This window comes from Cheilinus undulatus, linkage group 22 (assembly GCF_018320785.1).
Source record: "Cheilinus undulatus linkage group 22, ASM1832078v1, whole genome shotgun sequence".
Lineage (NCBI taxonomy): Eukaryota > Metazoa > Chordata > Actinopteri > Labriformes > Labridae > Cheilinus > Cheilinus undulatus.
In genome coordinates, this window is record NC_054886.1 from 11,143,213 (window position 1) to 11,215,301 (window position 72,089).

Here is a 72,089-nt window from a genome sequence, read left to right on the forward strand (position 1 = left end):
GGTTATAGGGATGAGGTTTAGTGTCAAAGGATGTAGGGGTGAGGGTATGGGTCTAGGGGTGGTGGGTTAAAGGGGTGAGGTTTAGTGTTCAAGGATGTAGGGATGAGGGTATGGGTCTAGGGATGTCGGGTTATAAGGATGAGGTTTAGGGTTAAAGGATGTGGGGATGAGGTTGAAAGAAAGGGTCAATAACATAAATACTGTACCTAATAAAGTCTAATTTCTAATTTACTATTATCATTTCTTGGATGAATTTCATATGTTAGGTAGAAGAGTTGTTTCCGAAGTGGCAATGTCTTCTTGCTATGTGATTTGGTTATGACATTAGATTCCTGCAAGGCAGAAGGTGTTGCCACTTTTAATTTATTTTTTGTTGAACACACAGGCCAGGACTTAGAGGTAGGCTAAAGCTTCAAAATACTTATTCAGTCAAAAACAGTGTTTAACACTGTTATGCGTTAAGACATATGCAGGAGTGCATGTAAAAAAAAGATTTGATGTATAATGCTTTGATTTCAGACATTTACCACATCAAAATTATGGTTTCAATACTGACAGCATTGCCTTTTTGATAACACAGCCACAAATACAGAGTCACACAGGCCCAATATTCTTATTTGAAATTACCCAAAATTGTAGCCAAACTCCTGCAAATATGTTGGCAACATTAGAATATTTGGACAATGTAGGGATGAAGATGTCCCAGCGGTTAGGATGTGCACTGTGCAAGAAAGTTCAATCCACTGTCCTGTCCTTTAAAAATAAAGGTAAAAAAGCATCCTCAAAAAATATTTAGACAATGTGCAACATTTAGCATGTGATTTTTGATGGATTCAATCCATGTCTGCATACCTATCTTATGAAAACGCCCTACTTAAAAAGTAAAAATATAATCATTAAAACACTGGGATGGATAGATAGATAAAACCAGGAGGAGGTAAAAACAACCTGGTAAGCTGTTTTAGCGAAATATTAAGTCTTTGGCTAATAAACATAAATCTTCTCTTGGACCCAGAGAGCTTTGAGCTGAGAGCTATCAGCAGGTTTTTAAGTACTGAGGAATGAATCAGCATGTCGTGGTTTGGTGTTTTTACGGGTTTGATTGATGTAATCACATCCCCGCAGCCTTGTCCTTTAAAAGCACAATCTTTATCTCAAACCACACGTATGTTCGGCTGCACCGCTGCATCCCTGCAAAGGCGTCAGCTGTAAAAGAATGCCATATAGACTTTGGCCGGGGTTTGGCACCATAGCAACAAGGTAATTGAAGTTATGCAAAAGGATGACTCATCGAGCCATTATAGCAGAGAGAGCGTGGCTGCACTGAGCACTCGGGAAACATGTTGTTTGGAGCTTTATGTTCACTATAAAAAGCTGCAGAGGGGGTGTGGAGTTCATTTTATCAAAGAACAGTTTTTTGCAGCTTTTCATACAAATAAAATAATACATTTACTTTGAAATGTATTATTTAAAGATGAAACAGAGAGTGGCTTCAGCGTGAGGCCATACTCACATCATGGTGTATGTTGGTTTCATCTTTATGAGATAAAATATGTTGTTTATGTAGATGGCCGAAAGTATGCGGACACCCTAGCATTCCTGTTCGTATCACCAAAGTCTTATGGCACGGGTATCATAAATATTGGGATATTTCTTATATCAGCACAATTTTAAATCCATATTTTGGTCCATTCTGATTTAAAATCCTGCATGCCAAATTGTTTCTAGCTTTTACCACTAACCCTTGATTTCCAGTGCCTCCTGGACCCACAACCAAATTCCAACAGGAAGGCAACCATTATGAATAAATTACTAAATTTGGTGTATTTTGGACCATTTCCATGGGTGACATCCAGACCAACGTCTCCTATGTTGGTCATCTTATGAATGTCATGTTTGGTGTACATAAACAGAGGAGTTAATTGCTTAAATTTGTTAATATCTTGTTAATATGGCATGGCCATAGTGGCTTGTCAAGTTTTTATGTCTTGCCATGGTGCAACTTTTACCCCTTCTCCTATATTTACAGTGCCTCCTTGTCCCTTGAAACAGAGTAATAGGGGTAGTGGTGAAATCTACTGTGAATTGGAGTGTGCCTCTGGAAAATCTCAGTTCTCATATTTGGCACATACATCAGACCTGGTTAAAAATGTGATGTTTTTTGCGGATGATGTTTGTGAAATGCCTCGATATGAATGAAATTTTACAGGTTTGTGCAGCTTGATGCACAAAAAGCCTCTTGGACTCACACCGAAATCCAACAGTAAATCCATAATTTTGACTAAACAAGCTTGAATCAGGGTATTTTTGACCATTTACAAGGGTCATCATCAGATAAACTTCTCCTATGTTGTTAATAACATCAACTTCGTGTTTAGATTACAGTTAGGAGAGATGTTAATTACGAAAAGTTATTCATCTCTTGTCAACAACTCAAATGGTGTGGCCAAGGCAGCTCATCAAATTTTGATGCCTTGCAATGGCACTATAAGGCTCAGCCCCATTTCGCCTTTTTTATGGTTTGTAAGTTGCCATGCCTAGAAATGAAAAACACTAAACACATCTGAGCGCAGACTGCAGTTCTTGTTGGTCTTTTTGATTGTGCATCTGAAAAGGTCAAACAGTTGGAGGGGGCTCCTTTCTTTGCCTTCATGGATCAGGACTCAGCCAAAGAGTGCATGTAAGTCGTGGATGTCATCGAATTCAGTTTTCAGTCAGTAACCTATGGATACCTGGACAGAAAAAAGAGGACTGGCTTTTCAACAGGCAACTACTTGGAGCCCCAGACCATTTGGAGGCCCCAAGGACTGAAAAGTTGTAAAGCCAAGCACTGGTTCAAAATGTGCAATTTCAACGATAGTAGGACACCCTCTTAATGGGGCCTGATCCAACAGCACCCCAACAGATGGGGGCTTTAAGTAGTAGAAGTGACCGCATCATCCTGTCCAGATCCATCTTCCTACCAAATATTGTCACAGAGATTCTCTCTGGCTGCCATGGATTAACCCCCACCCCCTCTTTCCAGTCTCGTTGACCTTAAATAGGACCATAGTTTACTAAATGGACAAGGGGTGTTGAAAACGACTTCAACAAGACGTTGAGACCATTAAGTGGTTAGTTAAATGTTTAACAGGGGAATAAATTGGCTGAAACTGTTGCAACATTTTATCATAGACATCTGTTTAATGAGGCCTATTTTTGCCCCCCCCCCCCCACTGAGCATTTGAAGAATGCAGGTTTAAGGCACATCTGCATTGGCTTCAGGTTTTTGTCCACTTCTTATACACCGTCTTTAGTCAGACTGTTCAGTATCTTTGGGCCTATTAGGGATGTAGAAGTGACTTTATTATTGCGTGTCCACATACTTTTGGCCATTTCTGAAACATTTATCAATTTTTCCTGCCTGAGATAACGACACAAATGCTGCTATAAGAAACATTTCCCAGCATCCATCACTGCCTACGACTGGTTGAGAGATTTTCTTAAAGGTACAGGTAACAGCATGGTCAAGCGTCCTCCTCTGTTGGCGTTTAAAAACGTCCACATGGAGAATGTGTCGGGAGTTTGGATGAACAGTTCCAGCGTGATAATGTCACGCCTTTCCAACATTCATCCTGTTCTCCCTCTGCCTGCACAGACGAACAGGAGATGTAAATCTTTACTCTTACTTTCCTTTCAGAGTACCATTTTACCTAAAAGTCCTCTGTCCAATCAAAATAAAGGGAATTTCTGACAGATTTAAAGAAAACCAGAAATAAGGATCATAAAGAACACTCTTTCCTGCTCATCTATCCTATTTTTCTTCTTCTTCTTTTGTTTTTTCAGTTCGATATCTGCGGTCTCTTCAGAAGAATCTGCTGGATGTACTTCTCCAGGTCATCACGGCTTCCCATTTGCTTCCCTGTCTCGTAAAAATTGCTGTTTCTGGTCGCTGCAGCGGCCGGAGCTGAGAAGTAAAACGGCTTCTGCTGTGGAGGGACCATTGGGACTCGAAATGTCCGAGGGTACAGAGGGACGGGGTAGCTGGGGTAGTAGGGTTTCTGTTGAAGGCTGGCAGGGGGGTTCCTCAGCCGCGGTTGGACCCAGCTGTGGTAACGGTGCTTGGGCGGGAAGGTGAAGGTGTCATCCATGGAGTTTAAGTGGCTGTAGGCAGGTTTAGGGAGGAAGTACCGGGGTTTGGGTCTGGGGGGAGGAGGGAAGTAGATGGGGTAGTATTCTGGGTAGGGCTTCCTCTGGTAATAGGAGGGGTATCTGTATGGGTAAAATGGGTAACCAGTCCGTACAGGCTTCCAGACTTCCTGTTTGATTGGTTTCTGAGGTTTAGACCAAAGATTCTGGTTGGTTCGCAGAGGTTTGCTCCATAGATCCTGTGATTTTGACTGCGTCTTCTCCGTGAACCAGGATTTGAGGAGATTGACAGCTGGAGATGGTTGCTTGGAGACAGGGAAGCTGTTTTGATTAGTCGGTGGTGAAGACAAACCTTTGGTGGAAGAGAAGGCGGAAGAGAGAGGGGATAGAGGGCGCTGCCAACGAGACGAGACATCTGGAGGGACGTCCTTCTTCTTCTTCTTCTCCACATCACTGATGATGTCAACCACGTCATCGGCGGGGAGGTGGAGCTTGCTGGAGATCTCGATGAGCTTGTCGATGGTCTCAGGGTCCAGGTCTTCCTCCTCCGCTGCCTCCTGCTCCTCGTCAGACCGTTTGTCCTCAGCGGCATTGGACAGAGACGAGCTGTACTTCCTGTTCCTGTTGTTTTGCTTCACCATATAGCGCAGCAGCATATCAGACGCGATGTCCGCCAGCTTCTCCTCCTCCATCTTGGCTCGCTGTGCCTCCGCTGCCTGCCTCCTCATCTCCTCCTGCTCAGCTTTAGCCTGAGCCTCCTCTTCTTCGGGACTCAGCACTTCCTCCTCCTCCTCTGGCTCTGTCTGCTCTGGTTCTGAAGGAAGCTGCGACTCGATGGCATTGTTCTCTGCTTGGTCCTCAAAGTCATCCATGAAGTTCCCCTCCCTGAAGTCCGGGAAGGTGATCCCTTTCTGGGTCTCCTCCTGCCACTTCAGCTTCTTCTTGGTCATGGCGATGTCACTTCCTTTGACAGGTAAGACCTCATTGTAGCTGCTCCATCCCCGGCTCTCTCTCTGATTCAGCTCGCCCTCTCTTTTAGTGGCCGTGTTCAGACGAGGGAACTCCTTCATCATAGTTTCTAGGCTCTTCAGTTCCTCAGGGCTGAGCTGCTCCTCCTCCTCTTCATTGCTGCCTTTCGATCCTTGTGTCCCGTTCTCTCCACCTCCCTCTGGACTTTGGGGTTGTGGTTCTGCTTGGACCTGCACCATCTGGCTTGTAGTCCTACTGGTCACCTTCTCTGTCATCTTCTCCTCCTCCTCCTGAGCTTTCCTCCTCTCCTCTTTCTCCTCTTGCTCCCTCTCCTTCCCCTGAGCAGCCATCAGCATTTCTATCTCCTGTCGCCCATCTCTGTGTCTGTCTGCTCCCTTCATCATTCTCACTTCTCTGTTTTCCTCCTTTGTCTCAGCATTCATCTCCTCCTCCCTCCTCCTCCCCACGTCCGAGCGATTCAGTGCCTCCAGCAGCACAGCTGCCAGGGTTTTTGGATCTACATCTTTAAAGAGCTCCTCTTCCTCTTCTGGCTCCTCATTCCTCAGTGATCGTCGCTCTTCTTCCCCTCTCTCCTCGCCTCCTGTCTCTGTCAGAGCAGGAGAGTCTCTGTGCCGGTTATCGTCCTCCTCAGGGACGTAAATTGGGGTGGGTTTGGAAGGACGGGGGAGGGAGGCCCCCGCCAGGAGGAGCAGCAGTGTAAGGGCACTTGAGGCATGGTGGTACCCAGTCATGGCCGCGCAGAGCTGGGCCTGAAGAATCAGAATACCTGCAGGGAAAAGGAAAGATGGGATTGGTCAGTTTCACCAGTGCTTTTACGTTTTCAAGACAATCTGGCTGCAATCTGCCTCTCTTTTTGATGAACTACTGTTAGGATGGAAATATAGTCAACTTCCCAAAAAATCATATTGCAATTCTGGCCAGGATTAGGGAAGGGTTTAACCTTGCAAAGCAGATGGATTCGCCCCTTTCCGTGTTTCTCACTGGCGAATCTATCTTGCAAAGCTCCCATTTGAACTGTTTGGGTCCGGTTAGAAAGTGACAGGACCAATGAGCAACAAGGGGCAGTACTTTTGGGCGTGGCAGAGTTGTGTTGTATGCAAGCGGCAACAAGAGGCCAGTGCAGTTATGGCAGAAGAGATTAGCGTGGATGCTGCTAAAGCGTAAGTTTTATCAGAACTTGACGACATTTCTTCATTAAATGAAGAACAAAGAACAGCAGTGAGTTGTTTTCTTTTCAAACACGACAGAAATTGTGTACTGACATGTCTACAGTCGCCATGGTTTGCATTATACATAGGTAGCGGCACACCTCAGTTTGGGGCTACGACGTCACGTGTTTTGTTGATCTGATTGACCCATAAAGATGTGACAGACTGAACGTTTATCCAATACCCTCTGAGATTTTTTTTCAAAGGCTCTGTCCTTTCCCAAACGCCGTCTATGGAAGGATTTCCAGATGGATGTGTGAAATAAATCCATCTGGCATGTCAGGTTAGGAAGGGTTTGGGTTAGCGGACAAAATTGGATTACAATTCAGCCAAAGTAGAAGGAGTTAGGGTTAGGGTTAGGGTGGAAAATCTGATTACAATTCTGGTTAGAATTAGGGGTAGATTTAGGGGAAATGCTTGCTTGAGGGAAAATACTGGGGGACAAAATCAGATAACAATGCTGGTAAGGGGGAAAGGGTTTGGGCAAGAGTAAGGGTTAGTGGAAAAATCTGGTAAGAAATCTGGTTTGGGGGAGGGGGTTAGGGTTAGAATTAGAGAAAGGGTTAGGATTAGGGAAAGGATTAAGGGTAGGGGTTAAGGTCAAAATTGGATTACAATTCTGGTAAGGGGGAAGGAGTTAGGGGAAAAAAGTGGGATTATTGTTCTGTTAAGGGAGAAATGGTTAGGGTTAGGATTAGGGAACAGGTTTGGGTTTAAGGGAAGGGGTTACGGGACAAAATTTGATTACAATTCTGGTGGGGGGAAAGGAGTTATGGGGAAAAAGTGGGATTACATTTCTGTGTAGAGGAAAAGGGTTAGGGTTAGAATTAGGGGAGGGGTTAGGTCAGTGTTTCCCAGTGCTTTGAGCCAATTCTAGTTGTGCCATAACCTGACACGCCAGATGAATTTGTTTCACACATCCATCTGGTAAACCTCTCATACACAGTGATTGGGAAAGGGCAGAGCCTTTGAAAAAAAAACTTGGAGGGTGATTGGATGAATCTTCTGTCACATCTTTATGGGCCAATCAGAGCAACAAAACATGTCACGTAACTGCTACCAAAGTGTGCAGCTACTGAAGGACTCAACTCCATAGAGAACTGCATGTCGTGAACCATGGCGACTGTAGACATGTCAGTACACAACTTTTGTCGTTTTTGAAACGCAAACAACTCATCGCTGTTTTTTGTTCTTCTTTAAACGTAGAAATGTCGTCAAGTTCTGATAAAGCATTAGCAGCTGCACGCTAATGTCTTCCACCATAACTGCACCGGCCTCTTGTTGCCGCTTGCATACAACACAACTCTGCCACACCCAAAAGTACTGCCCCTCGTGGCTGATTGGTCCTGTCACTTTCTAACCGGGCCCAAACGGTTCAGACGGGAGCTTTGCAAGATGGATTCGCCAGTGAGAAACACGAAAAGGGGCGTATCCATCTGCTTTGCAAGGTTAGGCGTTCCATGGGAGTTTGTTAACCTTATGTGACCACTACGACTATTCAGCAAATAAAACACTGTTGAGTGTTTGTAAAGGATGTTCACAGCACAATTTTGGGGAGTTAACACAGTTTAGAAAGAGTGGGCTTTACCTTAATTACAAATACAATACTTTCTTGCGTGTAGTGGTTGCTGCCAAGGGTGGAGCAACCAGTTTTTAGGTTTGGGAGGCAATTACTTTTTCATCAACAAATGAAATCATCATTTGAAAACTGACTTTTGTATTTACTCGGGTTATTTTGTGTGATACTAGAATTAGTTTGATGATCTGAAACATTTAAGTGTGACAAATATGCAAAAAAAGAAATAGGGAACGGGCGATAGATGAAAAAATTAAACCCTAGATGGATTTATGCAGCAGTGAGGCTGTTCTTGGGGGGGGGGGGGTCTGGTGCTGAAATCCTCAACACTCCCAAAGTGCAACACGTGCACTGACAGTGCCATTTCATTGTGAAATATCAGAAAACACGCCCACATGTGTTCTTAAATTGGTCTCTATGGTGCTGCATGGCACGAAGCCACGCTGCGCTGCAGACACTGGAAAAGGTCTGCAGGAATTTCTGCGTAAATTTTCTGCTTATTAAAACATGCAAAAAATAAAATCTGCACCAGATTAAAGCATGACTAAATTCAGACTGTAAAAAAAATCATGTTTGGATGAAGGAGAGGATTCTATTGCAGAAATTGCTGCAACCGTGTTTAAACATTAATAGGAGGATAATTGAGCGGAGGAGGCGTGCGCATGTTCCGCAGCTGCAGCGGAGGTGGCGGGAATGCAGAGGATGATGATGATGATGTGGAAACACGCAGCGAGAAAAACACGATCCAACATGCAGCACGGCTCAGCAGAGAGAGAGAGAGAGAGAGAGAGAGAGTCTGGATTAATAAGGCCTGAGGTCAGATTAAAGATCACTGAAGATTAAACACAAGAAAGACAAAAACACGAGCGTGGACGTGACCGACACACGACAAAGACTCCCCAGAAACCACAGCCTCTCTGGCTCCAGATCAGCTTCATTATCAATCTGGTTATTTTGGGCAGAGCGAGTCATGGTGACGAGGGATGGGATGAAGATGATGAAGATGATGATGATGGGAGGAGGAGGAAGAGGAGGACAATACAGCTGCCCGTGTGTTGTCTCCAAACAAAGAAGAGTCAAATCAGCTCCAGCCAAACACCATTAAAACCGCATCTCTTAAAAAATGCGCATTTTCACACCAAATTCCTCCAAAGGATCATTTTAGGTTGTTGATCATGCGCGTAAGGTATTTTGGAAACCTTTATCGCACAGACAGCGCCTTTTTTTGCGCATTGTTGCTTCAAAATTAATCTAAAGAATCATCTAAGATTCCTTAAAAAATGAAACATACAACAACCAAGGGCATTTTTTAAAAGGAAATTAATCTAAAAATAATTTAAATACACCGAGGTGTTACTGCTGATGTGCGTAAAAGCATTTTAGATGTTTTCTGGTTCAAAGTGAACCTTTTTTTTGGAAGCCAGTGGCGCATTTTTCACCTCTACGAGCATTTAAATTTGCGTAAAAAACATTTCAAATGTTTCTTCTGCATAGGAAAACCTCATCTAGCCAAAAAACCCGCAGCATTTCTTCTCATGATTCAATCAAAATTCAGTTTAAAGAAAGTAGTGTGATTTTGTCATGAGCGTAAAGGCATTTTAGAAGGTTTCTGACAAAAAAAATCAACCCTTTTTGTGAGCCAACAGCAGATTTTCACATAAAAATTCCAGCCTAAATGATCTGAGTGTATGGAATGCGTAAAAGCATGTTAAATGTTGTCCTCCCTGGCCAAACAAACAGCACCATTTTGCGCATTTTTTACATCAAAATTTAATTAATTAAATAAAATGTGATTGTCCACGTGCGTAAAAGCATTGAAGATGCTGTCAGTTTCATAAATTATTCTTCTCCAAGCAAACAACGCCACATTTACCTCAAAGTCTATCTCTATAATCGTTTAAATATGTTAGCTGTGATACTTCTTGTGCGTAAAAGCCTTTTTTTATGTTTCTTCGCCTCTTTTTACGCACCGTAAAAACATCAAACTTCTTTAGAGGGGCTCATCCTGAAGGATAATAACCCACAGCAGAGCAGGCAGAGTGGATGTGGAGAAGTTGGGACTTACTTTGGGCTCGGTGGGAGCAGATGGGGGGATTCCAGCCTCCCCTCCCTGACGCGTCACTCTGAGCAGCTGGAGGTCCCGCTGTCACGAGCAGAGCCCCTCTCTTCTTTGTTGTTTATGTTGTTATTTTTGTTTTATGTTGTTGTTGTTTTTGTTTGTTTGTCTCCTCCGGCTCTCCTCTCCCGGGATTCCTCTCCTCGGTTTCTCCCGTTTTCAGCACCTCGGACAGCCGCTGCAGCTCTTATACCTCCGCCCTCCCGCGCCACGTGACTCCTGCGTCAAGAGTCCCCCCATTGACGTCACCAGACTGGGTTTCATTCATAAGATTTTTTTTTTTTTCTGCACACACACTCGCCCTCCCTCCCCTCAGCCATCAATTAGCTCTGAGCTGAATGGAGAGAAGCTGCTGAATGAATCCGCAGTCCACCAGGATAGCTCTGCAAACATGGACATTAGAAACACAGAAGACACGAGTGCTCTGTAGGAGACATGAGATGAAAGATACAGGAGGATTGATTAGGGAAGTATTAGAACAAAAGACATGAAGTCTTTGTTAGACATGAGATTTATTAGAGACAATGAAAAATTAAGGGCACACATGACCCTGCCTCATTTAATCAGTATTAACTCAAACACACCATAGTCTACATGTAGAGGAGGTCTCAGACATGATTGTACTCAGGCACAGTCCTCGAGAGATGTGAACACAGCCGTGCTCGAGTACGGGACCCCCATTAGTGAGTAGATCTGTTAAGTCAACTCTGTGAACCATTGTATCCTCTCAGCGTGGATCCATCTCATCCTCTGAGCTGCAGCTAGATGTCAAAGCAGGAAGAGGGTTGATGGTAGGGAAAACAATAATAAAGAAAAGTGTACATTTATGAAGCTCAGAGAGACGGTGAGGAGTTAGGACATATATATACATATATATACTGTACGGACTGTTCAAAAGAATAAAATACATCAAAAGGGGCTAAAATAGAATTCTTCAGGATCAAATGTTAGAAATAATGAATATTACAAAGTCTCTAATCCAAAGATTACAGCATTTTTACATGGTAATAAAAAATGTTAAAGTCATAAATTTAATTTCAAAAAGTCAAAAATTAACACAATTTCAAAATCTTCAAAAAAAAAAAAATTAAAGCCATATATCTAGAAAAAAATTGAAACGTCATTAATTTGAAAAAATATAAAGTTGTAAATGTGAAAACTTTAAGATGTAAATTAACAAAATTTTAAAATTGTTACTTTACAAAAATTTTGAGTTGTTCATTTAAAAATTTATGTTGATTTAAAATATTCAAAAGTCATACATTTACAAAATATAAAGTTGTGCATTTTGATTTTTTTTTAAGTTGAAACATATAAACAATTTTAAGTCATAAATTTCCAAAATTTAAAAGTCATGAACAAAAAAAGAGAAATAAATTATTTTTTTTTTAGAGTTGTAAATGTACAAAATGTTTTAGTCATACATTTTGTAAGTCGTAGATTAAAAAAAAATAAAAGTCATAAATTATCAAAATTTTAAAGACATGACTTGAAAAACAATAAGTTATGAATTGAAACAATTTTGGAGATTTTGATTTACATAATTTTGATGTCATAAATCATTTTTTAAAGTTACAAATAAAAAAGGGAAAGTAACACATTTACAAATTTTTTAAGTGTTAAAGACAAAAAATTAAAAGATGGAAATTTACAAAATTTTAAGATTATAGGTTTGATATAAACAGTACTTCTACATTTACAAGATTTTAAAGTTGTACATTTATATTTAAAAGTCTGATTATAATAAAGTTGTCATTAAGTCTTGGGATTATAGAGTTGTGCATTTATGAAATAATTGTCAAATTCTTGAGATTATAAATTCATAAATTAACTAAATTATGAAGTTAGTGGTTGAGATTGAACATGAAAAGTAATGAGGTTAAGAAGTCCTAAATTTACAAGAAAATAGTGGCATATGTTTCATCACAAGGTCTTAAATATAAAAAAAAATATAGTGTTCAATTCAAGGTTTATGAAATTTTAACCTTTGAAATTAAAAATGGTTAATTTTGCAGAGACAAGCTCATGATTTTACTGGTTGATGTTTGTGCCATGTTGCAGATTTCTTGTTTTCCTCTCAAATTTCTGCCTCCTTAATCAAAATTATCGCCAGGAAATCTCTCATTTAAATGATCAGAGTCAGTGACAGTAAATAAAGAGGATTAGACAGAGTACTTTAGCTTCAAACGCTTTATTTCTTTATAAAATGACATTCACACATTGAGTCCCTTTAGCCGTACATCATTACATAGCCATCCGCCACTCTCGTGGTCGAGGGCCTGTTACAGATTGCTATTCATCAGAACTTTATTAAACTTAACAAAAAGAATAAAGTTATCAGGATTTAAATTATCATAGTTCTGACTTATATGAATTAACAGCAGAATAAAACCAATATCGTATCACAGAGATGATCAAAAAAAGAGAAGAAAAACAGAAGAAATCAGAAGTCAAAGGTCAGCATGAAGGCTTCAGTCAGTCCTATAAAGAGCATGAGGAGGAAGCTTAAAAAAATAGCTTTTTTTTTTAGGTTTTTAGGTTAGCCTGCGTCCGTCTTTGTGGCTTGCCAGAATCGTATCTAACCCAGCTCCCTGCTCCTAGAGGCTGACCACTTCCTGTTTATTCAGAGTTCACTATAATAAGTCAAACTGTCTGTCTCTGTGGAGCAGCCAGCCTCAACTAGAACGACTCAATCCAGATCAGCTTTTTAAGGTACCATCAAAGTTCAAAGTTCAGACAAGGCAGAAAATAGTAATCAGGCAATAAAAATGAAACTAAAACAACCAACCTCATTAAACCACCATCCAAACACGTCTCAAACCTCATCTACATCTCAGGTTCTCCTGTTTTCAGTCCCGAACAGTCATAGTCCCACTCTGATGACTCTCTAGGGTTAAATACAATCATTAAATCACTCACCGAGCCCTTTCTCTAGACCAGACTATCACTGAGACCACTAGCTTCTGGAACAGTCTCTTGTTCACCTACAAGCTCTCCATCTGTACAAATAAACGACTCCATCAGCCAGTTTTACTGTGTCTTATCTCAATGCAAAGTCAGATCGATTTTAAAGAAGAAACCTTTCTATTCCATGACTTTAGTATTCATGCTCTATGCTGGTCCTTAAACCTCAATCATATCCTGATCCAGCTGTCGTAGACTTTCAGGACTCTTCAGCTCTGATAAGCGATGCTTTTATCCCGTGAAGAATAACATAGTGAACGACAATCAAGGCCACATCTGGGATGCCTCACAAGCTTCCAATAGGAAGTCTAGCATGTCTGCTTTAACTTCGTCTTCTATGATTAGTTCCATCACTTCAGTGACATTGACCAATCAGAGCATTCTACATGTGCAAAAGTCACAGATGTAAACAAATCAAATGTTGGCAGTAAAGGAGAGTGATAAAGGCGGTGCTGTGAGGAAAAGTTTGTCAATATCAGACAACATCTCTGACTTTGTGACATGTCATCAACAGACAGCCATGACAAAGAAAACGAGAAATGTAGGCGAGAAATGGAAGACAAATGGGAGCCTAGCGATTATGACTACAGAGGCTGATGTTCTAGACAAGAGTGGCACCAGCCTGTGGCTCCCTTGGTCCAAGGTCATTCCCCTATTTATCTAACCATTGTCTTTCTACCACCAAGTCTGCAGTGAAGAAGGCAGACTTTTGTTAATATAAACTATCTTTTACTTAGTTTGTATATTGTTGAAAATGATCTAAATAAACAGGGAAAAGTAGGTCAGAACTTTTAATCAAACTCTTTAATTGAGTCATTGACAGGAAGAAAAGAAATCAGTTGTTTTTGAGAGAGTAGTCAGCTGTTATCAAGCGAGTAGTTGGCTGTTACTGAGTAATTGGCTGTTATTGAGTAGTTGCCTGCTATTGAGTAGTAAGCAGTTATCAAGTGAGTAGTCAGCTGTTTTTAAGTGAGTAGTCGGCTGTTTTTAAGTGAATATCAGCTGCTATCAAGTGAGTAGTTGGCTGTTATTGAGTAGCCGGCTGTTTTTAAGTGTGTAATCAGCTGTTAGCAAGTGAGTAGTTGGCTGTTTTAAGTGAGTAGTCAACTGTTATCAAGCAAGTAGTTGGCTGTTATTGAGTAGTTGGCTGGTTTTGAGTAGCTGGCTGTTTTTAAGTGAGAAGTCAGTTGTTATCAAGTGAGTTGTCGGCTGTTTGAGTGAGTACTACTTTCAGCCTGATTGTGTGCCATTTGTCGTCCAGTGTACAGGGGGACACAATGGCCAGCAAGCTAGTCCTGACTGGCCTGATATATTTATGAGATTTTTGATATTTTGGTCACATGACTGTTGTAAACTGTAAGACATGCTTTTTTGATGTTCCTTCCCTATAATAAGGTAATTAAAGTAGCAAGAAAAAATGCCTACCTGTAGACCTCCAGCTAAATATACTTTCTGCTGCTAGTTGTGCTGCTAGCTGGTGATTCTGTTTCTGTCTTAGAGATGGTATGGGTGAAGTTGGAGCTGTATGAAGCATAAAAACAACAACACATGTGTCTTCAACCTCCGTCTATGAGACATTTTCAAAGGAAACATGACTGACATTTGTCACAGTCTGTCCCAACTTCACTGGGACAACATAAGCACATAAATTGTTCGCTATGGTCGGGTGTCATAAATGATTCTGTCTCAGTGTGAACTAACAAACTGCACAGTTTACGCAGCCTCAATCTCTTGACATCTTTGACGAAATTTCAGTGTAACCTACCTTAGAACCTCAGTAATCAGTCTGATTACTCTCCGATTGTAAAGTGAAACTGAGTGAAAGTAGTAAGAAAAACCCTTGTTCCACTAATGAATAAAACCATGATACTACGATAAAGGACCAAACCAAACTGTAAATGCTAAGGTATGAACCACCAAACCTCTTCATACATTCAATACTTCCCAGTGCAGGTTAAGAAAAGCACTAAAGAAAGCTGGACCTTGTCAAAGCAAGCAGGAAGTAGATGTACACGTGATCGATCTATTTCTGTCTGCAGCCGCTGTGGTTTTTCAAAGTTTGTCAGATTTAACCAACCAGGATCAAACACCTTTGGTTCATTATTCACATTTCAGAGCTGAGCTCATCTACAGGACAGCAGTGATTTCAGAGAAAACGCCATGAAACAGGAAGTGTACTTTAAATATAATATAGTGAGAAATATCAGGATGAAGAGAAACATTTAGAAGCAGAAAATAGATGTGTCTGCTGTTTCAGCCATCGCCTTCAATCCTATCTGTTATGATGGAGTTTTAAACAAATGTAAGGTTTAATGATGGCTTAATGGGTTAATAATGAACCTTCAGAGCAGGAGGATTATCTTCTAAGGTTATCACAATGTGTGATTCTTAAAAAAGAGTTGAATTCCACACAGTTCACATAGCATAATGTTAGGACATGATGTAAAGGCTAGGAACGTTTTTTTTTAAATGAGAGAAAATCAAGGCTGCAAAAAAGAACGCAAAGAGAAAAAAATGACAGCGCTACAGAAAAACTTCTATGTAAGGCGGCTGATATGTTGATACAAGGCAGATAAAGTTAATGATCAAAGATTGTACTGGTTTGTTAACATCTCTGTACCTCAAGTCTCACTTTGTCACTGTTTTATTTGGAAAACTCTGGAATTGGACTTAAAATTTGATTCTGAAGAATGGTATTCAAAATTTAGGAACTTTTAAGGCGATTCAAATCAGGGACCCAGCCTGGATCTGAGCACAACTGACTCAGAAGTCTAGTTCATTTGAACACAAGCGTAATGGACTCAGGAACCATGTTCAAGTCTCCTTTGAGAGGTGGTCTTGGGCACGGTCTGCAGGATATTTAAATCTAACTGTGCACGTGTACAGAGAGAAGAGCTGTAGAGGCAGTTCTTAATGTATGGTTCAAGGATTGAGGGTGCTTTCACATCAGAGATACAGGCTCAGATCTGAGTACAGTTGATCCCTAAGGTCCAGTTCATTTGGTCAGTTTGAACACAAGCATACCATGCTTGGGCACGGTGCCTAAGTCCACTTGAAGAAGTGGTCTAAGGAACAACTCAAGTGGACTTGAGTACAGTCTGCAGGAGATGTGAACACAAACAAGTTTGAGTACCAGGCACTCAATAGCTGTAGAATTAATTCTAGGGGCTGCATAGGGTAGTCAGCAGGCAAACAAGTCAAATAGTTGGCAAGGAACCCCCTATGTCCTTGCCCCGAAAAGTCACCCACTATGGCCGACTATTCGGAACAAAACCAAAACTGAGGGTAAAAGCCCCAAACCTACCGGTCTTCACCAACATTCCATCCATTACCTTTATTGATATCATGCTTTTTAAGCCTTAAAAACATTCCTTTCTTTGCCTTTGAAGATGATGTCTTCCTTTGAAGCTTGCAAACATTCCATCCTTGCCATCTGCATGCAGGCCAGTTTTGGCCCAGTTTCAGTCTAACCTTATGGTTCTCAACTGGTGGGTTGTTGTACCAAGAGTGGGCAACTATGGCCTACTATGTCACTAAAATGGAGGGAAAAGCCCCCAACATTCCCAGCTTTACAAACATTCAGTCTTTGATGATGTGATCCTTTAATAGGCTTAAGAAGGATGATGTCACCAAAGCTTATAAAAGGCTGAATTAAAACAGTTCTGTAACTTCTGATTGAAAGACTCATTGACAGTTATCACAAACACTTGCTTGCAGTCTTTGCTGCCAAGGGTGGAAGAGCCAGTTATTATGTTTGGGGCAATGACGGTTTCACATAGGGCCAGTCTGCATGGAGTTGCAAAAACTCCACATATAAGCCAAGTGAGCTAGCCACTCTGCCATATTTGCAATGGCATGTTGACAATTATCGTGCTTAATCTGCAATAAGTCAGGGAGCGATGATGCTCAGGGATGGTACAAAACAAACATGCCTAAATAAAACTAAATAAATTTCAAGTAAGGCTGCAGCAACCAAAGCTCAAATGTACACTAAAGAAAACATTCTGATTCTGATATAAGGACCCATACTGAGTTCTTTTAGTTGATAAATATCATTTTTTAAATAACAAATAGGACTGATGGCCAAACCAGCGTACACATGATTTAATAAACAGATAAATATACTCTAAATGTCAGCAGATAGTCTATATATTCGTTATATTATTAAATATTCAGTTTAAACCCTAACAAACAACTATAAAACTGTATACTAAGTACCATGTGTTTATCACAGTCTGATAAGGATTCATCCGCTGCTGAAAGTAGTCCCCAACATATGCACGTTTCCAAAATGTAATATTTCATTTGAGTTTTTTTTTTCTTTTTAGTATTTTTGACCTCAGTGAGGACCAGTCAGCTCAGAGATGGATCCACATGAATGTTTCTGTCTCATCATTTAACTCGCTGGAAACAGAAATAAATAAAGAATAAAATCAGACCGATTCACCCAATCACAGCGCAGATCTCAGTCCGAGTTCAGACCGCTACAACCTCAATAATCTGATCTGACAGTCTGATCAGAAAACGCCAGACTCGCCCTTTAAAGACAGATCACACATGCTCAGACTGCACACACTCAGATCACACATTCAGACTGCACACGCTCAGATCACACAAACAAATGGGGCTCGTCTTTTCAAGTTCCTCCTCTTCGCCGAGTCTCCTCCCCTTCAGTCCTCAGAGACGCCGTCACAGAACCAGCGCTGTGAATCCAGATCAAGCCCTGTGGCCTCTCTCCGATGGCCCCGCACCCTTTCCTCTGATCCCGCCCCCTCAGTGTCCATAGTCCAACAAAAACCTGCCGCTGCTCGGAGCTACGCCAAACCCATCTCTTCCAGCACGCTGCGGGGAGACTCGTCCTCCTGGAACACAAGAAAACAGAGTCAGGTCGGACTGGAGGACTCCGGTTTAAAGGGGCGCAAAAGGTTTGGAGTAGGACTCTGGTCTCCAACCCAAGGTCCAGATTCCCAACCTGGGGTCCAGTGCCCCCAAAATCCTTTTAGAATTGAACCTTCTTAGAGCCCACATGCACATATGAGGACTTTACAATTTAGTTTTCCTAAAACAGAGTAATTTCTGCTGTTACGATTTTACAGATAATTGTCCAGAATTCCCACTGAAGTTTTAGTAAATTGCTTGGAACGTTGGGAAAATTTGGATCAGGGGTTGCCCTTTAAAATAATTCAAAATAATTTTTATGGGAATTTTGAGGAATTTTTTTGGATGTTTGGTGGAATTTCCCATCACATTAATAGAATTTGGGGGAATTTAATAAGAAAAGTAATGGGGTTTTTGCTCTGAAAATTTGGGGAATTTTCTTGGAAATCTTCAAATATTTTCATGAAACTTTTGAGGATGTTTGTATTTTTTTTAAAGTTTCATTGGCATTTTGGGGGGAAATGTGCTGTGAATTTTTACAAGTATGTTCAATAAATTTCAGGCAATGTATTGGGAAATGTTTGGGAATTTTATTTGATGTTTTGTGGGAAATTTGTGTAAGTAACTTCATGTAAATTTTGAACATTTGTCTGGAAGATTTAGGACATTTCATTTGAAACTTTGAAGAATTTGTTTGAACGTTTCGGGGAATTTTCAGGAAATTTTAGGATATGTTATTGTAATTTTGGGGGAATTTCATGATAATATTTAGGGGAATTTTGCCTTGAAAATTTGGGAAATTTGGTTTGGAAAATTTTGAGCATGTGACTGTCTTTCATGGAAATTTACATGAGAATTTTTAGGAATTTGTTTCATGTTTTTCAGGAATTTCCAATAAAAAACTGAAAATTAATTTGGACATTTTAGGATATTTGATTTCAAATTTGGCTTGGATTTACTTTAAAAATATTATTATAAAGAAATTATAAAAATTAAAAGTTTTTTCACGTAAATTAGGGGAATGTCATTTTTCAGAATTTGGTAAGAAGATTTAGGGAGGTTTGCTTTGAAATTTCCGGGAAATGTTCAGGAATTCAAATGAATTTTTTGGGTTGATTTTGATTGGAATGTCAGGCTATACAATAAAGTTTCACTGAAGGGGAATGGGAAGAACTTGAAGAAATTTAGGGGTACTTGTAAGAATTTTCACAGACATTTTTGGTCTGAACTACTTCCTGTTCAAAGACAAGGCTGAGCTTTTAAACTGATCAAATCCTACTGATCCCAAAGAAGATGAAGAAACTTAAAATACATTAGAAACTAAAGCTCAGGTCTCTGGAGGATAACATATCAGAGACACAGGACACAAACTCAGCACTGTCACAGCGTGGATTTGAAAACAGACATTGTTTTTTGAATATCCAGTCTTTGTGAGTCTTTAGATCACTGTTTCATGTTTAGTCCCTTTATTTAAAGTGATTCCTGGCACTAAAAGTTCTAAGGTTCAGGGTTTACCTCCTGCAGCAGGTCAGCTTGTTCAATGGCTTTAAGGACGCTCTTCTTGGACGTGTCCTGGATCTCTCCTCCCATCAGGAACTCATCCAGAATGAAGTAGGCCTTTTCAAAGTTAAAGATGATGTCCAGCTCACACACCTGCACACAGGTACGCTCAGGTAAACCTTTTTATTCATGATCAAGAGATTGTATAACTTTCAGGTTTAAACTCACGCTGCCAAAGTATTTATCCAGAAGCTCCACGAAGCGATGGATCACCTCCAGAGTGATCAGCTCGTTGTCCTGCTCCTCGATTGCACAACAGAAATACAGACTGGCGTACCTGGAAAATATACACAACAAAACACATATTAATATAATTATTGACATTTAACCCTATGATTGGTATCAACTGATTGTTATTGTTATTGTTATTGCCTGATATCGCTCATTAATGGCATAATCACCAGCCAATCTTACTCATCGATGATCAGTATTGGCATCTGCTAGTGTTGTACTCAAGACCACACTATCCGAGACCAAGACCATAAAAATCAGTTTTAAAAAAGCATGCCAAGGTTGAACGGTTAAAGAGTGTTCTCTTTTTAATTTTAGTTTTCTTTTTAATAAATCTGGCAGATATAAACAAGGTGTCTGCCAAAGCACAACATGTAAAATCTCAAACCTTATTTTTTTTTCAACTTACTTCTTGTAAAAATTAAATCTTTGTATGTATTTAAAAGCCACTGAATTATCTGAAAAATCTGAAAATTGAGATGTTTTTCTAGATTTGTAAGGGGAATGAGGCCTAAAGTAAGTGTTTAAAGGTATTTCTGACTAGAAATAAGATGAACTGATGTCTGAGTTTATGCAGGTGTCTGACACATAAGGCACTCAAAAAGATTTCCAAGAAGTCAGAACAACCAATGAGCTGACAGCAGCTGTTTTAAGTTAAATTGCAACATTAAATAATCAGGAACAGTTCAGATGAAAATAATATCATATGCCCAGCCTAGGAAAAAAAACAGTAAAAAACACTCAGATATCCAAGCTCACCATCATCAGCAAACAAACAGAGGTATGGTTGCTAAAGACCACCAAACATGTCCTCAAAAGTCCCATTTCTTTTAATGGGAAATGAAGATTTGAAGAAGAGCTTGGTTGTATTTAAGAAACACAAGAGACTGTAGCATATTGTGACCAAAACGTGCACGGTGTGGTCTCATTATGATGAGGGATGGGGATTGTTAATTTTTACTTAAACTGATACTGTTATCAATACTCCTTATTGATCCGAGTCATTATTGATACCACTAACGATACTTTTCTATAGAATGGGGTAAAGACAAAATGTGGATAAATAATTACAATGGAAGTAATAAGAACTGAGTTGTGTTTGAGCTAGAATGTCATTATTCAGTCTGTAACATCTATTCTGTATCCCTCAATATCAAATTCATACTATATCATATTCAAAGCTGCATTTATTGATGTGTCCTGTAAAAACTAAATTTTCCTATCTTTTATGAGACATTTGAACATATCATATTATATAAGATACAGTCGTCTAATTTACTGAGGTTACCTGAAGGCACCATATTTTTTGTCTTTCAGTTCGTAAAGTTCGCTAGATTAACTTCAATTCTGTCGATTCTGGCACTGATTTCTACACCGGGTTAATATTCTTAACAAACAGGACTTGTTGTAAAGTTTGGGAGCACTTTTTAGTTTTTATCTGCGCACATGAAGAATACAACTGTCTCGGGCTCTCCTAGCTCACAGTCTCGTCCTCTGTCGCCTTCCACCTTTCACTCCTGCTTGTGTGCGGGGGGGTGTCCCTCAGTCATTGAGGGAAGGCTGCAGTCATCATGGGAATGGGGGGTGAAATTAAACATGAATTGAAGCCATTTGTTGTTTTAGCAAGTGCTTCTCATTATTATCACATTACTGAAGTCAAAGAATAGCAGATCAGTGCTGGTCTCGACCGGTCTTGATGCAAAATCCCGAGTCTGGCCAGTCCAAGACCGAGACAAGACTGAGTAAAAATGCTCTCGAGTCCAAGACAAGACCAAGACCTTCACAATGTGGTCTCGAGACCAAGACTAATCTCGAGTACTAAAACACTAGCATCGTCTGATCTCAACTATCGCCGATCTTACCAATCAACAGTTGTATCAACTGATCCCATTGTTGATAATCGTATCAGCTGTTCTCAGCATCAATGATCCTATTGATTGATTTCACCTATCAACACTTGCATCAACTCTTAAATTGACTCATCTCACACACAGACGGTGAAACTGACTGACCTTGCCTATTGAAGATTGTATTGGCTGATTTCAGGCATTGATGGTCATTATCGGCAGATCACATCAATTGACGATCAAGTCGGCTTTAACCTATCAACGATACTAGTGGATGATCACACCTATCGACCTGTATCAGCTTATATAACCCATTAATGACTGTATAGTTCACCTGTCATTAAATTAATCAGTTGATCTCACCCATTGACAGATGTATCAACTGAATTAAACCTATCAACGATTTTATCAACTAAACCCACCATTTGTTGAAGCAACCATCTGATCTCACCCATTACCATCGTATCAAATGATCTTGCACATTTAAGATCACTTTGGCTGATCTCAACCATCGGCAAACATATCGCCTGATCCCCGTCATCTACGACTGTATCAACTGATCTTACTTATCTGCAATCGTATTGACTGATCTTAATCTTCATCTATGATCGTATCAACTGATCCCTCTCATCTACGACTGTAATGACTGATCTCACTCATCTATGATCATATTGACTGAACCCACTAGCTACAATTGTATCTTTAATTGCTCCCTCCCATCAACGATTGTTTCAACTGATCTCAGCAACTGACGATTGTTTTGACTGATTTCTCCCTCCCTCGCATCAGCTGATTTCAAGCATTGACAATCATACTGACTGATCTCCCTAAGAACAATTAAATCGACAGATCTCCTGCTCTGACAATCGCATTAACTGATCTCAACCATTGAAGATCGTACCAGCTGATCTCCCCAACAATGATCATACTGACTGATCTCCCATTTATTGATCATATTGGCACCCAATCCCTCATTGATAATCATACCATTGTTGGTTGATCTCACTCACTGGTGACCATAAAGTTCGACTGAACCCATCAACGATTCAGGGATTATTCCTGCATATTAAATCACGAGGTGGCCGCCTCCAGCAAATTTCGTGCCACCTTCAGCTTTCAAAGCTATGACGTCATGAGAACTGCACTGGATGTCAAGTGGATGTCATTTTGAACTGAAATTGCAGTATTACACCGATGTGGTGGCGCTATATCTGCAGCAGTGCTGATTAATTACTGTGCATGTCCCAGCAGGTTTACGCGCTTATTTATCTAATTCAATGAAAACATGAGCTCAGTGATGAACAGCAGAACTCCCGTTACAATGCAGAGATCCCTCAGCTCATCTCCTCTGCAGGAAATCCCTCAGTGATCACCACCCACTCACAGACAGAGGCTGCTTCTCTGTGGCTGCTGTTTGTCCACCTCTGCATCCTGCAGTAATGAGCCCCGAGAGTGAGAGAGTGGCTGGATCAATGAGGGAGGAAAGCTGGGTTTCTCCCTTTACGCCTACAAGAAAACCTCACTCTTCTCAGCACCCACGCACACGGACACAGAGGAAGTTTAACTGTGTGTTAGAGGAGAGCTGAGGTAAGAGGCAGAAACACTGCAGAGGAAATCTGCTGCTGTAATACAGTCATATATGTAAGCTTTCACTGCTGCAAAGAAATCAGCTCTTTACAAAACAATGATTGTGTTTACATAGACTTAAGTAACCAGATTTTGATCCAGTTTTTAGTATCCTTTTTACATGTCATGGAGTAGGGCTATTTCCATTTCAGATTCAAAGATGAGCCCTTATTCTGATTGTGCTACCATTACCTACACTGCAGATCCCAGCTGTCACTGGACGGGATGACTGGAATGATCACCAGCCAAAAACAGACTGACAAATTGAGACAAACAAGCAGCCACACTCACACCTACGGGCAATTTAGAGTTCCTAGACACCAAATATTGAGCATTTTTCTACTAAAAAGATCAAAAATAGCAGAGAAACTCCTGCTTATCTTGTAAACCCTTAGAGGGTGTTTTGACTGTCTTAAGGCTAACGGCATATGTGTTTTATTTTTCAGTATAATTTTCAAATTTTAATATCAGACCCTGTAACAAGTCAATAACATTCTACGTATTCTTTTAGTACCCACTGAGGCTGTTAGTGACCAAAGTGTCCCATTAAAACCACAATTTTTGATCCTCCAGCCATCACAGTTAAAAAAAATACATTTATGATATTAGGCTTTCATTCTGGAGTCATTGCTTCAAATTTACAGTTTTTCCTGTTTGTCACCAAATGTCGGCCATTTTACCATATTTGGCATGAGAGAAAACTACTTGCATTGTGCTGGTTTTCTAGAGGGGGCACTATTGTGACAATTTATTAAAATCTTAAAACCTAAAACAATAAAAATGCATACAGGGTTTTTCCTGGCTCACATTGAGGCAGTGGTGGTACCATTCTGATCATGCGTACCCCGACCTTTTTAAGGGGGTAGGGGGCATGCTCCCTTGGGAGAAAATTTTGTACATTTTAAAGGTAATTACATTAGTACATTACATTCATAAGTTTGTGCTTTAATTTTGAACGGTTTCCTAGTCTGACCTGATAAAGGTTTTAATGATACAAGTGTTGCGCCTAAAAAGCTGTTATTAACATCCAAAAGCTTTTAAAGTCTTTCTTCAATGAATGTTTAATTTTATGTCCACAATAACTGACATAATCATCTCTGATTTTAACTGAAACTAATTTCCACCAGAAAGTTGTCTGTCACACCCTTTATTTCATTTCACCCTTATTCCTTTAATGATGCTGGTATTGTGTTTAAGTTTGTTATTATATTATTCATTAACTATCTATTATAATAAATTATCTATAATAATATGTAAATAATATAAGTAATATTTAATGTGATTTTCTGGCTTAAGTTCAGAGGATCAACATTTTGTTTATCTCTCGCTGCTTATATTTTTGATAGATAAAACCAGTGGAACTGAGAAGTTTACTGCAGCTTCTGCCTGGAGGAAACATAAAATATCTAACAAAAACATACAATCAGTGACCGGTCAGTTCAGCTGTTGCTTCACATCATTTCCCTGACCTCTTCTCTCGTTCTCTCTGCCTTATTAGACAGGTTCATGCGTGCACAGGTTTTGATCATGTTTTAAACCTACTAACTGTCAATACTAATCCATATTTCCTGTTCAGTGATACGTCTGATTGACGCTCAGTCTTAATAATGACACACGGTGGCTTAATCATTTAAATTAAAGGACATTACTGATGTATAAACGCAGGCTAACCAGCCCGCGCACACGTGGCAGACAGAAACAGTGGGAGTGCATGCATGTAAGGACAGTGCGCTGTCATACGCCTATTCTACAGCATTAAGTGGAGTGAGAAATGTAGAGATGACAAAGCCCTGTATTTATCCTTAAAGCTAAAAGTCTCCTCTATTTTGTGTGTCTTTAGCTCACACACACTGAGCGCGGTGTGTCTGGCGCAGCGTTCATCCACGCTGTGTTGATCCAAAGACAATCTAGGAAATTTAGGAAACTCATGGTTCTTTTCTTCTTCTTTGGCAGTTTTGGCAGCAACTCCTGGGCCAAGTGGCGCCCAACTGGCGTAATACCATAATTTCAGATAAAAATATCATTCACCTGCTGTAATGCTTGTCAGAAAATACAGTTTTTCATGACATCCGATCTTTGACACCTGGAGGTGGCACATAATTTGCTGGAGGCAACCGCCTCTTAATCTAATATGCATGAAAAACCCTGGCATATAAAATAAAATTTGTTGCTCATTATTTACATATTGAAGGCTGTGGTAACCCCTTTTAAGGAGGTCAGATTTTCATGTTATTTAAGGAATATTTCATTTTTTGTGTTTTCATGTTTCAAACATCAGAGATTTTACATTTAAACTGGGTTTAATTCCTCAAAAGTAATTACAATTTGATATTTCTAATCAAGTTTGATTTTGGTTTTAAAAATTAATGCAAAAAAAAAGTACAAAAATTAATATATATTATTTTTATTGGTTTTTATGCCTACTGACACTTTTAGGTTGGTTATTTTACAGCATCTGAGGGTTTAACAACACATGTGCCAAATGATCAGGTCTCCATTATTTCAGTGAGCTGTGGGATCAAGAGGGAGCCTCTGAGATTAAAGTCACAATTTTGAGATTAAAGTCAGAGGTCTGGGATTAAAGTCAGGATTATAAGATTTAAGTCAGAATTCTGAGATCAAAGTCAGAGTTTGCTTGACTTCAGTGTAATTCAATGTAATTTCTTCTTCCTAAACAAAGAGATCCTAAATTACACAATATTTCATTATACCTTAAAATGAGTCAGACTTGGGTTTTTTTATAAAAAATGACCCTAGACATAAACATAGCCTCTGCAGCCCTGGGCTCCTGTCCACATGGAGGCATAAAGATGGAGCTCATGAGCTCACTGTCTGATTAGCTGTTCCGTGGTTAACGTGCTCTCCATTATACCAGTGATAAGAGGCTTCATGAATGGCGTAGCGCCGTAGGTTTTGTGCAGTAATGATCATCAGAACTTATAGTGTATTTTTACCGTTTGTAGACGATCTTGAGGTCCCTCCACTCCAGGAAGCTGCACATCTTTGGTTTCCGAGCGAGCACAATCTGCATCAGCTCGCGGACCATCTTCTTTTTGTCGCGCTCAGCGGTCGCCGTGTACCATTTCTGCAGCCGCAGCTTCCCCTGCCGGCTGAACAACAGCATGAAACGCATCTGCAGAAACACAGGGAAAGCATCAGAACTGCATTCATTCCTTAATTTTCAGCATTTTACACATTTAATTTTCACTCCTACAAAAAAAAATGTAGATAAATACAAAGAGCATAGCAGAGAATATCACACCAAACTCCTTTAAACCTTCCTGTACCGGTTATTCAAAGTCTCTTCGCCATTATGAGCTGTGGTTTCAGTAAACATGTCGTCTTACACGCTGCGTGGTTAAACTCTGGTTGAACTCCTGCAGCCTGTTAAACCCTCGATCACTCCTCTCCTGTCTGAGAAGTGTTTGCTGTTTGACGAGCTGTTGCAATCAAAGTTTGATAAATGGAGTTTAGCCTCAAAAGAAGAAACAAACCCAGGAATTTTCAGATAACTTCATGAAAGCACAACTGTAAGAGTAAAACAGCAACAACCAGTCCAGTGGTTGTTGCAACATCAATTTAAAAAGTCTGTCTTAACTGCTTCAAGTTCATGAAAAGTTAGTTTGTTCTCATTCATTTCCTGTTATGACAAAAAAAACTTTAATATCTCAGGGTTTTGGCCTAAATTAAAATCTTACAGACATATTTTAAATATTTAGAACACATAACTAACAATGTTTACCTGATGTTGACTGTCCTTTGTTGGCAACTTTTGGAAAAGTTGGTGAAACTGATTTCCACCAACAAGAAAGCAGTGGCCATTACCTGAAGCTAGAGCGGCCTCTAGTGGCAGGAGGTTCATTACCGTTTAAAAGAGCACTATAGACCAGGATTTCAAGCCTGTGTTCGTAAAAATGATGGGTAATTCATTTAACTGACATGTAAATCCCGTGCCAGTTAATTTGATAAATGAATATACAGTCCCCTCATGTGTAGCATGTGTATGACAACGAGGGGGAAAAGCTGTTAAAGAAGCAGCACTAACCTCTTAGCTGGTGGCTTACTGGCCCCCATTCATTCTTATCAGCATGTACAGATACTAAGCCACGGTAAGAGAGCAACAGATAAGATGTATGGGCTGTTGTTCGGATTGTCTAAACTGTTACGCTACTTTTACCAACCGCCATCACTGGTAGGGTGAGCAAATTCACTCCATATAGTACTAAAGCATGTTTGGCGGGTGGTCAATTTCCCATCTCGGTGTTAATTCTGCTGTGCGTCTTTTTCCACTCAAACGTTTTTGTCGTACGACTGCATAAACCAAACCGTGACTGCTCGGAACAAATACAAATACCAAGAGAGACAAAGAAACATGCAGGATTAAATCCACCACAATGGCAAATTATTCATCAATGTTGTCTTTACCGATCAGATTTCTATGTGCAGTTTGGTGTGATAGTTTCTCCTCACATGCACCGACGTCTTCATCTGAAGCTTAACAATCAAAAAGGATTAACTAAACAACCATTCAAGATTAACTAGTCTACAGCTGTACCCACATACAAACACTATGAGACCATGACCACAGAGTAGGGAGGATCACAGCTCTAACACAACAACACCATCTCCAGCCGTGTTTACTTACATGTGAGTGTTAGCAGAGCCGCTCTGAGTGTGACAGAGACACAGTGTGGGAGGTTTAAATCCTGTTTGATTTACTGCAGCAGGATATAAATACTGTCCTATTTCAAACACTCAGACTGGTTCAGTGCAGGGAAAAGTTCATTGTTTTAGTGCTACAGCTGCTGCATCCAGGGAGAAATCCCACCGTCTGCATGGACAACAAACATCTCTGCTGCTGCTGACAGGGTTTTAGAGAGAAAAAGGCTGTGAATGTGGCACTAAATCATGGTTTTATTCTCATTAGACTGAGATGATTCAGTGTGCTGTTTTTTGGGTTTGAACCACCCTGTAGGTGTGCACAGGTATGGTTACTCATAATGAATCATTTCCCTGAGATGCAAGTTACGAGATGAAGGCTTCACAAAACTGGGATGATTTCTGTTATGACTTAATATAAATGCATAATGTTGTTGTTTTTTTTAGTAAACAACAAGCTGTTATTTAGCCAATACCAGTAGCAATACCAGTATCTATAAATGGAGTTCAAACCTAAACTTCAAAGTTCTTTTTCTTGTTGCCTAAAATTCATCCCACTAGCAGTGACGCTGATTTAGTGCTCTCTTTCTCTGTACAAGCCCAAATGCAACGTCTTTGCTCTCAACTTGGTCAGCACCAAAGTCTTAGGGGCAAAAATCAGAGATGAATGGTGTCAAAGTTAGCATGAGATTATCTAAAATGCATTCTTGGCCCATTTCCTTGCATACCAACATGCATTCATTGCAGAGCTAAAATATAGACCTGCACAAAATGAAAAAAAATCTCAAACTTTTCCATCTATTCCCTCTGTTCTCAGTATGTACTTTTTGTTTTGTCTGGCTTAATTTATTATGTTTTTGCAAGAGCATTTCTCCAAGTGCTGAAATTCAACACTGAGAAGATCACATGGAGAAAAAACACACACACGGCAACAGTGTGAAGCAGAAAAACTAATTAGGAAATAAACGTGACCAATGATCATAATGAACTTACTTTATTTTATTAAAAGAATTTGGGTAGATCACCATTAAGCACGAGTAAAGGGCCACTGAGAATGACCTTGGCAGCCTGGCCTAGCCCCAGAGCCTCCAATTGAACAGCCTGGATTTAGAGTTTTAAGAAATGAGAAAACATAAAGAAGACTTAAGCTGGCAAGATGGGTCTGTTGGTCCAGACTAAAACTCTACGAATCTCGTATAGACATGTACACCGCGTTCCACATTATTATGCAAACGACGTTTTTCTCTGATTTTCTAAATATAAATGCAAATGACAGTCATAATATTTTTCAAGTCATCAACAGTTACAGTATAATTCAAATGTTTTTGAACAAACTTCATAATGATAACTTTTTTTTTTTAAATAAAAACCTTAAAATGCACTTTTCCACATGTTCCACATTATTAAGCAGGCCACAGGTTTCAGCAATATGGGAAAGAAAAAGGATCTCTCTGCTGCTGAAAAGTGTCAAATAGTGTAATGCCTTGGACAAGGAATGAAAACATTTGATATTTCAGGAAAAATTAAGCATGATCATCGTACTGTGAAGAAATTTGTGGGTGATTCAGAGCACAGACGGGTTTGTGCAGATAAAGACATAATGAGGAAGGTTTCTGATGGACAAATACATCAGATTAAGAGAGCAGATGCTAAAATGCCATTACAAAGCAGCAAACAGGTATTTGAAGCTGCTGGTGCCTCTGGAGTCCCACCAACCTCAAGGTGTAGATCCTCCAGAGGCTTGCAGTCGTGCATAAACCTACTATTCAGCCACCCCTAACCAGTGCTCACAAGCAGAAATGGTTGCAGTGAGCCCAGAAATACATTAAGACTCATTTTCAAACAGTCTTGTTGACTGATGAATGCCGTGCAACCCTGGATGGTCCAGATGGAGGAGTAGTGGATGGTTGGTGGATGGCCACCATGTCCCAATGAGGCCGGGACGTCAACAAGGAGGGGGCGGAGTCATGAGGAATCATGAGGAGAGAGCTGATAGGCCCCTTTAGGGTCCCTGAAGGTGTGAAAATGACCTCGGCAAAGTATATAGTTTCTGACTGACCACTTTCTTCCATGGAAAAAAAAAAAAAAAGAGCAGTTCCTTCTGTAGCAAAATTTTCTTCGTGCATGACAATACACCATCTCATGCTGCAAAGAATACCTCTGTGTCATTGGCTGCTATGGGCATAAAAGGAGAGAAACTCATGGTGTGGCCCCTATCCTCTCCTGACCTCAACCCTATTGAGGACCTTTGGAGCATCTTCAAGCTAAAGATCTATGAGGGTGGGAGGCAGTTCACATCAAAACAGCAGCTCTGGGAGGATATTCTGACATCCTGCAAAGAAAATTCTAGTAGAAACTCTCCTAAAACTCACAAGTTCAATGGATGCAAGAATAGTGAAGTTGATATCAAAGAAGGGCTCCTACGTTAACATGGAACTTGTCCTGTTAAGATGTTTTTAATTGAAATAGATTTGATTTCAGTAAATATGACCCCCTGATGCTGCAATTTCTACAAGTGACCATTTTCAGTTCTTTACAACCTATAAAATGTTTTAAAAAGCTGTTGTACTTAATAATGTGGAACAGTGCATTTTGAGGTTTTTATTTTTTAAAAAATAATTTTTGTCATTATGAAGTTTGTTCAAAAACATTTGAATTATGCTCTAATGGCTGATGACTTGAAAAATATTCTGACTGTCATTTGCATTAATATTTAGGAAAATCAGAGAAAAATATCATTTGCATAATAATGTGGAACGCGGTGTAGAGTCATGTAGTATCACACCATGTAATATCAAGATATGTGGTACTGTGTCATGTCATGTTTAGGGGTAGGAGAAAAGAATCGATGCAGCATAGTATTGCGATATTTTGTCATCTCGTCCACCAAGTATCTTTTTTTTTTTTTTTTTTAAATGAATTGCTAACATGAACTGAAGTCTATGATAACAGAATAATAAAATCAACTATTTGGACAATTTTTTGTGAGGTGACCATCATAGAGCAGGAGAAAATTAGTACAACAAACATGGCAGCACGACGGGAAGGACATTAGGAATGCAATCACTTTTTAAACCTCTGTTTTTAAAGGTGCTATACAAATAAAGTTTATTATTATTATTATTAATTAAGCAGGGCATGAATGAGATGGACATGACACAAGGTTTGCAAGAAGTGCTACATGAAAATAAAATACTGTGGAAATTCAACAAACATGAGGGCAAGACTAAAGCTAAATCAGCTAACAGTTTAAAAAAATGGTATAGATCAGTATATGGTATCGCAATACTCAATGTGTTGCAAAATGTTTGAAACTGCAATAATATTGAATCGTGACCCAAGTATCGAGATAGTATCATATTGTGGGGCCACTAGTTATTCCACTAGTGTGTCATATCATGTCATGTCATATCATATGTCTCATCAGGTATTGTGTCATGCCATCTCGCAGCATGTCTTATTAATGTCGTATCGTGTCATGCCATGTCGCTGTGTGTTGTCACATCTCGTTCTGTCACATTGTGTCATGCCATATCGCATCGTCATGTTGTATTGTTCCATCATACTGTCTCATGTTATATGATGTCATGTAAAATCATGTAGTAGCGTGTCATATTTTATCATGCCATGTGGTATTTTCTCATGTCATATTTTGTGTACTGTGTTTTATTACTATAATGATTAAATCATGCAGGTGTGCTATATTTATGTTAGAATCAACTAATTCATCACTGTACTAGTGATTCCAGGTGTTCTATAACTGTTTAAGTGAATTGATCCAGGTGTTTCAAATGTATTTATTTTAATATTTATGTAATAATCAACTAATTCCTTTCTATTACAATTTATTGATCAAGGTGTTCGGTTATTGTAATGATTAATTAATCCAGGTGTTCTTTAGTTATGTAATAATTAACTGTTACTGTAATAATGACTTGATCCAGATGTTTCGTATTTCTGTATTAGCTACTTTATTACTGTAATAATGTACTCACCAGGTGTTCTGTTGATTTAATGATTAATTAATCCAGCAAGTATAAACACTTACAGTTTAAACAAGTACAGACAGCTAACAGTCTCCTCCCTTGTTGACACAGACTATCACCTGGGTTTAACCCTTTACCTGGGAGCAGGAAGTTTCTAGTCCAGGTGTAACTCTCAGCCTACCTGTCTGACTCTGGTAAGCATTAGCAGTTAGCTCCTGAATATCAAAAATATATCGATCATATTAGATCAGCAACCCCCTCAGAATAGTCCCCTTTTTCCTATTACTCGGTCTGTTAGCTAACATGCTAACGGGGTTGACGGAGGCCAGGTGAAGGTAGCGCAGGTGACTTCCTGAAACCATACACCTTGTTAGCATTAGCTTAGCTGCTAGCTGCTGTGTATTTAACCGGACGGAGAGGCGGATAGTCACTCACCATGATGACGGTTCCTTTGTTTGATTAACGCGACGGTCTAACCGGAGAGAACTTCCACACCTCCGCTCCTACTCAAACACCTACACCTACAGCTAACGGCTAACAGCTAACAGTCATGTCTGTGTCACTGAACTACACGGGACACTGCTGCATAGAGCTTCCGCCTTTGCTCACGGAGCATGCGCACAAGAGCAGAAGTGCCCTGAGTTTGGTATTTCAGGTTGCAGCAGAGCGAATAAAGGACAGTATACTTCCTTTCTTCACTTTAAATTTTACGATCTTTAAAAAACAAAAATATGTAATCCTTATGACTCGTGATAACAAAAATGTTCATAATTAGAATTTACCATTAATTACTTAAACACTTTGTCCAAATTTAAAGAAATGTAGAGAGGTTAATGTGGTTAATTCATTTCATGTACTCATTAATTTGGTGCATGTTTAAAGTTCCTACCCATGTTTGGTCGCTTTTCACACCTACTTGACGTGTCTTTTTGCTCCTCTTACCCATTTTCCCACTTACTGCCACTATGTTTTTTTTTTGTTTGTTTGTTTGTTTTTTTGCCACTTTTAGCTAATTTTAGCTCTTTTTCACCATTATTTGCCCCTTTTGCCACTTTTAATGCATTGATGCTGCTTTTCGCCAATTTTTTGCCCACTTGCACAGAAGACTCCTTTGTCAAAGTTTGCCCATGTAGAGAGAACCAAAGAAGGGATTTTGTCAAATTCTTTCCACTTAAAAGTAATTTTTTCAAATTTTGTCCATACCGGTGCATCCAAGGTGGCACTTTCACTTTGTTTTTTTAACTACTGGGGTACCAGGAGGGTATGGTTTGCTCCCTTGCCCCCCTTCTGAGTCAAACCAGTGCTGAAAGGGACAATAAAGCATGAGATTAATGAGATATTAAACACTAATGCAATAATAATGGACTGTTATTAGTTGTGATTGATCTGTTGGATCCTGAGAGCCTTAGAATATATAATAATCAGTATATTTATATTTATGTAGAACTATCGTTTATTGTGTGCTGCATGAAAAACTCTGACATGTTTGCTATCTAAAAATGGTATATAAAGAAATAAAAATCCTGAGGAAACCTCAGCAAACCTCAGCTTAATCTACTCTTTCTTATGAGCCAGGTTGCCTCTTTTTGACCACCAGAGAGCAGCATTGTTCCTCCACAGAAATCAGACACAGCAGCTTTGTAAAAACATAATCCTTTAATAAATATAAATACTGTAAATACAAACATAATATGAGCAATTACAAAAATATACATCACAAAAAATAATCAAAATAAATCCATTTGGTCCTCATGTCCCTTCAGAAGTGCAATCATGTCCAAAAAGTTGATCGGCTCTCCTTCATTTTCTCTTCATCTTATCGTCCTCCAACATTCAGAGAAATAAATAGACGCATAAAACAAAGAAAATCCCCGTCCATCTCATTTCCTATGTCTATTGTGTTAGCTAGTGAATTAATTTTGTAAACATTGTCTGGTTATTGTGTTTTTGTCCATTTTTATGTAGTTGAAGCAGCAGTAGTCAGACACAGTGGAGTAAAGGTTCATCCTCTGGTTATTGTTGTTGAGGCTGGTTAAACTGACCGGCAAACAAAACGGCACCTGAAAACAAACAAACAAACAAAAAAACAGCATAAGTCACATCTCTGTGGTCCTATAGAGATGGATGATGTTGTAGGATTTCAAAATAAAAGCCCTGTGTTACCTGTAGGTTTGTGCTGGATGAGATAGAGGAATGGCCGGTCCAAAGTAAGCTCCTCCACGGCCATACGAGAAAACATTACAGCAGCTAAAAAGACAAGAAAGCATGTCAGGTTTAACAAGACCCGTCTCAGTGATGGGATAGATTCTTTCATCTGACACATACAAAAGAGGTTGGGGCTGCTGATTTGTCTTTTCCTTAACTTTTTATCGATTCAGAATTTTGGAATCACTCAAAAGTTAAAGATCAAAGAAAAATTTTGAGATCAAAGTTGAAGTTCTGAGATCAAAGAAAAAGATCTGAGATCAAAGTCAGAATTGCAATATCAAAGGCAAATTTCTGAGATCAAAGTCACAATTCTTAGAATGTAAAAGGCTCTTTATAAAAACAAAACAAAACAAAACAAAACAAAACAAAAAAACAGTGGCCTCAGCCCTCTTCAGTAAACACCAGACATTTAATTCCTGGTGTATTAATTTGCACATCATTTTCTTTTGCAAACTATTCTTGGCCCTTACTACACCCTTTCCAGTCATTTGGAGAGCAAATATTCAAAATCATCTATATAGCCCTCACTATATAGCCAGCTTTAGATCAAATATTGAACCTACCAGTGGCAGACGATCCTTTGGTTCCTCTCTCGTTCACCTCTAGCTTCACTTTCTGCAGAACTTTGGACACGCACAGACGCTCGTCAGCTGCACACAAACACAGATATCAGTTACACCGCTCTTTAACAGCTTTAAAAAACATTATTGGTGTGTTTCCCTGGAGTTTAACTTACTGGTGATACGAGTGAAGTCAGCGGTCGCCAGGTTGAACATGTCACCCAGACCCATGTTGACCAGAGTCGACTTCAAGTTCACCTCAGAGTCCATTGTGAACCTGCAGTAGACAAATACTCAGTTTATCTTGTTAATTAAAGCTGGAGATCTTATTCAAAAAGCACCAAGCTACCTTAAAAGAAGGAACTATAAAGAGGCATGCATCCAAACTATTTACATTACTGAGCTTTCCTGCAATAATGGACCATTTCTGGTTATTTTCTTGTGATTCTATTATTAATGTTGATGTCTTGAGATAACAAAACTCAACAACTTATATCTTTAGACTTCCAAACCCTTCAGGGGTATACATTTCTGTATCTGTATATGTAGTAGTCCTGTTAAGTTAGTGTCTACTATTCAGATTCACAAAGGTAACAACACTGTAAGCAGCCCAAAGCAGAAATTCACACTCCACCAATCAGAAATGCTCCTATGACATGCTAGGATTGTGGGAAATGTAGTGAGATGGAAAAAAGTGTCTCAACATTTATGATAGACTTGTTTGTGTCTTCTACATGATCATAAATCTTTAATTCATCACTTTAGACCATCTTTTGATGAAAAACAAGTCAGAACTCTGAGAACAAATTCAGAATTCTGAGATCAAAATCAGAATTTTGAGAACAAAGTCAGTATTCTTGGATCGAAGTCAGAATTCTGAGATTAAAGTCAGAATTCTGGGTCAGAACTCTGAGATCAAAGTCAGAATTCTAAGATCAAAGTCAGTATTCTGGGATCAAAATCAGAATTCTGAGATCAAAGTCAGAATTTTGAGTTTATTCTGTAATACTGTTTAAGGAGTAAGGGACACTGAAAAACCAGGGCAAAAGATAGAAAGGGGACTGAGTTAATATCAAAACAATCAATCACAAAGTGAACAAAATTAAAATGTTTGAATCCATGTCCTTTAGGGCTTCCATACAAAATCCTTTTGAGGATAACAAAATTATTTCCCACAATCTTCAGGCGGGTGTAAACTCACCTGGGAAGAGCCAGCTGTCTCTTAACATTCCTCAGCTCTGATCTCCACTGATGAATCCTCTCGCTGCTCAGATCTGCACTGAGCGTGCTCAGTGAAACCTCAGGCTCAAAAGGTGACACCAGGAGCATGCTCAGTGAGTCACCCTCGTATGGGACCTCGATGACGTCGTAGTCAACACCGTCAGACGTCACAAATTCACCTGGTGATTGAAAGAAGGGGTCACTTTAGGGAAAACCATGTTTGGAACCAAAAATCAAAAATGCACTGTTAGTACCAGGAACTAAGCTAAATTAACTTGAAAGTTCTTGGAGCTTGTTGATCCTTGTTATTTTTTTGTGTAAACAGGGTCAAAGGCTTTGGTTAGAGTCTACCTAACAGGGACTTTTAAGGGGGTTGAAATACAGTTATAAAGACCTTAATCCTCTAACTATGAATGCACCAGGTAAATAGGAGCAAGTGATTAAGTTCCCTCTAAAGGTTCCTGGTTAAAGTTCCTGTGGCGGACTAAAGATGACTGCGTGACCTCTGAGCGTACCGTAGTGGAAACGGTTGGTGAGCCTCATCATGTGAACGGGTACTAAGCTGCCGTTAGCGCAGTGGAACATTCTCTCCTGGGTCATTTTAGGGTCAAAGGGAACCTTCCAGAGACCCTCAAAGTGGAGCGCATTCAGGAGAACCATCCGGGTCTCATCAGACAGAGAGCCAGATGCCATGAACTCTGGGATTGATCCTACAGGAGAGAGGACAGAAAAGGAATGGAGTAAAAGTAGGGCACCAAACACGGATCAGACGGAGCTTTAGAGGAATTTTCAGAATGCAGTTGCCATGGCGCTGTGAGTACCTGCTGTGTGGTCTGACACCCAAGCGTTAATGACGCCAATGGCCTCATCTGGTCTGGTGAAGTCCACCTGGTGTGGGTGGGTCTGGAAGGCCTTGGCCAGGGCCCGGCGGTATCCTTTCTCCAGGCTCATCTTCCTCTCCACCATCATGCCGCTCGCCAACTCCACGCCATCCTCACTGGAGAGGTCTCTCTGCAGGAGACGCTGCTGCCGGGACATCCCACGCTCTACATAGTAATAATTTTAGAATATAGGAATGTATTTACCTTCATGCAAAATATCTTTATAAAAATGCAAAAAGGAAATATATGTATAAATTCAAAATAATTCAAAAAATATTTGCTGAAACATGAAAACATTCAACTGACTGCCAAACCATTTGATTTAAATGAATAGAGAATCTTTTTTGCACTTGCCCTTCAGGGCCTCCATAGTTTATCACTCACCTTGCAGAGAGAAGCCCATGGCAGCGTTTAAGGCCCTTCTTGTGTTTCCAGCAGCGCCAAGCTGAGCCATGGTGAGCACTGAGGCCACGCCATACGGAGAGACGGCCACATTCTGGTTGGCTGAGGTCTTGGCGAGCTGAGAAAACACCTTGAGGCCAAAGTCGGTCTGTTTGTCCTGCAGAGAGCTGAGGGCTGCTCTGCTCAGGGTCAGGATGAGGAAGACATACACGCAATGCATCCTGGGAGAGAAAAAAGGAGTCAGTGGTTACTACGGGTGGTTAACCTGCTCTCAGAGATTTATCCCAGAGGTGTCTTAAATATCTGCAGTTACTGTGGGTGTTTAACTTGCTCTGGTTCATGGTGATTTATTCCGGAAAAGTCCTAAATATTTGAGGTTACTGTGGGTGGTTAAAGAAAGTGAACCTGCTCTGAGTCTCAAATATCCAACCCATGTGTCATAAGGAGAAAATGTTCTTCAGAAAAGAACAAATTGAGGTGACTCCGTGGGAAAAAATGCTTTCCATTCTGTTTCTGTTTCTGATTTAAGGTGAACTCAACAACGCTAGAAATGCCAAACACCTGTTTTCAGTCAACATTTATGAGTCAGTGAAGAAGCCGAGGAGCTGAGCATATTTAGCCCCAAAGTCCAGGCCTTAGTTGGCAACTTTTGGGAAAGTGGGCGGAACTGGTGAGGAGCGAGGGTTCCTCGTAAGGCCCTAAAATTTGGCAAGAAGGGGAAAAGGCCCCAACAACCTCGGCTTCAACAACATTCTCTCCTCTACCTTTGATGATGTCGTCCTTTAAAGTGTATAAAATATTTCATCTTTGCTTTTGAAGATGATGTCATCCTTTGAGGTCTTTCAAAGAGATGATGACATCAAAGCTTAAACATTCCATTCATAGGTCCATCTACTGTATCAGACTGTGTACATACATAGTAGCTGTGCTCAGGTACAGAATGATGTTACTGATGGGAAAATGTGCAGGAACTGTACGGCTCAAATATGCCTAATGTGAAAACATCCTGCTGAATTGAAAAAGGCTTAAAAATCATCATCAGGAGAGATTTTACTACAGACAAATGTGGTCAGTTTCTCTGCAGAGATTGTAACATCTGTGCTTGTATTGCTGGATCTATGTGCTCTATGGAAAATCAGAGCAGTCTGACATCGATTTTTAAGCTCACATGTCAATAAGAGTCACACAGTAAAGCTGCAGCCAGAGGTCAAAGGTCAGCGCTGTGACATCACTGTATGTTTGCGTAATTACTCTCTTCAGCTCTGAACACACGTCATTGGCACATACAAACATACACTGGTATGGTAGCAAATTGTCACCCGCTATGCACTGTCAAACCAAACACTTCGGATATAATCAAAATTTTTGCTGAAACTGAGTTTACATAACTAACTTACTTTTTTAAAATTGTGGTGTGGAAATTTTCCTACACTTAAAAACCACAGACTTTAATCTTTCTGTCACTCAAGGTAGGCCAACTTCAGTGACTACAGGTGACAATAGTCGGAAGATCACTCTGAACCAGGAAGTCCCCTTCCATCATGTTCAGAAGACCATCCAATATGTATTGGTTTTGCTCCCCAAAGACAGGACCTTCTTAACTAATTCAGTGACTGAGTTTTATTAACTCAGAAAAATAGAGCTAAAATAGCTATTTTGGATTTTTGATTTAGCCCAGCTCTGTCAAATATATATTTGTATCCATCTGTAAATGCATTTAAGCTGGCTCTGTGTTGCTTAGCTCTTTGAATGAAGCATTGCAGTTTGAATTTGAGATTGAAAATAGAAACATTGGATTAATGACTTCAGATTAGAGGGATACATTAATAAATAAATGAATAAATAAATAAATAAATAATGGTTATTAACTGATGAATCATGGATTATAATGATAATCAAGTTAGAAATCTTGATTTTAACTGATTATGAGTATTGTTATGGTTTCGTATTTTTATTAGAGGTTTACTAGTACTTTAAATTGTTGTTTTGACGATGATAATTCTAATTGTAATAACATCAATCGTCAAATATCTTCGATTTTGTGAAAATTTAAACCATTAAAAGAATGTCTGCTCCTGAAATTGTGCCATTTAACTGAGTTAGATACATGTATTTGCTCTTTTACTTCCCATCTCTTAATGCTTGTAGCTGAGATAATGAATTAAAACCTCATTTACAGCAATAGCACTCACTATGATTAGTTTGGTCACACTATGAGAGCTTTGCCCTTCTTTAGATGGAGTTAAGTCATTTTAAACAAACTCAGATTACTCATAGCAGAAACATGTCTTAATAAACCTCTGTGATTTTCATTGAGTCTCAAAATTAAACGATAAAAATCAACAATCATTGCATGTTTAAAAAACACAAATCCCCTCTGGTGCTGCCTGCTGCCTTTTTTTTGCCTTTTATTTAATTAAAAATAATTTTGTAGATGCAGTGCCATTCATTATTCATGGAGCTGTGTGTTATTTCCTTTTTTTTTGTTTGTTTGTTTCAAATTTTGAGTCTTAGAAAAAGAACAGGCATTAGAGACCCACGCCAACCTCTTTTAGACCCATCTATATAAATAATACATATAAATAATAAATATAAATATAATCATGATGATATTTAATCATGCAGCCACCATCATGTAAAACATGCTTTTGCATTATTTAAAGTATCTAACCTGAGGACAGATGTTTAAATTTATAGTTTTAATGGTTTGAGTTACTATTCCAGTGTTTGGACTCTGGCTGTGATGTCTTTATTCTAGGAGCTCCTTATTCATTTTGCTGATTCAGCTCCTTCTTTTCTTTCACTCCAACTAAAAACATCAAACTCTTCAATAATTGCATGTTAGATAATTAATTATTAAATATTTATCCCAGCTGTTTCTGTTCTTACCTTGCAGTAGTAGTGAAGGTTCAGTCTCGTCTCAGGTTAGTTCAGTCTCTGTCAGTGTTCCAGTCCTTCTATTCCTGTCTGAACGCCTGCCTCTGTTTATATGCTGAGCTGAAGGCCCTCCTCCTCCTCCTCCTCCTCCCACTACAGAGACATGAAGTCATGACTGAGTCTGGTTTCCTGTTTCACTCAAACATGACAGAGCATGGAAACTCACCACTACAACACATACGTAAACACACACTTAAGCACACACAGTAACACACACTGTAACACACACTTAAACTCAAACACAGATCTGAGCGGTGGGTTCAGGAAGCTGGAGTCATGGTTTTTAGTCTCTATCTCTGTTTTTTCCTGCAGAGAAATGTTTTAGAGTCTGATGAGGAAATGACTGAAACGTTTTTGGTAAAAAATAAACTCAGAAGAACAAAACCAGCAGATTAGTCGGGAGGTTGGTATGTTAGAATTTTAATGTTTGTTTTTGGAGGACAGAGAGATTTATTTATACTACTGATCAATTTAGACTCTGATTTAATCATTTAAACTGTGCAATGGTGACATTTGTCAACGTAGTAAATATAAATATCTTTGCTTTAATGATATAAAGTGGATATTTGTGTAGGCTGAGGTCTCAAATACCAGTTTTGTGTAGGAACAGATTTTAATTCAATATTTTGTTTTTCAAAATCTGGCTTTTTTGTCCATCATATCTTGATTTTTGTCAACTCCATCAGTCACACAAAAACGCATCTATTTTTTATTTTATTAATTTTTGATGAATGTCAAGTTTTCAGTTATCCAATTTTGTATTCAGTAATGATATATGATAACAAAATTAATTATTTTCACTTTTTATTAATTTGTTCACACATCTAAAGAATCCATGGATTTCTAACTTTATTTTTAATATTAACCATATTAAACTAATCTTTTTAAATAAATTAGTTATTATTGCATATGGATACGCTAGTATTTTAAGAGGTTAGCAGAATGAAATGAACTGAGGAGAATTCATTTTTTAGTCAAATGCACCAACACATCATCTGATGGAGTAGGACTGTACAAGCTTTTTAATCCAAATATTATGTTACACATATGGACAAAATAATTGGATCTCTTCGGTTAAAGAAAGAAAAAGCCACAGTGGTCACTGAAATGACAACAAACTGGCATGAGTAATAAATAAAAATGTAGTGAACATTAAATAACAAAAATCAGCAGAGCTTTTCAATTGTGGCTAAACAGAATCATTTTAAAAAAACAACTAATGAAACTGGCCTTTACTAAACTGATGGTATCACTAGAAAAGATGTAAAATAATTTGACTATATGCACATGTTAAACTAAGGTGTGTTCTATAATTAGCATCACAGGTGTCCTCAAACTTCTGATCAGTCAGTCTGCCTATTTAAAGGGTTAAAAGTAGTCACTGTGCTGTTTGGTATTATGGTGTGTACCACACTGAACATGAACCACAGAAAGCTAAGGAGGCAGTTGTCCCAGGAGATTAGAAGATAAAGGTAAAGGCTATACGAGCATCTCCAAGCAGCTTGATTTTCCTGTGGCTACAGTTGCACATATTATTCAGAAGTTTAAGGGCTACTGGACTGTAGCCAACCACCCTAGAAGTAGCCGCAAGAAGAAAATTGACGACAAATTGAAGAGATGGATGATAGGAATTGAAACCAAAGAGCCCAGAACAACTTCCAAAGGTTATGTTCTGGGGCTGTTTTGCTGCATCTGGCACAGGGTGTCTCGAATCTGTGTAGGGCACCTATCAAACCTGAAACAGCTGGAGCAGTTTACTCATGAGGAATGGGCCAAAATACCTGTGGACAGGTGCAGAAGTCTCATTGAGAGTTACAGAGATCGCTTGATTGCAGTGATTGCCTCAAAAGGTTGGTCAACAAAATATTAAGATACGAGAACCATTGTTTTATTCCAGGCCATTTTCACATTTTCATTAGTTTGCTTGTAAAATGATTCCACTTCTTTTTTTTGTGTGTGTGTGTTTTTTGTAAACTCTATTCTGATAACAAAGATAGGTTAGCAGGACAAAATTGTCACTATGCATTTTGACTGCTTAGTGGATTTCTAAAATGTAATTTATTTTTCCATTCCATCAGTTCTACATTTATCTAAATATTTAACATACTTTGATTTTTTTTTTTTTTTTTTTGGTTTTTGTGTTTTTTTATTTGCAATAAATAAAGTTTTAATTTTGTAAATTGTATTTGATTTTATGAAATTGTTGCACTAGGGATTTTATTTTGCAATTTTTATTTAATTTGCATCTTTTTTTTTTACTTTACTTAATCGTATTTTTGCTTTTGTTTAATAATCTTGTCTGCAACTATTTTTAACAAATTTATTAAATGAATAATGTTAAATGAAATGCTTTAAAATATTTGTAAATATTTTTGCACCAGCTGAAATGTTTTTTTTTTTTCATAAATATTTACATTTTTTCATTTTGGTAAATATGTCTGCAATTTATTCAAAGATTTTTACATCAGGTAAAATATTTTTGCATTGGATTTGATTTTTTTTTCTGCAGTTTCCCTTCAGGGCCTCCATACATCAGAGCTTGAAGGCCTAAAAATCAAAGTTTAAAGATTTTTCCTGCTAAACAAATGAGCCTGTTAAAATCAACTTCAGCTAAATTTCTGAGAGGAAAGTCAAACATTCTCAGTTTTCATCTCCTCTAAGTCAGTTGTAGTACAGTAAAATTTTCCACACTGTCATCCTGATCATTGTCATGTTTGAACACGTTCCTGTCCTACCTGAGGTGACCTGCAGGCTTTGACAGTGTGGATGTTAAAACCATTAACCATGAATCAGTCAGCTTTCAGACTTTTGAATCATATCTTAGAGATCTCCTCCTGCAGGACCAGCAGAAGTCTGCTCGTTGTGTAATCATAGATTCAGACAAAATAAAAATCTAAACCATCCTGCAGCTGAAGATCTCTGATAGAAAGTTCCAGGAGAACCAGCATCAGGAGCATATTGGTGTAAAACCTCCTTATTAATGACTGTCTTTATTAGTTTAACACTGAGCACACTGGCACATTCATGGACTCTTAACATTAGCTCATCGTCCATTTACAGTCACGGCCCGGACTCTCTCTTTGGGTTGGGGGGGGGGTTGAGATGGACGGGTGAGGCAGGGGTGACACATAAAAACACCAAACATGGTCGTATGGCTTCAAACATTCCTGATGGGACGACTCAGCAGCGTGTGGCAGACAGCGAGGAATAGCAAGCTTTTTCCAAAGAATGAGACTCCTGAATGAGTGCTCTTTTCCTCTTCAAACTCCAGAGAGTGTTACTAGTTCCTGTGTGTCAGCGGCCTCACCTCTAATGGTCCTGGGTTTCCCTTCAGAGAATAAAGACTGAACAAACAGAAATGGAGATGATCAGTTCGACTGGGAATACTGGTGTACGTGTGATGGGGAGGGGGATAGGATTACAGCTCCAGGATGTGTTAGAGTCAGCCTGCATGGATCACCAATAAAATCAACATTGTTATTATTTTTATGTCTATTCAAAACAAAATTAAAAATAGAAAAAGGAAAATTTCTCAAACAGGAGCCAGCTGTTCAACCAGCTTATGCATGAACAATACATCAAGGCTCCCTCCTTAACTCGTCTTGAATTGAGTTGTCAGTTTCATTTCATTATTAGAACACGACTTGACAACTTTTTGGAAGACTGGGTGGAACTGGAAAGTTGCCACAATGGCCTATTATTTGGCAAAAAAGGAGGGAAAAGGCCCCAACATCCCCAGCTTCAGCAGCATTCCATCCTTGCCTTTGAAAACTATGTCACACTCTAAATGTAGAAAACATCCCATCCTTGCCTTTAAAGATACATTGTTTAAAGTGAATATAACATTCCATCCTCTGCTGTTAAAGATGATGCCATCCTCAAAGTTAATAACCATTCCTTCCTTGCCTTTGCAAATGATGTCATCAGTGCTTATAAAACATTTAGTCCTCATGATGATGCCATTTTTAAAAGTTTATAAACATTCCATCCTTGCCTTTGAAGATGATTTCATCCTTGAAGTTGAAAATTATTCAATCCTTACCTTTGAGGGTGATGTCAACACCTACAAAACATTGCTCCCTCTGCTTTGAAGAGGATGTCATTTTCAAAAGTATTCAAACGTTCCATTCTTGCCCCTGAAGATAATTTAATTTAGGCTTACAAAACAAACCAATTACTGCCTTTGAAGATATCGTCCCCAAAGTTTATAAACATCCCATCCTTGCCTTTAGAGATGAGCTCATTCTTTAAAGCCAATAAATGTCCCATCCTTGTCTTTAAAGACAACGTCATACGTAAGAGTCTATAAAACATTCCATCCTTGCCTTTGAAAGTGATGTCATCAAAGCTTATAATACATTCCATTCCCTGCCTTTGAAGTTTACATAATCCTTTGGAGTGTAATGAACATTCAATCATCTGCCTTTGAAGATGTATTTTCCTTAAAAGTGTAGAAAATATTCCATCTTATGCCTTCATAGATGAGGACATCCTTAAAGTCTATAAACATTCCACTCTTTTCCTCAAAGATAATTTCATCAAAGCTTATAAAACAATTCGTCCTTTGTCTTAAGATAATGGCATCCTCTTATGTCAATCAAACATTCCTTCCTTGCCTTTTGCATGTGGGCTAGTCTAGACCTCCAGTTGTCATTCCAGTCTAACCAGTACCCCACTACACTTACGGAAATATTTAGGCCAATTCTTAAGATTTATGTGTATATTTGCATATAAAATTTCCATCCTTTCGAATTACTTAGATTTAACATAAATCTAGTGTGATTTAGAGTGACAAATATGCAGCACATAAAGTTTATTGGCCTGTTTATGTTAAATCTAAGTAATTCAAATGGATGGGAATTTTATATGCAATTAAAATACATAAATCTTAAGAATATTTCTGTGAGTGTATATTTATCAGGGTACATCAGCGTGTCCTTTAAAAGCATGTTTATGACATCATGAGGGAGAAAAGCTGTTCAGGAGGCACAGTGAGAGTCTAATGGTATCTCTTGAAGAGCTTCTTATCTCTTCATTTTCACATATGTCAGTAACTTTTAACTTCTCTGTCTTTTTGGATTCTATATTTGTGACTTTCTGGTGAGTTACAGTAGGAACAGCTAAACGATGAACCTGTTCATATAAGGAATGGTGGGTTAATTCACAGACAGCCTGATGTCAGAGCATGGAATAAAGGCATGACGCAACCCTTTAACACCCTCGTTAAACTGAACAAAGAGTCTGGTTTGCTGAGCCTCAGGTTGATGAATAACGACCACATGAAGACGGGGGTTCATCAGTGACATCAGGAGTTATTTTTAGTCTGTTTGTTGACTTCCTGTCATCTAAAACATACTCATCCATCATCGTCTCTCCCCCTGTAACATCTGGTTCTCTTTATGAACCCCCCTGACCCTCCCCTGTCCCCTGAGGATTTGGTACATTCCACATGTGGCTGTGAATGGAAAAGTGGCTCGTACCACCCGCCCACCACTCTGCGGGGGCTTCAGGGATCATGGGAATCTACAGTTGCCAAGACAAAACACAACATCACAAACAGAGACAATGAATATAAAAATAACTCCTGTTTCTGCTCTGATAGGGATCAGATTATCTATTGTAATATTAATAGGCTCCCTGTATAAACAGCATGTGTTTAGTGTTTTACTGATAAGCCATGGTTAAATGATGGTTAATGGTTTTAAAAGGCAGAAATCAAAGTGGTTAAATAAACCAAGAATAAAAGGACTGCAACAAGACGAAATAGTGGATGAATATTCCATAAAAAAGCATGTTTGTCTTCCTGCTGTCACAGTTCTGTCATTTTTCATCACTTTTACCTCAATTAAAATTCGGAATTAAACCATCCTGGATAATGAGGGGAGCTTCTGCACAAAAAAGGACAAGCTTTTACATTGAAATTGGAAGTGCAAGCAAGCTTTTAATTTGCCTGTTAAATGTCTGTTAGATGAAGGTGAGCATGGCTCTCTATCAGCATTTTTTTGTCCATTTTAGCTGAGAGACACAACCAGCAGTGGGAAAAATAGGCCCTCTATTCTCAAGATTCTCAGTGCTTGAGATGCAATGATAATGCAGGTTGTCGAAAAGCTATCACTTGTTGACATGCAAACCAAAATGCTGTGAACATGCCCCCAGTCTGGAACAGGCCTCAGGCCTGATTTTGTGCCTGATTTTCCCCCACAGCAACTGAGAAGGAACAGTCTGATCTAAGACTTGATTCTGCTGATTATTCAACTAGATAATCTTCAGGTGTCTGGTGTGTGGCATCAATATTAATATTTCACTGCTCCCTATTGAACCAGACCCATCCACTTTTGCAAAAGTTGCGAACTATGGCCTACTATTTGGCAAGTATGGAGGAAAAAAGACCTCAACATCCCAAACTCCACCAACATTCTGCCCTCTGCCATTGAAAATGATGTCAGCCTCTTAAGTGTATGAAACATTCCATCCTTGCCATTGAAGTTGAGGTCATCTTTAAACTTTATAAAGCATGACATCTTTAGCATTGAAGGATGGCATCTTTAAATGCAAAGATGGAATGTTTAATAAACTTTAATGTCAAAGATGAAATGTTTAATAGGCTTCAAATGTAAGGATGGAATAGGTTTGAAGTGATGACATAATCTTCACAGGCATGGATGGAATGAAATCACCTTATAAGGCAAGAATAGTATGTTTTTATGAGCTTTAAAGGATGGTTGGTTCCATCTTTAAAAGCAGAGGAGGGAATGTTTTGTGCAGGCTTTAAAGAGTGACATCATCTTCGACCTCAAAGATGGAGAGTTTTATAAGCTTCAAAGGATGACATAGTCATCAAAGGCAAAAATGGAATGATTTCTAAGCCTAAACGACAATGGCATCTTCAAAGGCAAGGAGGGAATTTTTATAGGCTTTAAATGATGACATCATCTTTAGAGGTAAGAAATTAATGTTTTATAGGCTTTAAAGGATGATATTATCTTCAAAGGCAAGGATGGGGTGTTTTAAAGGCTTAATGGATAATACCATCCTTAACAGCACGGGTGGAAAGTAAGGGTTAACCCTAACCCCCCAAAGATGAAATAATCTTTAAAGAAAAGGATAGTTTTTTAAATACAAAAAATGACTACTTCTTCACTGGCAAGGATGGAATGTTTAATGAACTTTGAAGACATCATCTTCAAAGGGGAGGCTGGAATGTCTTCTAGGCTTCAAGGGATGACATCAACTTGGCTGAGGAAAGCAAGGTTCCAGAAGCTGGAGATGTTGGGAGCTGCTTCTCTCTATTTTTGCCAAATAGTGGGGCTTTGTTGGCAACTTTTGAAACGTTGGTGGAACTGGTGAGGGGTGAGGGTTACACTAGAATAGGAAGGGATGATGGGGTGGCTCTGAGATGCTGGTGATGATGAAGGAGGCTCCCACTAGACACCTCTGGTAAAGTTCTGTCTTTTTGCTCACTGTCAGTCTGCATGGTTGACCTATGGAGTCAAATAGCACAGCTGAACTGGGTTTAGGGATCTCCTCACAGAGTGCGGATCCTTTTATCAGGGCGGGAGTATCATGCGTTTGCCTCACATTATTCAAAGTAAACACAGATACCCTTAAGACAACTGCTGTTATAATATTCAACCTGCTGAGGTGGATGTTAGAGTGCCAATGCTGAAATCACACGTCAGTCAGTGGCGTTCATTTTAATCCCTGGATGTCTCTGACTTGATATGATTGTGTTATATGTTGTTGAAATTTGCTCTTGATTGCACCAGCAGTAATAAAGTATTTCTACATCTCTTTCCTCTGAAGATAATGCAGGAGGAAATACTCTTATGTAAAGACATTTCTACTTTACAATATCATGACCATGTGACTCATTTGACCCTGACCTCTGGAGGGTTAGCCATCAATACATACACTTTGTTTAAACCAGAAGCTGTGACGGACTTTTTCCTGATCACTCTTACATAAAGAAAGAAATCCACTTCTCCTTTCCAAAGGTTGTCTTCTGATGACCCTTAATGGTCCTGTTTGTATTTGGTAATATTTTCCTTAACAACGTGAACATTTTGTTTGTTTCTCTTAATTGAAAAAAAAAACATCTTTAACCCACTCAGGTCTCAGAGGAGTTAAAGTGGGTAGAGAAGATGTGAAACATTGAGTAAGACTGAAGGGAATCCCCGATTTCACTCTCTAAATTTATGACCCTGAGCTTCGACTGCCAGGAACCACACAGTAGGAGTGGGAGTCCTTCAGCATTTCATGATTCAATTAAATTTCAGTTTCAGTTTTTAACTTCCAACAGGAGAAAAAAGGCACTCTTTAAAAGCATATTCTACTACCCCACAGGAAACCACCCTAATAAATAGCATAATTTGTTCTTAAGGTGTTGTCTTTATCCTATCAACATATTTGGCCCCTCAAGGAGAATTAAACTATTTAGACCTGATTTTCTCTTTGTCCCTGCTCCGTTACATAACAGAGAATGTTTGTCTGGTTCTTTGATTTTCTGTTGATTTACATCCAGAGACCATGGGCTAACCAGGATCATTTGTAAACCTCTGTGGTCGGGTTCTAAATATTTAATTTGTCATGGTTAGAATAAAATACAGACCTTAAATAAACCGTCTGAATCTGCAGATTTAAAAAAAGAAGTGTCTGATTCAACATCATGCTGGACCCTGCAGACTAAAACAAAGTAAATGATTTAACGCTGTATCTTCAGATTTGTCTGCAGCGTTTAGTTGTTAACTAAGGCAGAATTAGACTAAACATCTGCAGCTTTTTCATCAAATGAAGCAGAAACTGTTCACCATCTGACACCTGAGTCATCAGACTGGTCTGACCCAGCACGATTAAAGACAATTGCTGCAACTTTTATTCACTTCCTATGAAAAGTTTGAAAAAAGAGCAGACATAGCTGCGCAGTTTGTCTGATTTCAAAGGAAAAAGATGAAATGTGAAGAAAATATGACTGTGGTTCGTGATGATGTATTTCTTTAAAGAAGTACAGATGCTGATATCAGTAAAGACCAGGGTAGGAAGTCTTCATTTATCCTGAATTAAAACTGAAATTATTCATCTTTAAAAAAAGAAAATGTGTAAAGACTCACTGAATCAAAAAAAACCTGTGTCACAATCTAACAGGGTGTCATTACCGTTCTTATAATCCTTTAGACTTTAGTGTTCTGGGGAGTTTGGAGCCTATTTCTCCAAAACTCTGATCATTCACTGACACAGCTGACAAAAGACAAAGAAACACTACTCTATTTTAAAAAAGAACCCCCATGAAGATTATTTCATTCTTTAAAGCCTTTAAAACATTCCATCCTTCCCTGTAGAGATAATATCATTTAAAGCCCATAATGATAATATTCCATGCTTACCTACAAAGATATCCTTTAAAGCTTATGAAACATTCCACCCTTGCATATAAAGATATCTTCCTTTAAAGCACATAAAACATTCAATCCTTGCTTATAAAGATATCCTCCTTTAAAGAACATAAAACATTCCATCCTTGCCTATGAAGATATCCTCTTTTAAAGCATATAAAGCATTCCATCCTTGTCTATAAAGATATCCTTTGAAGCCTATAAAATATTCCAACATTGCCAATAAAGATAATGTCCTTTAAAGTCTATACAAATTCTATCCTTGTCTTTGAAGATGAGGTCATGCATTAAACCCTACAAGACATTCCATCCTTGCATGTGTAGATGGTGTCTTGCTTTAAAGTTTTAAAAACCTTGTATCCTTGTCTTTAAAATGGTGTCATCCTTTAAAGCCTGAAAGACAATTCATCCTTGACTTTTATGATGCCATCCTTTAAAGTTTATAAAACATTCCATCATTGCTTTTGCAGATGTTGTTATCCTTTAAAGCCAGTAACACATTCCATCCTTGCCTTTGGAGATAACGCCACCCTTTAGTGCCTGTAAAACATTCTATCCTTGCCTTTGAAGATGAGGTCATGCATTAAACCCTACTGAATCCTTGCATTTGAAGATTGTGTCTTGCTTTAAAGTTTTAAAAAACTTGTATCCTTGTCTTTAAAATGATGTCATCCTTTAAAGCCAATAAAACAATTCATCCTTGACTTTTAGGATGTCATCCTTTATTTTATGAAACATTCCATCCTTGTTTCTGTACATAATGTGTTATAGTTCAGTGGTGTTTTGGTGCTTTTAGTCTGGTTCTGTTGAGTTTGTTGACAAAATTTTTGTTTAGATTCAGAATTAGACTAAACATCTTAGCGGTTGTCATCCTCTTACTGATGTCTGGACCACCAGTAGGGTTTTATTTATTTATTTAATTTACTTTCATATCACTGGTAGATGATTTACATCCTCATAATTGTGTATTTATTTATTTATTTTTCTTCACAGCCTCACACCAGAGATCCAGCTCATTAGCAGTGTTCTTCAGGCCTGTAAGGTGTCAGACCCTCTGGCAGCGAGGTCCAGGTTCCTGTCAAAGATGTGTCGGCATAATTCCCTCATATATCCATATACGTCATTCGTCCAATTTGTTGTGTCACATTGCTTTGCTGCAAACGTCTGATATGCCTGAAAACAGGAAGTGAATCAAAGGACAGAAACAGTCACACTTCCTTTCTGAGAATAAAGAGATCTCCTTTATTTTAAGGATTCTGGTATGTTTAAAAAAACAGGATGTAGAGATAAGAAAAGGTGGAATGAAGAGCTGATGACAGGTTTTCCAGTCACACATTATCATCTCTGTCATTTACAAGGTTAAATTAAAAATGAGTAATTCAGGGTCAGACAGATCCGGTTTATCAGACTGGTTTCACTTTAGTGTTAACGTCTGTTAATGATAATTTGGCTCCAGGTACATGAATTTATAGGAATCTGAATAAACCATGATGTATAATAGACGTTTTTACATCTCTAAACCATTTTCATTTTTCTGTATTTAATGGGGGGTTTGTTCCATAGAAATGTCCAGAAAATTCTTCCTTTTTCAGCCATTTCTGTTCATAAAAACATCTTGTAAACAGTTCCTACTTAAAACATTTTTTGGCATTACAGGTTTTCAAAAAATATTTTTCAAAGTTTTTACCAATAAAAACATATTGAAATGCATTAGTTTTTTCAAGATTTATGTCCTAGAAAACATCCTGAAAAAAAGATTATCTTGAAAAACACTCCAATTTCCGCTCTTTTTTTTTCAGTAAAACATCTTTTTTTGTTTTTAAACCTTCCGACTTCAGCGTGTTTTAGCCATAACACATCTTGAAAATGACAACTCTTCCTGGCCATATCAACATCTTGGCAGTTGTTATCTGTATTTCAGCCTTTTTGTCCATTAAACATCAAGTAAATAGTTTGTATTTCAGTAATATTTGGCCACAAAAACCTCTTAAAAATTGTGATATTTCAGTTTTTTCCCAAAACAATACCCTTACAAACTGTTCCACTTGAAGCCCATTTTGTTCCATTAAAGCATCTAGAAAATTATTCCTGTTTCATGTTTTTTTTTCATCCTAACTTTTCTACCTCAACTGTTTGTGCCACAGAAACGTCCTGCCTATTTTTCACATTGAAAGGGGTTTTTGTTCCATTAAAACATGGAGAAATTTCTTCATTTTACATACATTTCTTTCCATAAAAACATCTTGGAAACCATTTCTATTTAAGTTTTACATATTTCAAAGTCTTGAAATGTGTTCATTTTGAACATTTTAGCCATAGAAATATATTTAAATTCATTCTTTTTTCAGGTTTTTCTCCATTAAAATTCAATACAGTCTCTAATTTTAGCTGTTTCTGACCATTAAAACCTTCTGAAAACTGTCTTTTGATCACCTGTAGTCAGCTATAAAAATTTCTTATAATCACTGCTATTTTTGCAGTTTTTGGCCAATAAAAACAAATTGAAAACTGATATTTTAGCAGAGTTCCGCTAAAAGCATCTGAAATACAGAAGTGATTGGTGACAAAATGAGATGTGAGGAGAAAGTGGAAGTTAAACATCATTTTGATGTAGAAATATTCTCATATGAGTCATTTTAACCAAAGTTCCTGACCCTCAGTGACCCTGAGCTCTATGCAGTGTTAGTCATGTTTTACAGAAATCCCACTGTTGAAACTTCAACCTGAAATATTTCAGACTAGATTAGACCAACAATGAAAGCATTTGTGATGTTAATGAAGTTTATTGTGATTTCTTTTGATGGTTCAGTTTTCTCTCTTTTATTTGATTATCAAAATCCAGACATCAGACCACATTTTTTGCTAACTATTGAAATGTCAAACGTTTACGTGAAAGGAATCTTTGTTTTCAGTTTGAGTTTAAAAAGTTGTACATTTCAACTTTATAAACTCAAAAAAATCCAAGCACATAAAGTCATAAATATTTGACATATTAACTTCATAAATTTACTAGAAACTGAAAACCCTGGTTTGATCAGTCACCTCCTGAGGCTGTCAGTAAAGTTTTCTTCTGATTAGCTCAAGTTTACAGAAATGTATCTACTTAGTCTAGACAATAGCGATAATGTGATGATTCTGGGCCAAATTCAGGATTTCTTGACTGATCAGCCCAAGTAAAGACGGAATATGTAAGGAAAACAGCTTTATCTGGTCTGGATTTTCCTCCATGCTCCAGGCTTTTGACTTAATCCTAAAAATTCTACATTTTGGTTCCTGTGAGCATCAAACATTGAAGGTATTTTTTTTCTAAATTACCAACTTTAAAACAAAAAAAAATCCATACAATTTTCCTAATAGTAAAAACCTCTTTTTTACCTCTTATTTTTGTATTTGCCGTCATATGCCATCAGAGCTTCTAGATTCAGAGATAAAATCCACTCTGGCGTCCTGATACTCAGGGTCCCATATTTAGTCCTGGAATGTCATGGTTTAGACCAGACCACTTTAGGTCACAACCTTTTACAGACGTTATATAACCGTGGACTTAGTAAATTTATTGCAATACATTTATACAATTAAGAATTTAAAAAGCACAAAAGGTCACTTTAAACATCTTGATCATGGGGCTACAGCTTACTGGTGTCACAGGTTTTACAAAGTTACAGTTTCTCTCTGCAGTTTTACAACTGGACTTGCACTGGACACTGAAATCAGGTGCAGTGAGAGAGGGAGATACAGAGAAAGAAAGGGAGTTGTGAGGGGAATGTTACACAACTCAAACAATGAGAACACACATAACAACTGCAGCCTGTATGATCACTTCATTGTTGCTGTACTCTGGCCCTCACCATCCAAAAGTAGCCCAGTCCACTAGGAATTCTCCTGGCTCTCCAGATTAGCCGCTGCTGATTTTGCATTATCATCATCACGGGAATAAATCCGACGTTATAAGCAGCCCAAGTATTCATGCTCAGTTACAAACAGGAAAAAAGCTCTGACCCAAACTGTTCCCTTCTTAGCGGAGAAATCCAAACATTTGGTCCGCAGAAATCCTCAGCCGATGAAAGATGAGTCATTTGGCGGTTTGAGAGGAATGTTTAGATTCAGCCGCTCTGATCGCCAACAGAAACAAACTGACAGTTACATAACAGCTCCGTCTGAGTGCAGAATCATCTTCAAACACCACCTTGGCCTTTGTTTACTGCTGTTTACCTGGGCGAGGCCACTGTGAGGAAGAGGGCAGGGTCAGACCCAGACGGAGCGTGCAGACTGAACATTAAAACATGGTGCTGTCATGTTTAAAACTAGCTAGTCATACTGTTACATAACCTGCTGACCCACCATAAAACCACCACAGACTCTGATCCTGATCAGACCTGCACCAGTCTGCAGATAATCCATCAGTCTGAACACGATGTTTAATCCAGGATCCTTTGAAGAAGCATCTCCACCCAGAGTGAGATGTCAGGCTTGGCTGCTGCTAAATCATATCTGATAGATCCGGTGATGATTCCTTTCAAAAAATGGTAAGAATAAAGGAGAAAAAGATTGAAGACTGATCAGGATGGCATGCAAGTTCAAGCCTGAAATTTTCACATACTCCATTAGCACAAGTGGAAGCAACTGCTACATTTTCAGTTTATTGTTGTACACACGCTGTAGTCTGTCCGCACTACAAAGTCAAAGTAAGATATGTGACAAAAGAAATGTCATGGCTGATTTCCTGTGTTTTCCAGTTGCGGATTTTCCTGGTTTATATTTGTTTTTTTCCATTACAGGGGTGCCCCTGTGTTTTGGCTGGAGCGCTGGGCAGTCACAGCTGCAGCCATTCTTTGGGCAATCAAGATCTACTTTCACCTGGTGTTAAGTCTTCAGACGCCAGAGTATACTACAGCTTCATGTGTGGTAACCAAACTCCCTCAATAGCAGGTTCAGTTTCTCTCTATCTGCAGGCTGGAGCACTGGGCAGTCACAGATGCAGCCATTCTTGGGCAATCAAGATCTACTTTCACCTGGTGTTAAGTCTTCAGATGCCAGAGTATACTACAACTTCATGTGTGGTAACCAATCTCCCTCATCCTGAGATTCAGTGTGTTTTCTCTCTCTCTTTGTAAGATGGAGCACTGGGCAGCCAAGGCTGCAGCCAATCTGGTGTTGAGTCTTCAGATGCCAGAGTATACTACAGCTTGTGTGTGGTAACCCAACTCTCTCAGCCTCAGATTCATTGTGTTTTCTAGTGACTTTTTGCCTTGTTGTCCTCTTCTTCCTACCAGTTCTTCTGCCTAACAACAGCCATCTTACTCACCCACTTTGTTTTGCACCATTATCTCCTCTAAAATAAACTTTTGTCACAGCAAACACAACCCTGGGCAACGTAACCTTTTTCTAGGGCTTCCAGGCATCTGCTGCCCGTGCCATACTAACTAGTGGCTGCCAAGCTCAAGTAAAGAGAGACGGACCTTACCTGTTGCAGCTTAACCTCCACCACAATGCAATACCGCCTCGGCCATCTCGCTCCACTTTGGACCCCACACTCCCTCCTCAGAGTGGTGACGGATGACAGTTGACTGTGTTATAATATAAACACGGGACACAACTCAAAAATAAACTTAGAAATATAAATTATCAGTCTATTGTTTGCTTCAAAAGTTCTCCATGAGGTAGCTCTCGCGTTGCAGCGTTTCACACTCCTCTCTAGCACACCTGCTTAATTAAGACAGCGGTCCCCTCCTCTCATCAGCTGTTGGCTGTGAGAGCAGGAAGGCCCGTCCCCTATTAAGCTTGACAGCTATGCCATACAACTTATGAAGGAGTGTTGCTGTAACACTTCTCTACAACCCTGGCTCACTCGATACTCTTTGGTCCAAGTCATCAACTCCTTGCAAGAGAAATGAGAACATATCCAGAAAATATTCCTTTGAATACTACCAGTGATGTGTAACCTCTCTTGTTCCTTGTCCGGGTAAGTGAGAGACAAAAATAAACAGGGTTATAGGGAAAAAGTGGAGTGTGGTTTTGTGCATCACTCTTTGACATCAGGACATTTATGCCTGAAATTATAGTCATTATTGTTGCAAAATCAAATGCACATTTAGCCATTTTTAAATCATGATTCTTTGATTTGGGTCTCTGTAATGGGATTTTAGCTTCTTTGTCTCACCTCTTTCCCCCAACAACCCCACTGTTTTCTATGGAGCCTACCCTCTCACAGACATGGGAAAACAATAGGGCTAGGAAGGTGTCGACTTTACTGTACATGTAAACACAAAGCAACAAGGGTGACTGTGCTAGTTCCTGAATAGGTGTTAAACCTGGAGCCAATGACTGAATCAGAAGGTCCTTTTGTGTTTTTAATCGTGATGTCCAGACCTCCTGGAAACAAAGCCCTGTGCTGGTGTGGATTCTTCCCAGACAGAGGGGTGTCAAGCATACCTTGGTGGGGGGGTATTCCTCAAGCATAAATGTTACAGTATTCTGAGTCTTTTTGCATACTGTAGATTGGAGAAGGCGAGCTCAACTGAACTGAATGAAGAATATCGGTGCCGGTTCAAAACCACAAGTAAACAAAAATCAACTGATCGGCACTGGTCACAAAGTTTTACACTTTCATTAAAAAGAAATGAGAGCAGCAAACAAAACGGACGTGTGTCAGCCGAGGCATTCATCAGCATTTCTACAACACCTGTGGGTGTGTCACAGTCTAATTGGAAACCCATATGATACAATAAGGAGGGTTTCCTATTAGACTGTTCTGGTGTTGATTAGTCACCTGGTGTTGATTGTTTATAAGTGACACACCCACAGGTGTTGTAGCAAAGCTGATGAAAGCCTAGGGCTGAAACGTGTCCATGTTGTTTGCTGCTCTCATTTCTTTTTTAATAAAAGTGTAAATCTTTATGATGATTGCCGATCGGTTGATTTTTGCTTTCTTTTTGCATACTGACCACTGGTGTGTGTATGATTGACCTTCCTTGCAAGGAATAAAACCTTTTTTGTAGGCCAGCAGACATCTCTATTTCATTTCTCATCAGCAGCATAGAAAAATTGCTATAACAGGCTCAGATTTTCTTCAATCTTTCCATCCAAACCTTCCTTTGTGCTCTAATCTGCCTCTTTGTTCTTTGATCTCCTCTGTTCCTGTGGCATGTGAAACTTTCCCTGCTCTGTAAACATATTTCTGCTCTTGGATTTTTTTCTCTGAACCAACCATAGGAAACAGGTAGAGGATGGACCAATCATATTAGCTCTGCCCATTGTTGCTGTGCTGTTCACCAGAAGACATTTGCTGTGGTGGGATCTGTGCCTGGGCCCACTTGTTTCTGTGCTCGGTCTGATACAGCAGGTGGCGGCATGCGTAGAGGAGAAAGAAGAAGGTACCATGGCAACCACTCAGGTCATGACCTGAGCAAAGATTGTTAAAGTTTTAACCCAGTTAAAAGTCCATCCTGCCACCACTGATTTTTTAAAATCACTTTTAAAAATGCTAGCAAGATGGTGTTGATGAGGGATGCAGGATTAGCTAAGCAGTAGACTTCTGAGAAGCTGGACTGGGACACCAACGAGGTGGCTTAGTGGATGAGACTGAGGTATGCAGGATGATACAAGACCTAAGAGTAATGGACATGGCGAGGGTGGAGGAGGGTTGCATCATCCACACTGGCTGACTGTGGAAGAAAGGGGACAGATTTGAACTAGAAAAGCACTCAGAGAGTGCAGACCTCCGCCATTAGCCCTATCTCCCAATAGTAAAGAACCAATAGTAACAATTCCTGGATCCAGACGCTGATCCGGATCACTCCCAAAATCGAATCAGTTCTTCCTTATGCTATCTCTAACATTTCCTTAACATTTCATCAAAATCCGTCATTAACTTTTTGAGTTATGTTGGGAACAAACTAACAAACTAAGCCAATCACATAACCTCCTTGGCGGAGGTAATTATGATGGGTCCATGATGAATGGTCAAACAAAGTTATGGCACAATCTGATTATTTTAGTACTTAAGGGAGTAAAAGCCCATAATCAGCTGATCACCAGAGAACAGGAGAGAACAGCCCAGCAACAACGAGCAGAGCTAACATGATTGGTCCATCTTCTACCTGTTTCTAATAGAGTGGTGCAGGAATGAATCCTAAAACACACAAGTGAGTTAGCATTTTAGCACTTCCGGTTCCCTCGTCTGAAAGTCTATGGGATTTTTGAATGAGTTTTCAGTTAAATGCATGAAATAAGATCTGTAGTGAACGCAAGCTCAACTTCATAAGTCATGATCTCAAAATGGTAAAAAGTGCTTTTGAGTATTGCAACAATAAATCCATGTGAAAACACTAAATCTAACTGAATTCATTGCAGATTCTCTCTTACTTTGCATGCTGTCAAGCCACACTGTTAGCATTAATTTCAGGCTGTGGCTGTCTTCATGTAGAGCCATCATCATGGGTTTCTACCCTGCAGCAGAGAGTCAAAGAGTTCAGATATCTGGGTCACGCTACTCCTCACTGCTGGAGTTAGACGGCTGGCTTCATCTCCATCCCTGTCCTGATTTCTATGAGTTGTTTTTACCTCCATGATCACCTCGGGGTCGGTTCTTCTTCCCGCTCACCTGCAGAGACTGACTCACCGTCTGTTTCATTCAGTTCGAGAGAGAACGGTGATTAACCTGCGTGTCCCGGATCCAGATAACACTTCACTGATTCCTGTCAGACTACCGCCACCGTGTCTGAACAAGACAAGCAAACACAAACAGGAAGCTGTGACCTTTTACCCAGAAATCACTGCAGCAAACATGTAAATACATTTTAAAGAAGAGTCACAGTTATAGTCATAACATTCATTTTTGATTAAGACATTTCAATGTGAATATTTGTCATACCGGTCCTTTGTAATTCCTAACTGTACAGGTATGTGCTTCTATCTGCTCTGTTCTGATGTTCTCCTCATGTCTCTAATCCTGGTCTCATTAAAATCAGGTCTGACTCGTTATTTTCTCCCTGCTGCTCCACTTCCTCACACCTGATCTCTGTTTTAATCTCCCTGCAGGTATCTGACCTCCTCACCTGTTCATCTTTACTCATCAGTCCTCGCCTGTTTGTGCTTCAACTGGCCGAGCTTTCTGAGCTCCTCATTCTCCTTTAACCTCCTGATTCCTGTTCTTTAGTCTGTAATGTGTTTCTAGTTTCTCGCACTTCTTAAGGATCAGTAGGACCTGATCAGTTTAAAAGCACAGCAACAGGAAGTAGTTTAGACCAAAAATGATGTCCACAAATCTCGTGAAGGCCCTGTTTCTGAAGAAAAATCCAGACCTGGATTGGTGTTAGAGCAGATGTTCAGACAGAGTGTTGTTGGGGGTCAACTAAGTACAACTGCGCTTTGAATGCATTTCAGATGCAGGAGTTTTGGGCATGAGCCTCATATTTCTCTTAAAATCTCATCTCGCTAGAATCCGCTGCAAGGAAGCTGGACTCCCAAAACCTGTTGTGTGTTGGTATGGTTACGATGACATCTACAGCGATTGCTTTTACAATTTTGAACAAAAGTCAAAGACAACGGATCAAAGTTCAGAGACAAAGTCCGTATGTATGGCAAAAGCTACGTATAAGAATATACATATGATGTAAAGAAAAGTCTCGGTCTCCTCTTCTGTCCACACGTACTGCGCCATGTTGTCTCAGAGTGAACTGATCATGTGACACCATACATTACATCCTGTGACTTGTAAATGCGGAAAAGTGTTTCCATGCACTTTTGCGATATATTTCTATATCGAAACGTCTGACAAACCTCCTCATGAGAGCGTGAAATACTTTTTAACAATATTATAGAGGTTTTTTCAAAATTCAGGTGTTTCCATTACATTTTTTATTGCCCTATTTAGATTTTGTGCATCTGTAAGGGTAATAGAAACAGCTGCACTGAAAAAAATGTTTTGTTGATCCAATTTAATTTTATTAATTTTAGCAGTTGCACGCAATATGTTTATCTAGATCTAGATATCATTTTCTTTGTTGACTTAACTTAATGTTTTTAAGTATTCTAATAATTTTGTGTAGCAGGTGCTAAATTTTTTTTAAGAAAAGTCAACTAAACCTAGGTTAAACAGACTCGAATGAATGGAGTTGAATTAACTCAATTTTATCAATTTTAGCAGTTGCACAAAAGATATTTGCCTAGATTCCACATAGCTATGTTTTTTAAGTTGAAAGCTTATTATTTTTAAATAATTCCAAATTAGAGGTATATTTGTTTAAATTTAGTACACTGTAAAAAAAAAAGATGAGTATATCATAGGTAACTGCTTACCTTATAATGTCAAATAGTACTCAGTGATAGGTTTCTTTTAAGTTACCATTTCACCTAACTTGTGCAATCATCTGCAGCAATGACTGCCAGTCATCCACTGAACCAGTAGGTGAAGTTTCACCAAAGACATCTCCCCTCCCAATAATCCCAATGAAATTCCCAAATAAAATCACAAGGAAATTTCCCAAATTTCCATGAAAACAACTCAAAATTTGAAAGCAATTTCACCCAAAATTCAAATCAAATTTCCAGTAATTAAAAATGCATTTACCAAATTCCCATTGTAATTCCAAAACTTTAAAGAAAAAAAAATCCCCTCAAAATTCTGGTAAATATCCCAAAATTTTGATGAAAATGCCAAAAATTTCCAAAGCAATTTCCTCACAAATGTCATGTATTCCTAAAAAATTTCAAGTAAATCCCCCTAAAATTCTTAGAAAAACCCCTCAAATTAAAAAAAAAAAAAAAGTCCCCAAGATTCCATGAAAATGATTGAAATATCATGGCTCTTGCTGCCTCTTGTTCTTTCCTGTTTCCCCTCCCCCTGCCTGTCTTTTTGTTTGTGTGCCACACCTGACAATCAGCAATCGAGTGCCTCGCTGAATCACACGCCCACATCCCATCTACTCATCTGCCTTAGTACAAGCAGCCTGGTTTCAGCTCCACTCACTGCCAGATTATTATGCCCACTCTGTGGTATTGTTTGTTGGCCGCTCTGCACAATCAAAGTTCAGAGGGTTTTTTTCTGCTTTTGTATTCCTTCCAGTGATTCTAAGAGGCCTTTTATCTGTGTTCAGATCCTGAAAATTCTACCATCAAGACGACTCCTCAAGTAAAACCCTGAGGAACTGTTCGCCGCGTCTGTGTCTGCTTCTGGGTCCTACAAAAAAATCTTCCAGACCTAATAGGAAAATTCCTTCAAACCTCCAAACAAGTTCCCTAAAATTTCAATTAAATTCTTGAAAATCTCAAAAGATGCCCCTCATTCCCAAAAGAATTAAAAATAAATTCCCAAATTTTGACAAATCAGATCAAACACAAAAAAGTCACAGATTTCAATGAAACAACCTGAAATTCCCTCCGAAATTTCTCAAATTCTTATGAAAATGCAAGAAAAATCCCCTAAAACCTCCAGTGAACTCTCCAAAAATATTCAAACAAATCCCCAAAATTTTCATGACAATTCCAACAATTTCAAAGCAAATTGTCCCACTATTTTTGGATGGGAAATTTTGTCCGCAAATTGTTGGCAAAACTTACTAACTACTTGCCAGCTTTTGTCAAACATGGAGGGGAAATGTCCAGACATTCCATCCTTTGCTTTTGAATATGTCAATCTTTAAAGTCTTTTATAGACTTTTGAAAGATGTCGCCACTTCCATCCAAGTTTCCAAATTTTGACAATTATGGCCTATTATTTGGCAACAAAGGAGGGAAAAGGCCCAACGTTCTCAGCCTCCCCAACATTTCATCCTCTTTCTTTATCAATGACTTCATCCTTAAAGATTTTTGTAATTATTCCATCCTTGTCTTTGAGGATGACATTAGCCTTTTAAGCTGATATGATATTCCACCCTTCCTTTGTAAATGACATCATCCTTTAAAGGCTTATGATTCATTCCATCTTTGCCTTTGAAGACGATGGCTTCCTTTAAAGCCTATCAAGCATTCCATCCCTGTCTTTGAAGTTGGCATCACCCTTTAAGTATGATTAAACATTCCATCCTAGCATTTAAAGATGGTGTCACCCTTTAAAGCTCATAAAACATTCTATCCTTGCCTATGACAAAAGACATTGGTGCACAATGCTTCTCCATACAACCCTCCAAAGACACACACCCTGTCCCCAGTGTCCCCAGTGGACAACTACTGACATGGTGTCATCTTTAGAGGGCCTAACAGTGCATTACTGTGTGGGTGAAGACGTTTTAGTGGCCTTGGCCTGATCCAGCCTAACTCTGCTTTTACATGTTCATTCTCTCTGCTGCAGATATCTCTGCCCTACTTAGTGCTTACTCTCCTTCCTTCACCTTTACGTTAGCCTCAGGCTTTTCCTCTTCTGTAATTACACTCAAACACCCTGCCCGCCCCCCTTGTCAGCCTTTAGGTGTATTTCTCATCCTCCATATGTTCCATGTTTGGTCTTTACATAAACGTCAAAGTCATAATCTCCCTGCAGTGACTCAGTCCTCGCAGCACTTTGACAAATGATCTGTCGTCTCTGTCGTCTTCCTCCGCTCCCTATGGAAGCTTTAATCCCTCAGAGTTGGACCTGAACCCTGAGTACATTCTTCCATGTTCACAGTTCACAGTGAGGCTCCACCGACGCTGCAGGCTTCCAGTAAACCACAATAACACCCACAGACACAGAGGTGTGTTTAACAGTGTGTGTGAAGGCAGCCCACGGCGTCACTACTCCACAGAGCTCTCCTGTTCCTCCGGAAGCAGGAAAACCTGAGCCTAACAGAGGCCTCTGTTCAGAAATACAGCTCATTCCTCCCAAACCAGAGCTCTGCTTTAAGGCTGGAGTGTCCAAAGAAGAAGAAGAAGAAGAAGAAGAAGAAGCTACAAAAACAAGAGCAGACTGTATAGCAGCATTGGTGACGAAGATTAGAGCTATATGAAATCAGAGCTTTAGACAGAGCAGATAGAGGAGAGCGAGCACTGTTCAGGCTGCTTTAATCCTGTAGTCTTTATTCATTAGGGCATTAAGGATTCAGATATGATTATTTTGTTTTTCAGTATATCTACTGTTTATATCTAAGTTAATCCATGAAAAAACAGCTAATTCTTCCAATCAAAATGTTTGTTTACAGAATGAACATAACAGCATCACTTAGTCAGTCTGAAGGTTTGCAACTTCAGGAAAAGTAGCTTGAACTGGCAGGGACTGTGAGAAACCCTTGCAAGAATGGAATGTTTTAGAAGCTTCATACAACGACCAAATCTTCAAAGGATGGACTGTTTTAGGATAACATCATTTTCAAGGGCAAGGATAAAATGAGTTATAAATTTTAAACAATAACATCATCAAAGACTGCAGATGTTATGTTTTGTAAACTAAAGAAAAACATCATCTTCAAAGTCAAGAATGGAATCTTTTATATATTTTAAAGGAAGACATCATCAAAGACAGAGGACTGAATGTTGGTGAAGCAGGGGATGTTGGGGGCTTTCCCCCTACATTTTAGCCAAACATTCGCCATAATTGACACTTTCAGGGAAAGTGAATGAAACAGGCAAGAAGGGGGAAACCCTTGCAAGGATGGAATGTTTTATAATTTTTAAAGGATACCATTTTTTTCAATGGCAAGGCTGGAATGACTAATATATTTTAAAGGATGGCATCATTTTCGAAGGCAGAGGATGAAATGAGGGTGAAGATGGATTATGGAGATTTTTCCTCCATTTTTGACAAATAGGCTGAATCTCAAACTCCTCCCTAAACCCTGAGCCCTTACTGACTTAATTAACTGTACCTGGAAAGTGATTGAGTGAGTGAGGCTGCAAGGGCTTGAAGTGGTAGAAACAGGAAAGGGAACAGCCCTTCATTTTTTTGTTGACATTTGGCATCTTGCAGAGCTTAAAACAAAGATAAAAACAAGCGTGCCTCACCTATAGACCTATTTTCTCAGTGGATGTGTCTACAGAGATGCCCACTCATAAAAAGGGTGCATGAAGGGTTAAAAAAGTCTGCGAAAGATCCCTCACACACTTTATGATTTGACAGTGGGACAGCCCTAAGCCCTCATGGGCTTAGCGGGAGCGTGCCTCAAAGACAGTGAGTGTGTGAGTGTGGATATTGGGATTGGGCCATAGTCCGCCACAGTTGTCAACTTTGGCAAAAGTGGGTGGAACTGGCCCTCACCTGTTCCACCCACCTTTCCACAAGTTGCCAACAAAGGGCAATCAACATATGAGAGAATTTGTTGGTATATTTGTGTTCTGATAATGACAGCGTAATGAAGTATTTCAGCTGTTTTGTAAATCCACCAAAAAGAAGAAAGAAGAAGAGGCAACCACTCAGGTCAGCATTAGCTGTTGCTCCGTGTGGATGAGTACATCCTGCTACTATGAATGTTTACATAATTTAAGGGGCGCCAATAAGGACCCTCTTCCTATGTCTACATCTACCTACCATTCAGAGGATGACATGGACCCTTGCTGAGAGTATAGGATTGTTTTTGAAGAGACGATTAGAGTTGACTTTTCAGCTCCATTCACTGATGAGGGTCCGGTACTCAAGCATGGCCACTTTTATATCTACTGTGGACCATGCTCAAGTCTATATAAATCAGACTCAAGTAAGGTACATGCATACATGGTCATGCCGATCATATGCACCAGACTGTTTCATGAACCAGCCTGACTCTCCTGCTGTATGATATCTATTGTGTTCAGCAGAGTTGGCAGTGTGTGTTGTCTTTGCAGCATTGGTTTGTCACTGGTTGGATTCATTATGAGGTGTTTTTGAAGAATCCAGTCCATCCTGATGATTAAAGCTCAAACTCTGTGATGAATGAAGAGGCGTTTTAAAGATAAGACTCAGTGACAGCTAACATCCTGACTCGTCTCTGCAGGAAAACTCTGCTTAGTGTCACGGTGAAAAATGTCAGAGTAGACGTTATTCACCTTCTTGTTGGACACCATCACAGTTTGACTAAAGACTGAAACAAACTAAAGACTTTGTGGACCAGGGAAAAATCTCTGGTGCTCTTGGCAAAATGTAATATGTTTAAAAGAATTTTTAACAAGCTAATAAAAAGATTATACATGCTTATAAGGAAATTGTTCATGGAAAGGTGTGGCGTTTACACAGCTTTTAAGATCAAAGTCAGAATTCTTAGATCAAAGTAAGAATTCTGAGCTCAAAGTCAGAATTCTGGGATCAAAGTCAGAATTCTTAGATCAAGATCAGAATTCTGAGATCACAGTCAGAATTCTAACATCAAAATCAGAATTCTGGGATCAGAGTCAGAATTCTGGGATCAAAGTCGGAATTCCGAGATCAAAGAGTTCTAAGATCATAGTCAAAATTCTGAGATTTAAGTCTGAATTCCGAGATCAAAATTGAAAATGTTGAGATCAAAGTCAGAATTCTAAGATGAAAGTCAGAAGTCTGAGATCAAAATCAGAATTCTGAGCTCAAAGTAGGAATTTGGAGATCAAAGTCAGAATTCTAAGATGAAAGTCAGAAGTCTGAGATCAAAATCAGAATTCTGAGCTCAAAGTAGGAATTTGGAGATCAAAGTCAGAATTCTGAGATCAAAGTAAGAATTCTGAGATCACAGCCAGAATTCTTAGATGAAGGTCAGAATTCTGAGATATAGTTCAGAATTCTAAGATCAAAGTCAGAATTTCGAGATCAAAGTCTGAATTCTGAGATCAAAATTGGAAATTTTGAGCTCAAAGTCAGAATTCTAAGATGAAAGTTAGAAGTCTGAGATCAAAGTCAGAATTCTGAGATCAAAGTAAAAATTCTGAGATCATAGTCAGAATTCTTAGATCAAGGTAAGAATTCTGAGATCAAAGAATTCTGAGATCTTAGTCAAAATTCTAAGATCAAAGTTAGAATTCTGAGATTAAAGACAGAATTCTTTGATCAAGGATAGAATAATTAAATTCAAATCAGAACTCTGGGATCACAGTCAGATTCTGACAAGTCAAAAGTCTGAGATCAAAGTAAGAATTCTGAAAGTTTTTGGTGTGCATTAAAAAGTTTGATGCGTGTCACGAAGAGTTAAACCTAATTTTAGAAAATTGTTGGCGTCAGTGCTAAAGTTCTGGAAGCCCATTTCTGCTAGTAAGAAATTAAAGTGAAGTTAAATTAAGGTCAAGTTAAATTTAGTATTTTGGTCTCACAGGACAGTTTCAGGTTAAAAAAATGTAATCTTTACATTAGGAAGCTTTGCATGCTTACAAAAAAGGTTTGATTTGTTCACAGAAAGGGGTCAAAGTGTCAAAGATATGATAGCATGTCAGGGCTGTTCTAGTAGATTTCCCTGAAAAACTAGACATTATAAAGTTTAATCTCATGTTAAACAAAAATTTCACTCTACACTCAAAGTCTTATGGCCTTGACTTTTTCACATGCAAATTGAATCATATGAAACCATAACCAAGCTGCCACACGCCCAGTCTGAAACAGGCGTAAGGTGGTCATAAACTCAATCTAAGCAATTTTAGGGCAGCCTTTCAGCTGCCTCAGTGTTATGCTGTTGTCATGTCTAAAAAATCTGACTCTTATTCTTCATTAGGGTATGTGTAGATCACATGAGCCTTGATGACAATAACTGCTGATTAAACATCTTCTCCTGACTGAGTTTGAGAGTAAATCACAGTGCTGACACTCATAATAAGAGGAGGAGTGTTTGATGAAGAATAAGTGGGTCAGCCACTGATGTAAAGATGATTCACTCACATCATGTCTGTGTTTAACACCACTAGAAATTTTAATGAACGCCTGAGTCTACTGACTCATCATATCATAATATGGAGGTATGACTGAGGAGAAGATAAAACAAACACACATACACACACACATATATATATACATATATATAATATATATATAAAGATGATGGCCTCCTGTAAAGAATATAAAACATCCCATCCTTGCCTTTGAAGATCTCATCCTTTTAAGATTATAAAACATTCCAGACTTGCCTTTAAAGGTGTCATACTTTAAAGTTTATGTACAGTTCCATTCTTGCGAGGGCTCCCCTTGCTCCTGACCAGTTCCCCCACTTTTAAAAGTGTTGCCAACAATAGCCAACCGTTTGGCAGGGAAAAGGCCCCAACATTCCATCTTTTGCCTTTGATGATATCATCTTTTGAAGGATAATTCTTTAAAGCTTTAAAACATTGTATCATTCAAACCAAATCTAAATACTGTAATAAAATCAATATAATGTATGGCATTTTCTTTTGCATAGTACTTTTCGTTGTTTGTAAAAAAAAAAAAAATTCTGACATTTTTCAGTCTTTTTCATGTTTGACTCATTAAGTCAAATGTTAAGAATATAGGCCTGAATAAATATAAACACAGATAAAGAAAATAAAGTCATGATTTAACAGTACAATATGTGGTCATGCTGAGTCAGCACATTTGAATGAACAGGAAGGACGTGTGGTTGCTGACAGGAAGTAAGTCATAAAAAACGAAAGTTACACAGCAGAGAAAATATGTCAGTTAGGTTTATTTATAGAAGTGTAAGGGATGATCTAAAGAAGGCATATTTGAACCATTTATAACCCCATTAACTCAGAGAACAGCATGCGAAAGTCTGAAATTATTTGTTTCATTTCCAGGCTGCAGCTTCACTAGGCTGAGTAAAGATGGAGTTTTTATTGTTATGCAATTCAGTGATTACTAACACATTTAAAGGAAAAATGCCAGGGATGCCTGTGGTCAATGACTTTGTTAAGAAATCAAAAATAATTTAAAGGTATGAAATTTTAGTACTTTACAGGAATAGAATAAGGACTACACATTTATAAAACCTTCATTTATGGTTTACCTAAAGGATTCCCTTCAAATGTCAGTCCTACACTAAACTTCACTATTTATTTATTGCTGAGATTAGTATTTTAGGATTCTGTCAGGATTGATGGACCAAGTGTTTTTGTTCATTTAAGGAGTGAGAGTTACCAAGTCATCTCCACTGTTTCATGATTCCATTCTATCTCATACAGTCAATTATACGTTACAAATGCAAGAAATCAATGCTTTGGATGTGTTATGGAAGATTTTTGTGTGTATCATTATTCTTTATTCAGATTACAGATTAATCCACAAAAACATCAACAAAGGAGGTCAGCAAATAATGTATATAGAAGAGAACAAGGGTCACTGGTTCTTTTTTCTTTTTCTTGTTTTTAAGACAGAAAAGTCAGAATTCTGAGATTAAAGTCAGAATTCTGAGATTAAAGTCAGAATTCTGAGAAAAAAGTCAGAATTCTGACTTTATTCTCACAAGTGAAAAAAAAAATTTGTCTCAAATTTTTTTTCAGTGGCCATAATACTCTTCCGTACCCCTTTTCCATAATCTCAGAACTCTGTTTTTTTTTTCTTTACATTTTTTTTTTTAGATGCCTGGGTTGCTAGATTTGAAAAACAACAACGTGAGAAAATCTGTTGTATTAAAACGCTTCCATAAGATTAGGATTCTAAAAAGACTTCAGTATTCCATTCAGTTCCCCATTTACGTTTTTTCTTTTTTTGTGAACTCTCCACTTAGATGTGACTGTTGCGTTCATGTTTATCTTGAAATATTTAGAATAAAATATCAACTGAAATAAATTCACCACACAAAAAGATAAATAGATCAAAACATTAATTACAATGTTTTTGATCTATCCAATATAGATTTATAAAAGCTTATATCCACGAGCTTCAGCAGATGGCGCCGTGGCTTAGTTGGTTAAAGCGCCTGTCTAGTAAACAGGAGATCCTGGGTTCGAATCCCAGCGGTGCCTTTTCAAACTGAAGGAATATACTAAATTTTCTACTAAAAACTGTCTGTTTGAAATTATTTTAATGGAAACAACGGGTAACAGTTTTATGAGTGGGTTAGCTTCCTAAAACAGGGATGGGTTTTATGAGGTTTAGGGTCAATATTGACATTTTATTCCATTTCAGAGTCCATTTTTATAAGAAGGAACGTTAGAAAGACAGAAAACCCTTTCTTGTGACAGTAAGAAAATATTTCTAGGACAAATTCATGAAAATAAAAACAACAATCCTCATATTTTAACATCACAATGGCATTTCACCTTCTCAAGATTAAATTTCTATTTGTAGTTTCTCTTAATGTGATCCTTTAATCTCATTTACTTTTCAATTTTAATTTTCATTTCCTATTAATTGTGTTTGTCGTACGTTGGCATTCCAAACATCGCGAGAGAAAAGTGACGCTGCGAGCAGGGTTCGAACCTGCGCGGGAAGATCCCATTGGATTTCAAGTCCAACGCCTTAACCACTCGGCCATCGCAGCCAGATGTCCTATAACCGGGTGCTGTGTGTATTTGTAAGTTTATATAATCCATGTTTTGTTAATGGTCAGTTTGATTTATATCGCGACAAAAACTGCTATGAGCTTGTCAGTCAAACAGTGCTTCGAATCGGGACTGGGTATGATCTCTCAGCCGCCGAGATCGGCCACTTGATGGCGCTGTGGACTAGAGTTTGACGTCTCCAGCAGAAACTACAATCCTACATTAGAGGAGCCAGGGTTATTGTATTAAGTAAAGACATGACCGCTTACGGAGTTAGGAAGATCATAGATGATATTTTTCCGCCTGTTATAGGCAAAATAATGACATAGTCATGACGAATTTACACAAGACACAAACTGTTTTCTTCCTTGGCGTCTAAGCAGTTGTTCTTATATGCGCATGCTCAGTGCTTCCTCTAAAAACGCCAACGCTTGATGGAGGAGCTTCAACATTAACGGTCGAATCTGCTATAAAACAAAGTTTGACCCTTTCCTGGCACAAAAACCACAACAGGTAAGAGTTCTTAGACTACACCCAGAATCCCTGTATCCATGAACAGGCACCAAAAGAAGCTTCCAGGCCTGGAAAAACTTTATTAGACAGAGAGGTGTTAAAAATGTAAATAAAAACTCACATCTGAACATTTTAAGTCACTTTGGCTGAAAAATTATGGGGTCAGTGACATGACATGCAAATTTTGTGTCTATATCTATTATTTCATTTTTTGGGGGGGAAAAACAATTCATGGCATTCATTAATTTGTTCAATTAAACCTACATTTCAGGATATTTTGATATTATATTAATTTTATATTTTGGCATCTCAACCCCTAAAAATGACAAGTGGAGCAACTGTAAATAAACAGATTACTGACAGTTGACAATTGGATTTTAATTGTGAGAAATTCAAGTTAGAACACTTTAGCTTTATTTTATGATTGAAGAATTTGAATTAACAAATCTAATTTCAAAGCTTGTAAAATTTCTTCAGAATCTGTCCTGGAGTTTGCAGATTCTTAAATTTTAGGAGCAAAAGTAATTATAGAAGTTTTATTTTGAAAGGAAGGACTAAAACAGATTGTAGCATACTTTATCATGTATTTAACTCCAGCTGACACAGTATTATTATTAGCAAGCTTTTAGCATATAGCATGATGTCAAGTGGTCAGTATAAGGTGGTGCAACGAGGCTTAATGTTAATTTAAAGCAGCAGATAAAAGGTAAAAACTGAACCAAAGTTTAGTTATTGTTGTAATGCTATAGTATTGAATGATTTTATTGAATTGCGTTATTATTTTTCTGTCTATCAATGTTTAATTTTAACACTAAATATCTGGATAACAGAATGCATAACCCTAAAGGATTTGTGCTATTTTAACAAACACCCCAGAATAAATGTTTGTGAGTTATTTCAGACACTTTCAGGGGTAATTGCCAGATATTTTATCAACAATGAATAAAAAGGAAAATACAGAAAATTTCACCAATATGTGGTTGCTTCACCTGAATTTGTTTTGGGTGTTTACGTTACGAATACTGTATTTCCAAAAAAAGTCAAAAAGCTCATTCACATGAACATCTAAAGCAGATTTTCCTACATAGTTGTTAAATAGAGTTAAGTTCTTAAGCAGGTGAGATATATATAGATATGGATATACCGCCCAGAAATAAAGGGAAGTCTAAAAGAGCACCAACTTAACATAATCTGGTGGTTTGTATTTAATTTAATAAAGTTTTCCTCCAGGACAGGCTTTTCCTTAAGGTCTCTTCTGGTCTCACTCTCTCTTAAGGGAATCTTATGTAATAGCCAGGAGGAAATAAAAACCACTGTATTTCCATTTACACTTGCCCTTTGTTTGAACATAGCTGTGAACCACACCTATGGTGTTGCTATGGCAATATAGAGGTGATGGGGCTGTGTGCAGGTTCAAAGATCAGACGTTTATCTGCAGGGTGGCATTCGCTCAGAGTTTTCCATTGGGAAAGTTCGTAAAGATAACCAATCAGAGAGGATTCCACAATTTCCTCTGTTTATGTTCTGTGACCCTGGTTCTTTACGGATTTTTATAATGATATAACCTGATTTAATTTGGAGACACATGATCAGATCACATATAAGAACACTCTACATTAATGTTGAAAATCATAGATTTATGGAATACAGTTTTTATTTAATCCAGATTGACTTGAAATAATTTATGAGTTTGAGATTTAGATGTGCAGAAGAATAAAAATCACCAAACTGATAAAAGTTTAAAAAGTTAAAGTTTGAATGTGGAGCGGATGTTGGAGAATAACCGTGGTCTAGCAGAGTATGCAGCACAAACATGAGTGAGGTACAAAAACAGAACAGCGGCTTCCTGTAGACATTCATTATGTAACAGTATATGACACAACAGGTGTTTCTATGGCAACAACAAACTAGTTCTGTCTGTTGTGGTGGGTCCATCATGATACAACTCAAAACTTTGGAATTTAAAATTTTTGTAAATATTTGGAGAAATGTAAGAACTGAACTAAAAGAAGATAATACATAGGAGTTGACATTTTTGTTGAAAGGTACATTTCAGTACAAAAAGTACACGTCGTGGCTTTAAATTTCAAGATTGATATCTGAATATAGAGAAAATGTCCAAATATCAAGATTGATGTAGATATATAATTTCTAGAAAACAAGTAAATTTTTTAAGAAAAAAGTTCAAATTTAAAGACCATTCTAAAGTTTAAACATAAAGCTGGTATTTAGAAGAAAAAGATGAAATGACTAAGGTTAAATTTCTGAAATTGAGTCTTAATTTCTGGGGAAACAGTCAAAATGTCAAATAATGTCTATATGAAATTTATAGGGAAAAAGGTCGCATTTACAAAAAATATGGATTTTAAGACAGGCATGATGCAGAGAATAACACTGAAAAAACCTACAGAACAAATTAGACTAATAAAACCTCAATTTTTAAGACTAGAAGCTGAATTTAAAGAGAAATGTTAAATTATAAGTGAAAATGAAATTTCAACACTATTGTTGATATTTAATTTCTAGACAAAAATGACCAAATAAAGAAAAGGGATTTAAAAGTAATTTAAGAGAAAGAAAAAAAAAATCATGTTTAATAAATTCGAGCAAAATGTAGAAGTTTATGGAAAGGTCAAACGTCAAGCATATTGCTGATATATCATTTCTAGAAGAAAATCTACATTTCAAGAATGGGTCTAAATTTTAATTTAAAAAAAGTCTTAATATTCAGAACGAGATTGATGCAGAATTTCTAGAAAAAAAATACCTAATTTAAAGATTAACCTATTGTATAGTTTCAGGAATAAATTGTTCTTTTGTCTGAAAAGGTCAAATTTATTTGTTACATTTCCACCTTTTTTCAAAATTTTAATGTCAGTTAAATCACATTTTATTCTTGAAATGTCTATATCT

General features: G+C 38.5%; 3 protein-coding genes, 1 long non-coding RNA gene and 2 other non-coding genes across 7 annotated transcripts; 1 reads left to right on the top strand and 5 right to left on the bottom strand.

The window, feature by feature from the left end:
• Positions 1-3,628: 3,628 nt before the first annotated feature.
• On the bottom strand, positions 3,629-10,095 carry vgf (VGF nerve growth factor inducible). The gene is made up of 2 exons (XM_041780009.1): positions 9,968-10,095; positions 3,629-5,884 (listed from the first exon to the last, which is right to left on the bottom strand). The coding sequence occupies exon 2, from the start codon at positions 5,847-5,849 to the stop codon at positions 3,822-3,824; it is 2,028 nt and encodes a 675-aa protein (XP_041635943.1). The 5' UTR covers positions 5,850-5,884; positions 9,968-10,095; the 3' UTR covers positions 3,629-3,821.
• Positions 10,096-12,193: 2,098 nt separating this feature from the next.
• Positions 12,194-32,359, bottom strand: ap1s1 (adaptor related protein complex 1 subunit sigma 1). Its single transcript, XM_041779419.1, has 5 exons — positions 32,205-32,359; positions 26,079-26,257; positions 19,589-19,697; positions 19,376-19,513; positions 12,194-17,844 (listed from the first exon to the last, which is right to left on the bottom strand). The coding sequence occupies exons 1-5, from the start codon at positions 32,205-32,207 to the stop codon at positions 17,797-17,799; spliced, it is 477 nt and encodes a 158-aa protein (XP_041635353.1). The 5' UTR covers positions 32,208-32,359; the 3' UTR covers positions 12,194-17,796.
• A 1,053-nt stretch (positions 32,360-33,412) lies between these two features.
• Positions 33,413-40,000, bottom strand: serpine1 (serpin peptidase inhibitor, clade E (nexin, plasminogen activator inhibitor type 1), member 1). Its single transcript, XM_041780043.1, has 9 exons — positions 39,931-40,000; positions 37,024-37,262; positions 36,580-36,804; positions 36,274-36,468; positions 35,739-35,937; positions 34,714-34,814; positions 34,541-34,627; positions 33,933-34,016; positions 33,413-33,829 (listed from the first exon to the last, which is right to left on the bottom strand). Exons 2-9 carry the CDS (start codon positions 37,259-37,261, stop codon positions 33,783-33,785), a joined length of 1,176 nt encoding a protein of 391 aa, XP_041635977.1. The 5' UTR covers position 37,262; positions 39,931-40,000; the 3' UTR covers positions 33,413-33,782.
• A 12,776-nt stretch (positions 40,001-52,776) lies between these two features.
• On the bottom strand, positions 52,777-58,328 carry LOC121504800. Of its 2 annotated transcripts, XR_005991485.1 has the most exons (6): positions 58,240-58,328; positions 57,930-58,086; positions 57,732-57,815; positions 54,832-54,934; positions 53,709-53,880; positions 52,777-53,592 (listed from the first exon to the last, which is right to left on the bottom strand). It is a non-coding gene; the product is annotated as an uncharacterized LOC121504800 (long non-coding RNA). The 2 variants fall into 2 exon arrangements; XR_005991484.1 differs by having other exon boundaries at positions 52,777-53,880.
• Positions 58,329-68,070: 9,742 nt separating this feature from the next.
• Positions 68,071-68,144, top strand: trnat-agu. The gene has a single exon. It is a non-coding gene; the product is annotated as a tRNA-Thr (tRNA).
• A 436-nt stretch (positions 68,145-68,580) lies between these two features.
• Positions 68,581-68,662, bottom strand: trnas-uga. Its single transcript has one exon. It is a non-coding gene; the product is annotated as a tRNA-Ser (tRNA).
• Positions 68,663-72,089: the final 3,427 nt, after the last annotated feature.

Excerpts from the sequence above, each read along its gene's own strand:
- vgf (XM_041780009.1), bottom strand. The coding sequence starts at position 5,849 with ATGACTGGGTACCACCATGCCTCAAGTGCCCTTACACTGCTGCTCCTC.
- ap1s1 (XM_041779419.1), bottom strand. Across the intron at positions 19,514-19,588 it reads TGGATAAATACTTTGGCAGC|GTGTGTGAGCTGGACATCAT; the intron begins GTGAGTTTAAAC and ends ACCTGTGTGCAG. Across the intron at positions 17,845-19,375 it reads AAGCTGACCTGCTGCAGGAG|GAGGACGAGTCTCCCCGCAG; the intron begins GTAAACCCTGAA and ends CTTGTGTTCCAG.
- serpine1 (XM_041780043.1), bottom strand. The coding sequence starts at position 37,261 with ATGCATTGCGTGTATGTCTTCCTCATCCTGACCCTGAGCAGAGCAGCC. Across the intron at positions 34,815-35,738 it reads AGACAGCTGGCTCTTCCCAG|GTTCACAATGGACTCTGAGG; the intron begins GTGAGTTTACAC and ends TGTCTACTGCAG. Across the intron at positions 33,830-33,932 it reads CATCCAGCACAAACCTACAG|GTGCCGTTTTGTTTGCCGGT; the intron begins GTAACACAGGGC and ends GTTTGTTTTCAG.